This window comes from Chionomys nivalis, chromosome 17 (assembly GCF_950005125.1).
Source record: "Chionomys nivalis chromosome 17, mChiNiv1.1, whole genome shotgun sequence".
NCBI classification, from domain to species: Eukaryota; Metazoa; Chordata; class Mammalia; order Rodentia; family Cricetidae; genus Chionomys; species Chionomys nivalis.
The window spans coordinates 60428978-60497550 of record NC_080102.1 but is presented as its reverse complement, the minus strand read 5'-3'; the positions used below and the strand labels follow the sequence as shown (position 1 = coordinate 60497550).

General features: G+C 49.9%; 5 protein-coding genes across 5 annotated transcripts; all 5 read right to left on the bottom strand.

The window, feature by feature from the left end:
- Positions 1-1060: 1060 nt before the first annotated feature.
- Hoxc9 (homeobox C9) lies at positions 1061-4244 on the bottom strand. Its single transcript, XM_057792199.1, has 2 exons — positions 3707-4244; positions 1061-1953 (listed from the first exon to the last, which is right to left on the bottom strand). The coding sequence occupies exons 1-2, from the start codon at positions 4242-4244 to the stop codon at positions 1709-1711; spliced, it is 783 nt and encodes a 260-aa protein (XP_057648182.1). The 3' UTR covers positions 1061-1708.
- Positions 4245-13837: 9593 nt separating this feature from the next.
- Hoxc10 (homeobox C10) lies at positions 13838-18780 on the bottom strand. The gene is made up of 2 exons (XM_057792055.1): positions 17938-18780; positions 13838-14931 (listed from the first exon to the last, which is right to left on the bottom strand). Exons 1-2 carry the CDS (start codon positions 18689-18691, stop codon positions 14654-14656), a joined length of 1032 nt encoding a protein of 343 aa, XP_057648038.1. The 5' UTR covers positions 18692-18780; the 3' UTR covers positions 13838-14653.
- A 9823-nt stretch (positions 18781-28603) lies between these two features.
- On the bottom strand, positions 28604-30813 carry Hoxc11 (homeobox C11). The gene is made up of 2 exons (XM_057792573.1): positions 30132-30813; positions 28604-28836 (listed from the first exon to the last, which is right to left on the bottom strand). Exons 1-2 carry the CDS (start codon positions 30811-30813, stop codon positions 28604-28606), a joined length of 915 nt encoding a protein of 304 aa, XP_057648556.1.
- Positions 30814-46611: 15798 nt separating this feature from the next.
- Hoxc12 (homeobox C12) lies at positions 46612-48199 on the bottom strand. Its single transcript, XM_057792726.1, has 2 exons — positions 47596-48199; positions 46612-46850 (listed from the first exon to the last, which is right to left on the bottom strand). The coding sequence occupies exons 1-2, from the start codon at positions 48197-48199 to the stop codon at positions 46612-46614; spliced, it is 843 nt and encodes a 280-aa protein (XP_057648709.1).
- An 8965-nt stretch (positions 48200-57164) lies between these two features.
- Hoxc13 (homeobox C13) lies at positions 57165-63047 on the bottom strand. The gene is made up of 2 exons (XM_057792709.1): positions 62318-63047; positions 57165-57421 (listed from the first exon to the last, which is right to left on the bottom strand). Exons 1-2 carry the CDS (start codon positions 63045-63047, stop codon positions 57165-57167), a joined length of 987 nt encoding a protein of 328 aa, XP_057648692.1.
- Positions 63048-68573: the final 5526 nt, after the last annotated feature.

Genomic DNA, 68573 nt, shown 5'->3' with positions numbered 1-68573 from the left:
TTCTGTCTGCTTCTGATTAGCCCATAAAACTGTTAGCTCCAGAGAGAGAAGGTTCTAGAGAAGGGTGCAGGGCAGCCATACAGTCCCACCAGACTGTTAGGTACACATCATCACCATGCCTCTGTGCTTGGGGTCCAGCAGCCACCAGAGAGCACCCCACTGCTAGCTAACTGCTAACCCTCTCCCTTGTAGCCTGGCCTTACTAACCCCTAGGAGAACTACTTAGCATGACCTTAGAAACACTTATCAACATTCAAACTAAACATGGGGGGGGGGGATTAGAAGGGGAGAGAAGAGCCAGGAATGAATTCACTGAGAAGAAATTAATTCTTATTATATTGACTTTGCGATCCGTTTTTTCTCTCCCTCTTCATCATTTTCTCCTGCCTTCCTTCTTTCCTTTCTTCTTCCCCCTCCTGTCTTCTTTTTCTTGTATTTTTATTTCTTCCTTCCTCCTCCTCCCTGCTTCTCATTCAGTACTCAGTGCCTGTCCCCCAGTGTTCCTTGAGGCCTGCATAGCCTTTCCCCCTAGCTGAGCATCCTGCTAGCCTTCTTTCTCAGCCAACCCTGAAAGCACCACAGCCACCAGGCAAGAAGCCAGCCTGGGCCTTCACCCAGCACCCAACTTTCATCTTCACCTATCTTTTCTCTCCGATCTCATGTACTCATAAATTACGACAATTAATTACAGCCAGCAAAACCATCCCAGCAGCGCTCCCCACACGCTCCATCAAGCTACTAGGAAACTCACAGGCAGCCAGCCGGGGCAGGCGCAAGCTAGGCCTCTGTCTCAGCAGCCTCCCCTCCTTCCCTTTCCAGGAGCCCCCCTCCCATTCTGCCCTGCCTGGAGAGAAGCTTCAGGCATTTGCCCTTCGGAGGTAGAAGGAGCCCCTTCTCTGGTTCTGGCTCCAGCTTCCCTTAGAGGATTAAGCCCTTGCCTCCTCCACAGAGCCACGGGGGGGAAGAGAAATAATGACGACGAGAACTAGATGCAGTTGAATTTCTGGGTTTGTTTGTTTTTTTTTTTTTTTAAGTGACTTCGATATATTAACAGAGTCGCTCTACTGTAACAAACAGAAGCACATTACAGGACACGCTGAAGAGGGACACGGGCGAGAAGAACACAGTTCTATACAAGCCTGAGGAGCCAGCCTGCCTGTGCAGTCTGACCCAGCCGTAAGATCGGGCTCTCATCCCTCAGCTCTGGCTGGGAACCATCATTGTGTGTGTGTCTTTTTGTACAAAATCTGCCTACAGAGCTCCCAAGGCCCAGGAAGAAATGACCCAGACCAAATGAGAGAGAGAGAGAGAGAGAGAGAGAGAGAGAGAGAGAGAGAGAGAGAGAAACAGAGACAGAGAGACAGAAAGACACACACACAGATTCAGATACTGGCTTCTTTGAAGAAAGAAGGGAAAAATCACATTTGTGTGTGTGTGTGTGTGTGTCATTTATTTCGCTTGCGCTGGGGGAAAGAGAATGCGGTTTCTCCTGCCTCCTGGTCGCTGGATAGAACTACCTCTAAACACCAATTCCTCAGCACTTAGCCCTCCCACATCGCCAGAGTTTCCTTTTTTTCTTTTTAAGACGGTGGGCTTTTCTCTATCTTGCTCTTTCCTTTTCTTTTCGTGCTTTCTGCCGCCTAGGCTGGGACATTTCTGTGGGGTTTTGTGTTTTCCTTGGCTGTGTTGGCAGCAGGCTGGGGCAGGCTTAGGATTGCTCTTTGTCGCTTTTCTCCTTATTCATCTTTTTCATCTTCATCCTCCGATTCTGAAACCAGATTTTGACCTGCCGCTCAGTGAGATTGAGAACACGGGCCACCTCGTATCGTCGGTCCCTGGTTAAATACATATTGAAGAGAAACTCCTTCTCCAGTTCCAGCGTCTGGTACTTGGTGTAGGGGCAACGCTTCTTCCTTGTGGACCGGGCATGGATCCAGTTGGCCACGGGGTTGCCTGGAGGGCCAAACATAGGCAAGGATCAGTAGAGTCTCCTTCCAGCTCAGGACCTCAACTATCCCACCCCCAGGCTTTGTCAAGCTCCTCAAGCTCAATAATTGAACCTGAATTTGGTCACGTTTTACTTTAGGCATTTTCCTCCTTTCTCTTCCGCATTCTCCCCCTCTCCACGTGCCCTCCCTGTCCAGTTTCCAGCACCTAAAACTGTAGGAAATTTGAAGCTACCAAAGCCCCCACAGTCTGGTCTTCAGCTTCAAGAGTAGTAATTCGAGAATATCCTCATAAAAAGTCCAAATTCCCAACTGTTTCATAGGCCCATAAATGCTTCTCTCTTGTTTTTTATTTTTATAGCAAGATCCCTTTCCTCTCCACTTCCCTCCTCCTCAGCCCCTCCCATTCTCACAGCCCACGACCAAGTCCTGAAATTTCATAGTTGTTTCCTGACCCTGAGAGTCGCTAAACCCTCAGCACTTCCCAGAGTCCATCTCTTGCTCAGAATTCAACCCTGCTGAGGCGAATTGTCAGGGTTAAACCTCCCCACTCCTCAGAGAGCTGCTGGCCTTGGAGAAAGGCTCCCCCACATCTTAACCCTCTTGTTGGTCTCCACTGCCCCCCCCCTCCTCCCAGCTCCAGGACAGACTCTGCAGGAGTCAAGCCTCCAAGCTTCCAATTTCAGGTTTATGGGAGTAGCTGAGGGCAGGAGGGAAGTCTTCAGAGGGTATAATTAGGCCCTGGCCCCTTATGGAGCTAGAGGAAAAGATTTCCTGAAGTCTCCTCCTGGGGATCCCCCAGACACTTCCTCATACCCAGGGGGCTACACCCCTCCCCTGCTGTTTCTCCTTCTTTCTCCCCTCTTTCTTTGACCCTGTAGCTTACACCTGCCCCCCACCTCTTTACCTACCCTAGTCAGCCCACCCCCCATTCTAAGCAACATTCAGAATGTTCTTTCCCTGACTGGAGTCTCTCAGGCGCTCTCTCTCTCTCTCTCTCTCTCTCTCTCTCTCTCTCTCTCTCTCTCTCTCTCTCTCTCTCTCTCTCTCTCTCGTGTGTGTGTGTGTGTGTGTGTGTGTGTGTGTGTGGTTCTTTAATCTGAAGAACCTATTGCATTCCGTATTCCTAATCCCCATTCGCAACTTTCTCCTGTAGACACTTAAAAGTGGGTTTTCAAGTTTAAGGAGACTCGGACAGTTACTTCTCTCCCACTTCTGTTTGGAAGTCCTGGCCTAAGTTCCTAGACTACATACCCCCAGACCCTTCTAGGGGGAGGAGAACTCAGTGGACCTTTTATTTTATAAACCTCTAGTGGGATGAAGACCCCCACTCTGGCTAAGAGGTAGGAATAATTTCTTTCCTTTTGCTGCTCTGTCCCTTCTCCAATCACAAAATGAACCACAGCCCCTCAGCCCAGCTCCTGTCCCTGCTTGCATTTTATTTTTCGAAAGTGACCACTGAATCAAAAAGCCTGAGTTAAGAGGACGACTCAGGGGTCTTCCTTCAAAGCCAGCCTCTGGCAGAGAAGTTCCCCTGACCGGCCCTCTCCCAACCTGGCTGCCTGGGCCCTCGTCTCAGACCTTCCTGCCCCAGAGAGCTAGCTCCCCAAGGTAATTCGTTTTTATTGAGTCCTCGCCCCCTCGCCTTCGCCCCTCTCCCGCGCTGCCCGCGCGGCTGGACGGGCTGTAATCCGGTTGTCCCCGCCTGGCTTCCCCTCCCCTCCTGTGCCGGTTGTAAAGGAAAATTGCTCCCAACTTACTAGGGTCCAGGTCGGCCTTCTCCTCTTTGTGCTTGCTGCCGGCCAGCGCGTCCGCCTCGGGCGAGGGCAGCGTCTGCGGGGCGCGGTCGCGCAGCTCCCCGGGCGAACCGTACATGTAGTCCGGGTAGCTGCGGCCGTCGCCTGGGCCGCAGTCGGCGCGGCGCCCGGGGTAGGCGTCGGGCTTGAGGGCGTAGTGACGGCCCCCGGCCGGGAAGCTGGGGAAGGAGACGGCGCCGGACAGCGGCTCGAGCCAAGTCCGCATGTAGCGCGTGTCGGCGCCGAGGTGGGGCTGGGGGCCGTACGGGTGATAGACCACGGACGACTGTGAGGGCACGGGCGCCCACGACGTGCTGAACACTGCCGGCTTGGGCGCGAAGCTACAGGACGGAAAATCGCTACAGTCCGGCACCAAGCCGCTGGGTCTGGCGGCGGCAGGGTGAGCCCCGGTGGCCGGAAACCTGGACGCTAGGAGGTCTTCATTGTCGTGAGAGATGAGAGAGTCCACGTAATAGTTACTGATGGGCCCCGTCGCCGACATCGTAACAGGGTTTTACATACATAAGATTATTGTATGAACTGTATATGTACTTTTTATCTGCTCACAGAACAATCAAGGCAGGTAATTATTTTTCCAGCCTTTTCCCGGCAGCTCATTGGTTCCCCAGCCCCCACGTGATCGTATTTACCCAAAAATACGGCGCGGATCAATGCGCAGGGGCTTTTTTCCCTTTGCTTTTTTCCCCCTTTACCACCCCCTTCTCTCTGCTGATCCCCGCGACCTGCGTTTTCCTGGCGATCTGCAACTCTGGACCCAAGGCGCTGGACACCCCACCCCGGACGACTCATATCTCATCAGGGAACCCCCCCTTTTACCATGTGCAGCCAAAAGCAGATGGCTCCCCCTACCATGAGAATTAAAAAAAAAAAAAAAAAAAAAAAAACCAAAACACCAAGGTGAAAATGCGAGTTCCAGAAGCCAGGGTTCTTGGACCCCCAAGGGCTGAGCTGGGCTCGGGGAGCCCCACAGGGGCGGGGAGGATGGACGAGGTAGGTGGAGGAACTATTTCTTGACGTAATCTATCTCTGTCGGCCCCGAAGCTCCTGCAGTCTCTGAGTGAGCGGAGATCTGCGATTGTCAGTTCGGAACGTGGCTTTTAAAGATGCTTTTTAAAATACGGTGTATGTATGTATTTCTTTCAGCAATAGCTGCACCAGCGGCGAGGGAGGGACGGTGGGAGGGGACTGAACAAGCTGGGATGGAGGGAGGGAAGGAAGGAAAGGGGACAGTTCTTCTGCCACTGGCCAGCTCAGCTCCCCAAATCTAGGGTGGGTATGGGAGGCTTGGGAAGGTGGTCTGTAGGGTGGGAGGAGTAGAACTTGGCCACCTCACACACCTTTATCATCAGCTTCACAAGTCTCCTCTTGCTTTGGCACAGATATATAAGCCTTTATTTAAATTTATTGTCTCTGTTTCTCTGCCAGCTTGAAGAAGTGGAGGAGAGAACTATACAACTTAAGTGGGGCATCCCCATCCTGTCTGCCTGCTCACTCTCCTTTGCCCCCGGGTCATCTCTGTGATACCTTCACACACACCCCAAAAAGAGAAGTCACTCGGAGGTTCTGTCTGCAGAAAGCCAGGGTGAGAACAGGCAAAGCGAGAGAGCGACCTCGGTCGTGGGCAAGTAGCTTGTTTTTACGTCCTTCAATAAAATTTTTATGAGGATCATTTGATTGTTCATAAATGTGTCTTTCATTAAATAAAATTGTAGGCTGTTTTTGGAACAGAAAAAAAGCAACGGAGGGATGGGAGAAGGCAGTTTCTTTGGGGTCGGATGGAAGAATTCAGGAGGTGGCTGTGTGACTGAAAGGAATTATAAGACAACTTGGGTTCCACCCTCCCCATAAGTTGACTGCTATCCCCCCCCCCTTGAATTTGGGGTTTGTTGCATGCACAGCTTTTCAACAGACCTTCCTTGGTGGTTTAGCAATAGAAAGCTTTGGAGAGGCAGAAAAGTCCTCAGTAAGGGTTCAGGAGAGGGGGCAAAGAGGATGGTTGTGGGGATGAAGGGACAGGTGATGTACCTAGGCAGAGCAGAAAGAATCTGAAGAATCAGGGTGCAGTCTCAGGGTCAGAGGAAAGAGCCTATGCGAAGGGAATTAAACAAACAGGAATTGAGGCTAGGAAGCGAGCTCTGAAGGAAGCAGGTTCTGTGGCTTCCTAGACCCAGCCTAACCTAACCTTCTTCTATGCAGTCACCAGGACCAGTCCAAACTCTAATTATGGAGTGGGGGCTGGTTTTCTCCTACATTCTTCTCCCTCTACTCTTCAAGGTGAGGAAGTGCTAGAGAGAAGTACCTGTGTCAGAGGGTGAGAAGGTTGGGGAGGAGGACAACTGCAGCTCTTAGGAGAGACTCAAGAGCTGCTGCAGCCCTCCCTAGTACCTGTGGGCCCCTCCTCTCCTTCTTCGCTTTTCGGTATATCAGAGCTGATTTTTTTTTCTTTTTTCTTTTTTCTTTTTTTTTTTTGGAGGCATGGGGTGGGTGTGCAGGGAAGTGTCTGGTTAGGGAAAGGCACTCAGAGCCTGAGACTAATTCTCCTCAGAGCTCACTGTCTTTTCCTTTGGGCTGGACTGGCTGGAAAATCCAAATTACAATAAGAAACAGAGTATCTCTTTGGCCTTGATGCAGTCATGTTAGCTGTCAATCAAAAATTTTCCCTCACTAGTTCAAGAACACATAGGAGGTTCCAGGTCCTCTGCAGAGGCTTTCTCCAAATCCCCAGCATAGTCAGCACCTCCCCCAGCCATGGGTGACTGGGGACCCAGCCTGACTCTTGAGTAGTTTCTGGCAGTCTTGAGCACAGGCATTTAGACTTCAGTGGGGCCCCGGGACAGACTGTGGCCAAGAGGACATCAAGGGACAGAGCCTAAGAGAGTCAGAGCCTGACAGACCAATTTAAACAGGTCTCCAGACTGGAGAAAGGAAAAACAGAACTGGAGGGTTAGGATAACGAGGGAAGGAGAGAGAGAGAGAGAGAGAGAGAGAGAGAGAGAGAGAGAGAGAGAGAGAGAGGAGAGGAGAGAGAATATTAAGGAAAAGAAGAAAGAAGGCAGGCAAGATGAAGAGACCTAAGAACAAGGAAAGGAAGGCTCTCAAAAAACAAGGAAGGGAAGGGCGCAGTGAGGCACATGCAGGATGGGGCTGGGCTGGGACTGGGCGCAGGCTGACGGAGCAGCCAGCAGCCGGAGCAGCCGCAGGAGCAGCCGTGGCATTGTGCAGTTCTCTTGCTTGTCCGGGCTTTGCCGCGGGACCGCTCCGGGCGCGGCGGCCACTTCTGTCTGGACACAATGGCGTAAGAGGCCTCCTTTCCTCCCCCTCTGGGAGACCTGCTCCGGTGGGTCTAATCTGAGTTAGCCCGGCAGTCACTTCAGCTGCTGGGAGCTAAGCCACATTCTAGTCAAAGAGGAAGAAATAGAAGGGGAAGAGACAGCATATGCCTGCTCTTTTCTGCCTCTTCACAGGGCGCCAGGGCCTGTCCCTCTCTACCCCAATGTTCCTAAACACAAGTCCTTAAGAACCCTCGTCTATTTGAGAGAGCCCCTCTTCAGATATCTTGACTGTAATGAGACCTCCCTTCTCTCCTGCGCCCTTTGCACACAACCTTCTTTTCAACTCCTGAGCAGCCTGCACACCCAGCCTGCTTACCCTGCAGAGGCTGCTGCAACTGGCAGTCAGGAGCACCATTCAGGGACCCCTGTCTCACTCAGATCCACCAGAAAGCAGAAGAGAGACAGTTTCCTTGCCTTCCTTTTGGGATCAAAAACTCCAGACCCTCCCCACCAGAAGCAGGCTCAGCTGTAGACTGGGAAGCAGGCCTCGCCCACAGGCCCCTCCTTGCCAATGCCCCATTCTGTCTATGCTTCTCAGAAAGAAGAAGCCTTAAGGAAGGGATCTGGTAGACACTGGGAGTCCAGCGCCCACTAGGCCTAGGTCCTGCATGTGGGTTGTCACATTTAAAAGCTAGCAGATCAGGGATGGGAAGTGGTTTTCTCTAAATCTAGGCTTGCAAAGATGTGGGGATACCAAAAGGAGGGTCACATCTTGGGGTTCAATTGCTCTTCTATTCTCTTCCAGGACTTTCTCTCGTCCACACCATCCCTTTCCATTTTCCTTAGCACTGCTGGAGCAACCTGAGAGACCTGAGGATGCCAGGAGTAACTGTTGGGGAGGGAAAAGCCCAGGTCTAGTTGACAGTTCTGTATTCGCTGGAGTTCCTACCTTTCACCAAACACATCCAACAGATTTCAGTGGGCACAGGAGAGGAGTGCCTTGAGGGGGGAGGGGCACACTTCCTCTATGCCGTCAAACCTGAGCAACTGAGACCACAATCAAGCTAGCACCGTGGGAAGGACAGACAAACAGATAGGCTAGAGTCATCACCCCCTCCCCCTGCCGGGTGTCTCCCTTTTAATGATTTAAATTCCCTCCGGTTCAATTCACACCGTCAAGTTCGGATTAAATTTAAAACAGCTTTCCTCTGTGCCCCCAGCGGGTCATCCGAACCGCCGCAGGCAGGGAGCCCGCTTACTGCTCCTCAGCATCCGCCTAGAACCGAGAAGGCCGTTTGCTTTCATTTTCCTTCTCCCCTGAAATGGGCTCATTTCATCCCTCCGCTGCCCTCTCCCCTTCCCCGCCCCCTCCCTGGTTCCCTTTCTACTCCCCACCCCATCTCTCTTGATCCCTCTTTGTTGAGAAAAACACACCCACACACAACTCCTTCTAGCTAAGGCCTGCACTGGAAGCAGAAACTGAGCTCTCCTGCCTGCCGCGAGGAGATCCACGTGCTACCCCCACTCAAGGTGGGTATCTGGGATCCCTGCACACCACACCAGGAGCCAGGCCCCCAAGCTCAGCAAGCGTGAAACCCCCAGGGCCTGTGAACGTGGCCCTCTCAACGCCACGGCCTGCCGGCCTGCCTTCGCGCCGGCGCCCCCGCCCTGCCGCTCCGCAGCAAACGGTGTTATTTCCGGCTCCCCCAACACAGTCCGGTTTTCCAGCCTGGGGAGTGGCTGGATAGGGGAGCCGCCCCAGAGCCGGGGCTGCCCAGTGTTCTGACTCTCATTGACTCCGAGCACGTTGTTACCTGATCTTTTGTGTGATGTATGTATCGCAAGGAAATTTGCAGTGACTTTGGAGCCCAGACTGAGGAAGCGTAGGTGGCGAAATGAGAGACAATACAAGCTCGAAGTACAATTAAGGAGCCACGGGCCTCCCCCCCCTTTCGCGCCCTCCCTGCCCGACTAGGAGCTGTCTAGCTTCAAACCTCAGGGCGACTCGCGAACCTAGAACCGGAAAAACTCAGCCCGTGGCGGAGGGAGCCAAAGAACTCCGCGTCCAGAAAACAGGAAGAAACTCCCTTCCAACTTGGGGGTGCCGGCCCCACCGAGTTGCAGAGAATCCAATGAATGAAAGTACACATTCCGACGACGAATTTTTCTCAGCCTTTGGAAGGAGTGTCCGGGTTTGAGAAGTCTCAGACAGACAGGCAAGCGGCGTCTCCCAAGGCAGACAGACTCACAACATGAGTGTGAGGCTGAAATCATACACAGGTTGAACATCCCAAGGCCTCCTTGCTAGGCCTGACTGGCGCCGATCTCCCTACCTTCTCTCCTGCCAGGACCTCAGGCAGAGCCCCCTTGCCCCCAGGCTTGGTACTTTAGGCTTGATCCAATCCCGCCTTGGGAAGCCTCCGTTACCTGTTCCTCCGCTCCTCACAGCCCCAGACGCAGGACAGCCGCCTCCCGCCCAGGGAGGGAAGCCCTGACCACCGCAACCGCCGCCACCCGCCCTCCTACCCTCCCTCCCTTCTTCGCCCTCCCTCCCTCCCTCGCAAGCTGCCGCTGGCGGGGCCCTCCCGCGGGCAACCTGCTCTGGACCAAATCCAGGTATCTCCGAAAGAAAAAAAGAAAGGACCGCTTATATAGAGAGGGGGGGAAAAAGACCCAAACTGCATTTATTTTCATGCTGTGATCATTGGTCCGATCTTAGTTTAGTTGTTCGGGACACAGCCCAGTAACCGCCCGCAGAGGTGTGCTAGGCCAACAGCTTCGCTTAGGATGACCGCCGCGCCGGGCGCACAGCACGCTTCCCCGGTACTCCGGGCTGCCGCCACCCGGCAGCCTAAACACCCAACAAACCTCAAGGTCCTTCCTACAGACTCAACATCCGGTTGCCCAGCTCGCCGCTGACCACAGCCCAGGAGTCTGCTTTGCTTAGTCTGCAGACAATGTCCACGCACAGTCCACCTTGTCCCTGCTCTCGCACCCCTCCGAATCCAGCCATCCGCTGGGTTACACTTGGGCAAACCTCGTCCCCAACAAGGGACCCACACAAAGCTCTATAGCTACTCTTCTCGTTTATACCCCCCCCCGCCCCCATGCCCGCTTGCCGCCTTCACGTCACCTGTTCCCAAAAAGGGCTGCATCTCCCAGCGAGTGAACCAGGCAAGGCCGATTGCCCGGGTGAGGTCCCAGGGAGGCCACAGAGGATTGAGGCCACAGCTGGGCTGAGCCTGATATCCTACAGCCGGCGAGACGTCTCAGAGACCAAGGCTCTCCTTGGTGAGCTCTTGCCTTTTCCTCCTGCTCCCGCAAGTCTCAAACACACGCCAGAGTTCAGCTCTATAAATCCCGCTCCCTTTCCCATATCATAATTAAAAAAAACCAGTAGGGGAGGTTTTAACTTTTATTGCGATTTCTAGAGTTGGGTTGTGGAGCATATATTAAGTTTACGCTTATGTGCTCTCGGCGGGGAGGGTCCTTTAAGAAATAAAAATCCATCTTAATATCCTCAGACGAGAGAGATAATTTTTTCCCTCCTCTTCACGCTGTTACTTCTGAAGACTCCCTTCCAGCGAAGCGAATAAATAATTACCATCGCCTTAGCCGTGATCCACAGCCCCAGGGCCCCCGGGGTGGACTCTGACCATAAGACTGGCCCTCACCTTGGCCCTATGAGACCTTGCTCTCTCCCAATCTAGGGAGGGGATGCTCTGACCCCTGACTCTTTGTCCACCTCCTTTAAGCCCATCATCTTTGAAATGGAAATAGGGTCAAAGGTACTCAGGCACAGAAGCCCTATATTGATAAATTTCGGCCCATCGGGGCGATTTCTGTTAGCCAAGTGATCTTGAACACCTTGCTCCAGCCTGAGGTTCTCTTTACCCAAATATTCTCTGAAGCTAAAGGCTGCATGGGTTCCCAAACCAAGGCATCTCCTTATATATCTTCCACTACCTATTAGCCTATTTTTTTTTTCTGGAAATCTCCCTATTTCTCGGGGAGCTATAGAAATTTGAATACTTTTCCTCCTACAAAGGAATGGAGGACAGACAGACCGAAAATTCAGCTGGAAAAGGGAGAGTCTATGGTCATTTTCTCCTCCAATGTCCATGGAAGGCAAAATAAATTTGAGAGACAGACAGGCATGCACACTGATTGATCTCAGAAACACCAGAAAACCTAGAAGGTACAGATAGGAAAAAAAACCTACATGCATGTAAGGTCACACCGTTTTCTTCTTGGACACCATGTTGAGAATACAAAATTCTCCATGATAGTTTGTTAGAGACATGATTGCATATGGTATTCCCTGCTTTCATGATCATAGTTATGGAAAGGGTCCCTAGGACCAGACCTCCCTTCCAGTCTCTAAAAACAGAGCTGTCTGTCTCCCTTTTCCCGAGACCCCATTTTTTTCTTTTGAAGACCAAGAAACCTTCTTTGAGATCCTTCTCCGTAGAAATCAAGGCCAGAATTGAGAAAACCAAGGGGAACACAGTAGAGAAGACCTGTTAAGTTTCTCATTGCTCAGACCTCCCTCTGCCCCATTCTTCTCCCCGCTGCCCCCTAGCATCAGCCTTCCCAACAATATGGTAACAGTGGGCGCTGGCAGCTTCTGTTTACCCAGACATCTCCACAGAACACAGGACAGGCAAATGCTTAGCAGCCACAGACTAGCAGACACACAGACCAAGGCCTAGCTTTTGCCCTTCATGGGGTGTGTTTGGGATGGCTTCTACTTGGACTTGGTGCTTCTCCACTAACCTACCCACTTCCCATATGCATCTTTTCCCTGGAGATGGAGCTGTAAAGGGTAGGGAAGCCACATTTCTCAGAGTTCCTTAACTCTTAGAACAACACCCCCACTTTCCTAAGGAGCCCTGCTCTCTCTCTAGGGGTGGCAGGGAGAGACACTAACCATTTCAGGGACTCTCTCGTAAACTCCAGGATTTCCTTGGAATTGGCTGGACTTTCTTTGTCTATCAGCTGGCCCCAGGAGGCAATAGCTCTAGGGGAGAAAGAAAAGCTCTCTGTCAGTTGCAGACATTGGGGCAGGCTGAGAAGGAGACGGCTGGAAAGCAGGGTTGTCCAGAATTTGTGCCATGGGCTCCACTCACAGCCTGACCTCCTCAGTCTGCAACCACTTTGCCCTATCTGGAATGAAGATGGTGGGGCAGTCCCACAGGGGAGGGAAGGGTTAGGAGAGGTGGATTGGGGCCCTCGACGAAAACCGACTGATGTAACTCAGGCAGTTTCTTGTTGCCGAGTTCAAAACTCAATCCCAACAACATGAAACTACCTAAGCCACAGATCAGCTGAGCAAGCAGGGCCGGAGTTTAGGCTTTGCATCTATCCAAAGCAGAAGGGAAGGGGCTTAGGGAAGGAAGAAATTCAGCCCGATCCCCTTTCCACCCTTACAATCTCCCTAAGGACTAGAGAGCAGACTTTGGGTGGCTGGGCAGGCAAAGAATCCGACTGCCTCCATTAGTTTCTGGTATAAGCAAACTGCATTTGGAAAATCTGGTGAGATGGGGCCTCTAGCCACTAAATACCTGCCCCACCCCCAGTACTGCAGTAGAGCTATGCCCCTGCATCTGGCCCTGGTCCTGGGGGGCAGGGAGCTGGATCATTCTTCCACTCTTGAGCTAGGTCCCCTGTCTTGTTCATCTGGCTCTCCTGTACTCTCTTCTCAGACTCCCTGTGCCTCAGGCTTCTCAGTAAACAGGGGTGCCTGGACCACAGCGCCTGTGCTCCGGCTGGCTCTCCTTCCAGTCAGGTCACTGCCTGGCAAAGCCCTACAGTTAGAAAACACAAGGACCAAGAACATAGACAAGGCTCACGCCTACACCAGCAAAAACAAGAAAACCTAAGCTTCAAGCTCCAACCCTACTTTCCCCAAAATACAACCAGACCGAGAGACACCTAAACTAATTAATGGGTGGACTTCCAAACAACCCTAAGTGCCTGCAAATATAAAGAAGCCAAAACCACCAATTTACCCCCCCTTTAACCACCAAACCCCACGGCGGCAGTGGGAGAGAAGGATAGGGAGTTCAGAGCCGCTGCCCTCCACTGCCGGCGGCCACAGACAAATCCGAAGCTCTCAGCAAACACAGATGCCTGAAAACACCTTCCTCCTTGTTCTACCCGCTGATCGCCAGGCACCTGGGGACGCCACTAGTCCTCAGTCCACCGTCAAGAGAAGAACAAGAAACCGATTCTCTTACCTTGTCGCCGCTCCTCCTTCTCTCGCTGCCGCTGGCGCTTCTGTTAGCTGCTGTCGAGGGGCGGGGGAGGCTGAGGTCCTAGAGCCTCTCCGGTGGTTAAGTTTATTCCTCTGTTTAGATGGGTGGGGGTTCCTGAGGTGCCCCCCAGCAGTGGTGGGGTGCACCCAGCCCCAGTACCGAAGGCAATCAGATCCGTCTGCTCCTCAAGATGCAGTTTGCTCTCTGCCTCTTTCCTCCTCCAGTCACCTTTAAATGCATCTTTTACTGCAGCACCACATTATATTTGCAGATCATAAAATCCACCTCTCGCGCGCACCAAGACCGTCCTGACATTACTGTTTTATGACCTTGACTTATTGTGGTCACCTGGATAATATTTAAATCAACGTTATGGTCTCTCACTTACATTAAACCCGCCAAGAGACATTCTGGAAAGGCTGTAGAAGATGAGTCAAACACAAAACACACACATATCCACACACTCAGTGTTTTGGGGGAGGGGGTGTCGCTTAAAAAAGCCACTAAAAACAAAAAAACCACCCATTTGAGGATTAAGATTCCGGAAATTTATTAGGATTTTTTTCTCCATTAAGGAAGCTACATGCAAAAGATACAACATACAGAATATCTTTAAATAACACAACTCCCAGACAGGGACAGGACAACTAGGGGGGGTGTCTTTACTTTGCTATGTTCTATTTTTAATTATTTTGTTCTTGATGGAATTTCTGAGATGTTAGTAAATGGGAGAGACAGGGTGCTGGGAGGGGTGGGAGAAAAGCAGAAAGCAGCACAAATCCTTCAAGCAGATTCTCAGAGTCACTGGAAGGGAAGACACAGGGAGGGCTGGGTCGAGATGCTGGGTGCTATGACAAACACACAAATACAAGACAAATTTTCAAGACTGTCTATTATTCTAAGGGGGGAAATGCAGCAAGGAGGGAGCAATCTGACTATGCTCTCCGAGGTTACAGACCCTCTCTGGTTGATTTCCCCCCTTTCTTTTCTCTATAATGGGGTGGATTCTATCTTAGCTTGCATGGGGAGCAGAATGCTGGGTGTGAGTGCGTGGGTGAGTGGGGGTTGACACAACACACACACCAGCCACACTCCCACCCCATCCTTGAGGGCACGCACGAAACCCCAGAACCCAGCACCCCATTTCTCATGCTTTCAGTGGAAGCACCCTTGCAGCACAAACCATAGGTCCCTTGGAAGGAGAGTCTGAGGTCTTTGCCTTTTTTTTTTTTTTTTTTTTTTTTTTTTTTTTTTGCAGGCGCGTTGCATTTATACTCAGGGAGGGAAAAAAATACCACCAGGCACAAAGGGAGGAGGGGCGGGGAAAGGAAAGATGGGGAGGGGGAGGAGATGACGCTGGCTCAGGTGAAATTAAAATTGGAGGTCAGTTCCCGGATCCGATTCTCTCTGTTCATTTTCTTGAGTTTCATTCTGCGATTTTGAAACCAGATTTTGACTTGTCTGTCTGTAAGGTTAATGGTCTTGCTAATCTCCAGGCGGCGCTCTCGCGTCAAATACATATTGAACAGAAATTCTTTCTCCAATTCCAGCGTCTGGTGTTTAGTATAGGGGCACCTCTTCTTCCTTCCGCTCTTTGCTGTCAGCCAATTTCCTGTGGTGTTTTCTGCCTTTATCTCCTCTGTTAAAAATAACATTATTTACATAAGTATCCCTGGAAGCAGCAAGCCCTGGGGATGCAGCTTTTGGAAGCCTCTTGGGGTGAGGGTGAATGAAGATGCTACTCTGGCTGCACAGGCCTGGGGGGCAGATTCTCTGTGGCTTTTGGAAATCCTTAGGGGTCCAGACTTAGAGGGAAGAAAGATGGGAGGCACTTACCCTCAAAGTGTTTACTAAATTTAAATTAGTCAAGCTCACCTTAACCTAACAGATTCTGAATGTCTCTCCTGATCCCAGTGATTACCCTAACCTCACCAGGCTTTCCTTCAACTCTTTTCTGCTCCAGATCAAAAAAAAAAAAAAAAAAAAAATCCAGTCAGACAGGAAAAAAAATCTTCAATGCACTCTACCCCGCAGCTCAGCGTCATTTCTTGGAGAGCTTTAACCCCTCACTCCGTGAAGGGGTTCTGTCCCTGTCTCTGCAGCCAAAGACATCTCAGGGCTGCCTGCACTAGGCCCCCAGATCTTATTCCCACCTGAATTGCCACAAGATTGCTGTCTTCTTAGAACTTTAGCTCCCTCCTTCTCTCCTGGCCATCGTCTTCAGGTACAGCGAGGCAGAAAAGCCTGTCTGAGCAGCGGGGGCAGGGGCACCAGTTCTGAGGCGTGCTGAGGGATTCTCAGAAAACTTCCCTTGACCAGAGAGGACTTAAGGTGAAGGAAGGGAGACATCCTAAGGTATTGTAGCTCCCTAGAGTCTATGTGTAGGTGTGTGTGTGTGTTTGAAACACACACATCTGTATACACAGAAGGGATATTGTTAGCTTCTCTTCCTAGTAGGTATTTTTGCTGAAATGGATCAACCTTGATCTTCAGATAACAGAAAGGAACATAGCCACCCTTTAAAGGGGAAAATAAAGAGTTTAAAGACTAGGGAGTCACTGATACCTAGCAAATAACTTTGCTGACAGCTAGTGTGCACCCTACTTCCTTTTTTCCTTATGTCAAATGAGGCTTCTGGGTGCAGGGTTTTGTAGGGATTAGTGGTGGGAGAGTTTCCTAGGGCAATCAGGGGACAGTCGGGGTGAGGGGTGGGAGTGGGGGGTGCAAACTTGAAGCTATAGTCCAAAAATGTCAGTGTCTTTAATTATTCTCAATTCTGCACCTGCAGCTTCTTGCCAAACTATTTACAGGCTTTTCCACATCTAACTCTGCCCTGTTGATTTTTTTATTGGGGTTGTTGGGTTTTAAGAGGAGGAAAGAAATTGCAAATGGACCTTAGTCAAAAGCTCTTTTCCTCTGGCCTGATGAAAACACCAAAAAGGCGTGAAGAAAAAGGAGAACAGGAAGTGCAACCTCTGGGTGTTAGTTTGGGGTAGGAGGGGGGACAAGGAGAGAAGGGGGAGTCTATCAAAGTGATTGTCCTTTGGGTTTAGGCGGTAGATTTATTAACCTTGACTTTGCTTCTTGGTATGGTTAGGACGAAGTTTGTTCTGCCATAGTCCAGCTCAGGACTTATGGTGAGTAGATAAAATTAAACTTCGCATTATATATGTTCCGTAATGGCATGTGTGTGATATGGGTGCCTCGTGCCCTCATCCTCACAGGCACAGACATGGTCATCTTCTGGCCAAAATCTCTAAGGACTGATTTACCAAGGCTATCTTTGCAGAGAAGACCCCAGAGGGTAAGGCTTTGCCCTTGTGCGCTAAAAGAGTGCATGTGTGTGAGAATGAGTGTGTGAGAAACAGAAGAAGTGTGTGTGTGGGAGGGGCACAGGTTGCCGGCAGACATGAACGTGCAGTTGTGTCCATATACAAAGCACTACACACAAGGTTCAGGGCATCCCCAGTCTGATTCGCTTTCAGTTCATATACCTTTACACCAAGGAGTCAGCCTCCCACACCACCAGGAGCCAGTGTCTTGAGGAGCGGGTTTATTCTTCCCTATTGGGCCTTTTCTATATATATATTTTTTTTTTGCTCCAACTTTTCAGGGAAAGTCATTGCCCTCAGCATCTCAATCCTGTTCCTGTTTCAAACTCTGTATTTTTCCCCACAGATAGCAGCAAAGGGTCCTGGTGCCCCCAGCTACAGAGAAAATGAATCTTGAACCCTGAGCTTGAACTCTGGCTGAACATTCTTTCTTGAAACAAAAATCACAAAGAAATCCAACCAATGCCTCACTCCTTCTCAGGAGTAAACCGCTTGCCACGCACACAGAAAATTTCCAGCACTCACTTATTAAGCAGCTTCTGAAAACCAATGGGAAAAACATAACTAGTAAAAATAGAGAAAAGAAAATTTTTTAAAAGCTCAAAAAAGAAAAAAAAGAAAAGAAAAAAGAAGGAAGGAAAGAAACATTTCCAATGCCCTGATCCAAAGCCCACAAGCCAAGCATCTGGAGGAGGGAGGGATGTGGCGGGCAGCCCTCCACCTCCACCCCTTCCGGCCTCAGCTTCACTGTCCAAGGCCCCTGCCGAGACAGAAATAGCAGGGGTGCAAGCTGTACGCACAAATCGGACCCACAAACAACAAATTGTGTTTCGTAGGAAACATTTTTCCAACTAGGAAAATGTACTGAAGGGAAATGATTCATCTCTAAGCCTTCTCTAGTCCCCTGCCCAAGGATCGCCATTTTAAGCGTTTTGTGCGCTTTGACCTTAGCTGGGGACGTGAGCCCCCAGGACACCCTCATTGATAAAGCAAACCAAAGCCATCACACGCCAAGGAATGACCACGGATCTGATGCAGCACAGGGTACCCGCAGGCTGCCTCTAATACTCATGTCCTCCGCCTATGCACCTAAAGGCCGGGCTGGCCTGGTACCTCCAAGTCGCCTTTTACCTTCCCCTGCTAAGTGACACTCTACCACCCAGGCGATTGGCAAACAGGATCCTCAAACCTAGGTATTTTCAGAACCCTCGAGTTCCCTAGGCCTCTGCTCAACCCTCTCTTCACCTTAGTCCGGAACACGAAAACCAGTGCCCCCAGCGTCCTAGCCGACTGCGGGGCCCAGACAGCCTTACCTTTAGCTTCGTTATCCGAGGTGTCTGGGCTGGAGTCTGCGATCTTGGCCCGTTCCTTTTCGTTCTCCGAGGGGCTGCTTTTTGGGCCCGCCAGACTTTGCTCCGTCTTGATCTCATTGGAACTGGGGGTCTGGCTTTCGGACTTGGGGGTCTCAGGAAAACTCACTTTGCCCCCAAGCTGAGGTGATTCCAGATGTTCAGCGCGCGGGTTGAGACTGGCCCGCTGCTCAAAAGGGGCTTCGAAGTCGTTGGCCCCAGCACAGTGTGGCGTTTTGTCCAGCGCCGCCGAGTAGCTCGGGCTGGCGCGGTAATAGCTGGGTACAGGTACCTCGTGCTCCCCAAGGCAGGACTCCGGCAGGGGGTGGGAGTAGAGAGCTGCCTCGGGACCACTTTTCGTCCTCTTCTCTGCACTGTACATGCAGCAGACATTCTCCTCCTTGACACTAGGTGGGTAGGAGCAGGAGGACAGAGGCCTGCCAACAGGTTGTTCCAGGCGGTAGGCGGCTTTGGGGTCGCCCCAGGAGTCCAGCTGCGAGAGGTAGGACGGGTAGGTGTTGAGGGCCAGGTTGGGGCTGCTGCCCTCGTCCCTTTTGGAAAGCGAGGGCGCGAGCCCGCAGCCCCTCATCACCCCGCAGTTGAAGTCACTCCCGGATTGCATATACATTCCTGCGCTCCGGTTATAGCGCTCTCCTCCTCCCGGCGCAGCCAAGGGCTCCGCGTACGAGTTCGGAGTTACATTGCGAGGGCATGTCATTTTCAGAGAGAGGGGTTTTTAAGGAGCAATACTACAGCGGAGGAGCTGACATCTTTTTTCCCCCATCCGGGAAGGGGGGGGCGTTTGGAGGGGTGGGAGGAAAAAGAAGGGGAGGGGGGAAATATCAGCTCCATAATTATCCGAGCATTCGGTCCTCACCATGTGACGGCTAGACCAATGGGATTTGAAAATGGCCTTGATGATTCAGACGGCCGTGACGTCAGTGGGGTCAAGTTGTCGGCAGGCGGAGCGCGCAGCGTGGAGTAACAGCGCCACCTAGCAGCTGCCTCGGGGTAGGGGCACGGGAGCCCTTCCTGGCGAACAAAGAAAGCGCCCCCCAGTCTGCTGGGGCGGTGGGGTGGTGGTGGAGTGGTGGTGGGATGGGTGGAGGGACGTGGGGATGTTCTGGGAAGAGTGGGGCTTGTTTACAGAACCAGCTTGTAACTCCCGGGAAGAGGGGGGGAGGAGAGGGAGAAAATGCGGGAGAGAGTGAGGCAACCAGGGCTCAAAACAGTCAAATTCAAATTAAAAGGTCAAGACAAGCTTCAGGTATTCCTTCCCATCTTTTCACCTTCCACTTTCCTCACTCCAAACCACCGTTTCTTTTCTTGGGCTGGGTGTCGGGTGATGCTTTGGGGGAGGCGGGAAGGATCTCCAGTGGGCTTAGGGCGAAAGAGAAAGTTAAAGAATCAATCAGGACTAAAGTTTCTGCTCTCCTGCCTCCTGGCTTCTCCAGCTTGGCCCTTGGGCCTGCGAGCTTCGGACCACCAGTCTTGGAGGTTGGTTGAGTTGCGAGTTTCTTGTGGGGATTAACTAGGAATCTCCAGTGTCTAGAGTGGGCTGGGAACAGGTTGCAGTCATTTAAGGGATTCTGGGCAAAGGAGGATCCTAGTGGACTTTGGGATCACTGGCGGAGGAAGCTGAAGACTAGAGGTATCCTGTCCCCAACCCTGGAGTTGCAGCCTGGGCCCTACCGGTTGAACATCTCCAGTTTCTGGCCTTTGTTGGCCTTGGAGCGGGTTTGGTAGGGTGTTTTGCTCCAAGCCCTGGAAGCCCTTCTTTTCCGCTTGACCTTGTCCCTACTAAAACAAGAAATATTCCTGGAGAGAAAGTCCGAACTTGCAGGCCTTGATTGGGTTGGAGGAGTGGCGCATGCATGTCAGAAAAAAGTGAAAGACGCAATTAAACCTCATCAGAGGTTTTTTGTTTTGTTTTGTTTTGTTTTTAAAAGCGATTGGTTTGGGAATATTTTTTAAAGAAGAGGGGCGGTCTGGTGTGTGTGTGTGTATTTACTAAAGTGAAGAAGCAGGGGAAAATGTGTGTTTAAAATAGTTCGTTCAATTTCTCCATCACCTTTCTTCCAAAGAGAACTAAACTCTCCACCCCTTCCTCAGGAAACGGAATCCGGAGAATAACTTGTCTTTCTGGTAGTCCTGCATTTTTTCCTGGGCAGAGGCAGTGGGCTTCCCATTTTCCGAAAGACCAGAGCCTGGCTGAGAAAGGGTTCCAGGGTCGAGCGCACTGGGGTGAGTGAAGAAGCTGGACCGATTCCTGGAGACCCTAGCCAGTTATAATGAAAGTGGGCTGAGGAAAGAATTGTGCCCCGAATTCCCCCAACCAGGTGTGGAGAAGAAGACCCATGGGTCCCTTGATTCCAGGGTAAAAAAAATCGAAAGATCTGTGGCGTGTATGGCTTGTTTGCAGGCCGCCAGGGGAGATTTGAAATAATTTTGTGTTTTCATTTGCAGGGGTCGCCCTGACTTCAGCCTGTGTGTTATCCAGGGCAAGGTTAGGCTGTTTAGGCCCTAGACCAGATTTGGGACAGTTCCCAGCAGCAGTCAGTCTGGGGAGCCATTTGTCCCACTGCCCATCCCGCGGGAAACAGCCGAGACTTTATGGCCACTCTGTTTGTATTATCTGCATAAGTCTTTCCCCATGAGTTTGATCGAAACCGTTCCCTTTTACGAGGACCCAAAGAAAATTTCCCTTCATATTTATCATCTGGGGATAAAAATTTAGTATGGGAACTGATATTTCCTCATTTATGGGACGATGAAATTAAAGACCAAAGCAATAGAGAACTATATGGCTTTGGGGGCTCCTCCTCCTCTTTCACGTCTTTTTTATTTTCCTCCACGTCCCTGGAGTCTGTCCTCTCAAAACCCTGCCCTTGTCCCCTGTTCTGGAGTCTGGGAAGGTCCTTTCTCCAACAGCCAGGTGCGGCTGGACTACCTCAGCTCTTCCCAGCTTTTACCCCAGTGACAGGAGCTGGGGAAGGGGCAGTGTCTTCATCTAGGATGCACTGTGCTGACTAGAGAGAAGGTTTTGAGGGAAGAGCTTTGCAGGGGACAGTGGAATTGGAACCCAGTCTGAGAGGAAATAGTGAGAGTCAGAGGAGGTTGAAGTCGAGAGATTCTAGAATAATCCTCAAACAACACACCCCCAGACAGAAACAGAAACCCTGTCTGAGAGAAAGAGAGAGAGAGAGAGAGAGAGAGAGAGAGAGAGAGAGAGAGAGAGAGAGAGAGAGAGAGAGAGAGACTTTCTCCCTGACCAGCCAGATCCCCCTGCCTCACCCCAGGCTCACCTCCAACCCCAGTCATGAAGGGAAGAGAGTTACTTCAGGTTTCTTACCATTATTAGTAGAAATAATACCCTCAGGAGAAATCTTCCTGCTTCAACTCCCACCTCCTCACAAGAACGAGTAGTGTTTAAAGTTGAAATAATTAGAAGTATGATAAACACGGCCCATTAATGAAACCAGAAATCAAATTCATCAGCCTTAGTGGGACCCCCGTTGGGACAAATGTTTGCCTCTAATTACTCAAGATAAACGAAAACCCAGCGCTGTTAAGCAAGAGCCCGCTAGCATGCTCGGACGGAAGCAGATGTGAATAACTTGTTGGCTTTTTCCGAGACTTTGGGATCTGTCTTAATGGAGGTAAAAGGAAAGGAGTGAAAGCGAGGGCCAGAGTAGAGTGCATTTGTGTGGATCGAGGAAAGTCCTGTCTAGTCTGGGTCCCAAGCCCTGCCCCCTTGGACTCGCCTTTCCTGAGGCCTTGAGCGAAGGCAGTTTCCGTCCTATTGTCCCGGCCTGGCGTTCAAAGGCACGCACGCCACCTTAGCTACCCGGTCTGCTGCCACGGCCCGGAGCCCACTGGCCTTACCCAAAGGCCACCCTTGGTCACTGAATTGGGCCCCAGGGGAAGTCTGTGTTGCTAGTCAACCCATACATGCTTTTTTTTTAAGGCTATCGCCTCAACTTCCCCCAATGCAGAGAGCCCTGCACCTAAGTCTTCCTCTGAGTCTCCCCCTTTTCTTACCTCAACAAGGAAGTGAAAATTCCGGGGGCTGCAGGCCAAAGTGGGGGCTCAGGCTGTGCCTGTGTCTCAACAAATCCCACCCGCCCTAAGAGTAAGGCCCAGGTTCCTTTGACTCTTCCCGCCCGCCGATACAAACACCGAAGGGCAGTCCTGTTGAACTGGACTGGGCCTCCTGGGCCTTCTGCGGTCTTGGGTCCGCGAGCAAAGGAGCAGAAGAGGATTCAGGAGCTCCTTGCTGGCTCCAGAAGGGCCTAGAAGTTCTTTGGGGGCAGATACCCTAAGGGTCCCTGCGAATAGATAGAAATGAGGCTGGGCTCTTTCCGACTGAAGCCCAGAAGTACCCAGTTCTCTCCTCTGAAAACTGTCGGAGTTTTTTTTTAGAGAGGTCAAGGATGGTCTGGGGTAATTCTGAAGATGGTGAAAAAGAAGGAAGAGTATATCTTCTTTTGGAATAAAAATTATTAAATACAGTTTTTAAAATTGTATACTGAAATCTCAAGCAAAAATGTAAAACAAAATCACACCATTGACTGTTGGTATTATCTTCTTGCTTTGGAGGCCGAGATTAATCGTTCTTTCCCCAAATCTTGAAGGAACAATTCGCCTTTCTTCTAGAGCACCATGCTCTGCTTGAATCTAGAGCAGGGAAACTCCAAGCAAAATGTGGAGTGCTCAGAGGTTCAGGGGAGAAAGGTGAGAGGCTGAGGACGGCTTCTGTTCTATTCGGATTTGCAGCCCCTCGGGCAGGCAGGCAGCGCCGCCGACTCGCTGTCACATTAGACATTGTGCACACTTGCACCCAGAGGCTGTCGAGCATAGCGTCTATCCACACGTCCAGCTTGCGGTTAATTGCACGTACACAGCCTCATGTATTCACTTCTACCCAAAGCACTTCCTGCGATCCTTAAATCCTTAAGTTCTCTGTCTGCGTCATCTCGACTGCTTCCTGGCCCTTCTGAAACCAGTTATTTAACCTAGCCTATGGAATCGAAACCAGACCGCACAGACCTCAGAGAGAAGCGTCAGGAGGAGGAGCCCAAAGGGAGGAGGTCTTGGGGGGGGAAGGCCCTGGTCCCCACTTTAATGGTTTGTTTCAGAGTTGCCTCCGTAGGTCAGATTTCCAGTCAGTGTGGGCTGGTTGGGCTGCCTAGCTCCTAAGGGCAAAAAAGTAGGAACCTCCATCACCAGCTAAATTTCTTTTCAAAGGTTTTTGTTGCTTTTTTTTCCTGTTTTTTTCTTCCTTCCTTCCTCTCGTTTCTTTTTCATTTTCCTCCTTTCTCTTCATTATCTTTTTTATTGTCTCCTTATTTTTTTCTAAGACTTTAACTTGTTTTCTTGTTTCCACCTTCCCTTTTTCCTTCTTTATCCTTGCTTTCTTCAGTTCCTTGCTGCCCCTCCCCGGCTTGCGGCTTGTGGTGGCTTACTTAGTTTTCTCTGTTGTGCTGAGCTATGTGAGTGGGGGAAGCGCCAGGCGGGATTCGCGTCTCCTCGGTCCGGTTGCTCTGGCTTGAAGTTGACCTTCTGCCTTCAGCCTCAGCTCAGCTCCTCACAAGGCGAAGAGTACAACAGTGAGCAGCGGAGATGGCCGGAACCCAGAGTCGCCATTAGAGGAAAGGAAATGCCGATTCAGAGGACCTCCCCATCAATGCCAAAGGCTCCTTGAAATGCCAGGCTCCAGGGGTCCCAGGTCATTTCCATTTCCATCATACTGAAGAAACTTGTTCTACCAGACCCATAAATAAAGGAAAGTTCCCTCATTTTTGTTCTGACTCCAGAACTGAGCAGTAAACAGACTAAAGTTGAGCTTGTTTGTGCTCTCAGCACTAGGGTTCGGAGCGTGAGAGGGGCAGGGTCTGTCAATAACAGGTAGAAGGCAGGTCCAAGGAGTTATATGTACATTGACATTCCAAGGCTATGTCACTACATGAGTACTTTTGTTGTCCATAAAGGACTCAGGAGAACTGGAGCCCTCTGGGCCCTTTGCTGTCTCTGATTATGTAACAATTGCAACTTGTAGGCACGAATATCCTGCTAGTTTGGATTTTTTTCTTAAATCCCAAAAGCAACAGGACTGTGTGTGTAAAAGCCCCTACCCCCAAATTAGGATTTTGAGTCAGGATTATAGGACTTCTCTTCTCCAAGAAGTGGGTAGAAGGGATGTGTGTGTGGGAAAGAGAGAAAGAGACAAACAGTTACAGAAAGACACGGGGGGGGGGGGGGAGGGAGGAAGAGAGAGAGAGGAGAGAGAGGAAGAGAGAGAGAGAGAGAGGAAGAGAGAGGGAGAGAGAGAAGAGAGAGGGAGAGAGAGAGAGAGAGAGAGAGAGAGAGAGAGAGAGAGAGAGAGAGAGAGAGAGAGAGAAGCAGGCTCTAATGGGGAAGGTTTGTCTACTGCTGACATTTTGCACTGTGTACATCTGTAAAGAGTACATGTCAAACGCATGGTGGAAGGCTCTCCTGAATGCCTGTGGCTTTTGTCTTTTGTTCTCTGGAAGGCCCCAAAGACAGGTCCAGGGTAGACCTCAGAAAGGACTGGTTTGACTTTCAAACCTTTATGCCTTCCACAAAGAAAAGTACCCCCCTTATACTTATGATGAAGCCTCAAGGCTCATCTTTCTCTCCTCCTCAAGGATTCCATCCTGTGTCAAGACCTGAGCTAAGCTATTTTTTTTTCCTTCAAGGAGGGGGAATCTTGTAAAACTTTTATGCCAAACAAAGTTATAAAAACTTCCAGGGCGTTGCCTTTTCTAAAGGTTTATATGAATAATAAAGAGTATCGTCGCGTGCAGACTTACATTGGCCAGCTTAGGGCAAGAACGGCTTAGTCCACAGCACCATCCCTAGGGCACCAGGAAAACCTCAGTACTCCCCACTTCAGGGAATGCTGGCCTGAAGAAGAACTACCCTATAGATTCCTAAGAGGGGCGGGAGGGTTGGGATGAGGGAGGAAGGGGTAGTGCCCTTGACTTCCTTGAAGTTCAAAGTTCTCCTTTGCCTTTTTGAGAAAAGGCCTCTCTTCTGTCAGCCTTCTCCAGATTGTTCCTGCCCTTCTGGCCAACTGGTTTTGGGAAACTCCAGCTCTCCGATTAACTGGTTATGGGTAACTTCAGCTCTCTGGTTAACTGGTTTTCGGAACTTCAGCTCTCTGGTTAACTAGTTATGGGTAACTCCAGCTCTCTTGACTTTCAGCCACCTGGTCTGCTCCTTTCAATCCCCCACTCCACCCCACCTCCACCCCTGCCCCTACCGCAGCAAAGCTTCCCAGTCTTTCTGTCTGGGAGATCTGGAACCCAGCGGCTCTCTCTCAGTGTGGGGGTGGTAGGCCCACTTTTAAGGCTCCTCTGCTTTGCATTTCCCCAGTCACCTAGGGTCTGAGTGACAAAGAAACTCCAAATCCAAAGCTACCTCCAGTCCATATCTCATTTCAAGCACCCCTGACTCCCCTTGCACCCCTAAAGCCCATAGTGGAAAGGGGGTGGGGCCCAGAGAGCTCTCTCAGTCCACACCACTTAATACCCTTGTAAACTCCCACGTGCGCTATAAACTTGGATTTTTACAACCAACATTCCTCCTTTAGCTCCAGGAAACTTTGAACTCGGCCTCTGGTTTATTTATTTGGGGGGTGGAGAGCTGGGAGCTGAGAAAGACTGAAGGAAAAGAAGGGAAATGTGGGGCAAGGAGTCTGGGGTGTTTTGGAAGAGCCAAGACCATCCACTGGGGGTTTGTTTACTGTTTAGAACGGAAGCGTTTTCTAACACAGGCCAGACTGGGTCGTTAAGGGCGAAATGAAACTGGGTTTAGAGGCTCCGGACGCTTTATGGCGGCGTCTAGACTGCGATCTTTTGTTCCTGGGCAGCCTTGTGGCTGGAGGGGATTACCCCAAGGGGTTGAGCCCAGAGGGTCCCTGCCAGCAAGGGGGTTGGACGTCCCGGAGTTTGAAGGTGGGTTTGCTTAGGGGCTAGAACCCCTCCTTGTTTTATTTTTTAAAGAAGGTTACCACAGAAAGTCAGGTTCTTGGGTTCAGATCACACGAGCCTTTGTTTTTTCATGATGACTTTCCTCTCATCTTTGGAGGAGAGGTTCTTTTCTGGGCTGTGTGTTTGTGGAAAAATGATAACTGCTAGTTTTAAATATTTTTCTCTAAGATCAGGAGTCCTTGGATGCTAATAGTTTCTTTTAAAAATAGGTTTGTTCTATAGTTGTCCATTGTTGTATAGAAAATATGTCCGCATGCTAACAGTCACTGGTATAGCTGGATATAATGGATAAACATCACATCTCAAGAAATTCCCCCCTCTCATGCACACACAGGGGACCCTCGGTTGTATTCCTGTCCACATTCATTAAATACCGACAGTGTTCACACACCAGGGAGGACAGAAGTGTGTACATCAGGTCACACTTGTTTCATGCAGACAAAAGTGCACAAACCATACTACTCAAGTGCACACATAAAGACACTGCTTTGAGTGATAAAGTTTTCCGGGGTGAGCACATCAAAGAGTGTGAGCCACAATACAGCAAAGATGGCACACTTAAAAATCAGAGATTCAGCAGATACCTCAGCTGCAGGAATCCCTGTCATCAAAACAGTATCTCTACTTGAGACCCAGGATGCTTTCACCCTTTTGTCCAACAGCAGGACACGGATGGAATTCTAATGGGACAGATAGACAGACAGAAGAAGGATGAAAGAATTGGCCCTGAACCTCTTACCTCAAATAACAAATTTTGAAGAGATGAGTGAATGTCTTAATGAAAGAACTGAAGGAATTAGTTAACTTTCCACAGAAATAGAGATTGCCGGGAAGACTGCCCCCATAGGTCACCTTCTTTCCCAGTGCCCTTCTTTTTGCTAATCCCCACAAAACACATCTCTGGGGCTTTTTTATACTGGAACATCCAATGTATAAGAGTCAGGGTGGCCCAGGCCTAGGCATCCGGTTCTGTCTGGAGGAGAAGAGAAAAGGAATAGGCCTTGCCGTCCTATCCGGAGAGGTAGTGAGAACGACAGGGAGGGGTTGGTTTGCCATCTTATCCCCCCTTCCTTTATAACTGTATATTTAAATTCCAATACAACACACACACACACACACAGAGAGAGAGAGAGAGAGGGAGAGGGAGAGAGAGAGAGAGAGAGGGAAAGAGAGAGAGAGAGAGAGAGAGAGAGAGAGAGACATCTGTCAGTAGGGCCACGGTGAAACCAAGAAAATTTCTGTAAATTTAAATTTGATGATGGCTACAATTAACTCCACAACAAACATGTACTTAAAGAAGCGTTGCTGGGCATTTGGACACAGTTTGAGTTGCATGTGAGGAAATGGAGTTTAGGACTAACCATAGAATGTCCTTTGCTCCAGAGCTGGAGCAGTCTTTGGCCACCGCTTGCCCCAGTCAGTGGAGCTGAGCACCAGCATCCCAGCAATGGCCTTCTTCACCTCAGAAGACCTGGTTCTCACTAGCAGGCTCTCCCAATTACCACAGCCTCCTCCTCCTCCTCCTCCTCCTCCTCCTCCTCCTCCTCCTCTTACACCAACACCACCTCCTCCTCTGCTGTTTTGAGAACGCAGGGGGTTTTAAGAGGAGAGCAGTTAATAAAAAGGTCAAATAAAATAATAATATTGAACAGAATGAAATATCTTTATTTGCCACCAAAAAACTTCACAGCAATCCCTCTGAGACAGAAGTAGAGTGGGGATTGCACATGTACACACGCACTCACGCACATGGACAGAGATGGGTGGTTAGAATCTTACTCCGGTTCAGCCTCCCCCTTCCTCTACAGGTAAAGAGGTTTATGAAATATTTACAACAATTCAGCCTCCGCTAGAGGGAGGGGCCCAATCCCATTTTCCTATGCTTTCTCCTCCCCAATCCTGTTTCTTTTTAAGGAGGTAACAACTGCATAGACTAGCAATAAATCTGGGGGAGGGGCACTGCTTTGGAAAAGGTTAGGACACCTCAATGCACCAGTTAGGAGTTTTCAAAAGAGGGCTCTACACATTTAGGGCGAGAACGACTAGTCTGAGGCGGGGCCAGGCGCAGACGGAGGTAGGACTTGGACTTCGCACACCTAACACCAGGTCAAAAGTACAGGAATTTCACAGCAAGGCAGGATCACAGTTAGCAGTCCAAGCGTGGGGCAAGATGGGGTGGGGGTGGGGAGCTCGGGAGGTCTTGCAGACAAGGTGGCTCAGCGGTTCTTTTCACTTGGGCTTGGGAAGGTTTGGAGTTCAAGGATTGTTCGGCTCTGGCGCCCACTGTGCTCGCCCCTCCCCCTCACCCAATCCCAGCAGCAAGACTTTGTTGCAAGGTGTATTTTCTTTTAAATAAACAGTCTCGGGGCCTTGGCGCCAACGGGGTCCACTAGTCCCGGGTCAGACACTCCCCTCACTCCTCCTTTTTCCAGGCCGGGTCTCTGTCCCTACAGTGAATTAGACCCGAGGCGAAGGAGATTCTGGAAGGAAGTGTCAGTAACGGCAGTGGGGGGCCAGCCCTGGCCGCAGTCCAGTTTTCCACCCGCGGAAAAAGACGAGTTATAAAATAAAAATAAAATAAAATAAATTTCCCTCTTTCCCTCCCCCGCCTGCAGTTACAGCAGCGGATTTCCGGAAAAATACTGCAGCCGGTCTCTGCTCAGTTTTTTTTCTTTCATCCTTCGGTTCTGAAACCAAATTTTCACTTGTCGATCAGTCAGGTTCAGCATCCGGGACAGCTGCAGTCTCTTCTCTTTGTTGATGTACACGTTGAAGAAAAACTCTCGCTCCAGTTCCCGGATCTGGAATTTCGAATAAGGGCAGCGCTTCTTGCGGGTGCGGGGGGCGTCTGGAGGGAGGGGAGGGGGCAAGTGCGAGGAGAGGGGAGAGAGACATGTGAGACCCCGGGCGACCCCAGCGGACCCCAGCTACTGAGCGCTCGGCCGCATCGCCGAACCCAGTCCCGCCGGCGGCGGCGGCAACCCTCCCTCTAGGCAGGCGGCTCTTCTTCCGTAGCGGATCCCACTGCCAGGTCTAGCTTGGTTCACCGAGAGCCTGGTGTTCCCTGCCCCTCAGATCAGAGCCCTAGATGACAGGGTCTGCGGATGGAGAAAAGCCTGTCTGGGCCACGTGCGTTCCCTGGGGTGCCCTGCCTGCTACTCCTCGCTGCTCTTGCACCTTCCGAATGGCCCTCCCAAAGCTTCTCCAAGCCCACCGATCCGCCACCCCTTCCTCCAGAAACCAGAGGGAACCACGGAAAACCGGCGCGAAGGAGTGAGTTTAGGCGGTAGTAGTGGGGAATTAGGGAGGAAATCAGCGTGCAGAAGTAGCTAGACACCCCAAGCCTCCTGTCAGGCCCTGGCGCCCCAGGACGCCCCGCCGTTTGCCTTCCAGGCTACGCAAACAGCCTGGCAGGGCCTACCCAGAGACCGTAGACCCTGGAGAGCCATCCACACCCTCAGCGCAGGGAGCTTTGATCTTTTCCACACCCCCCCATCACCGCCAAATCCCGGCTTGCCCGGATTTCTACTCAAAGACCCATAAGAGTATGTAATTTGAACATGTTTTGTTTTAAAAGTCGTTTCAAAAAGAAGCGGAAGCGGAGCGGACCTTGAAGCGCCTCTGTGGGTTCCAGTTCTGCCACCTCGCTTCTATCCCTTACCTCTCCCCCTCTCTGGGTTTCTCCCGGTCTGTCCCTCGCCCTCCCCTTTCTCCCCCTTCACCCCTCCCCTCCCTCCTACCCCCCCCCCGCGCAGCCCGTCTCCCCATCCTTTCTTAAACTCTCCTCTAAGTTCATGATCAAAGTTAATATCGCCCGAAATGGTGGCACTTTTAAAAATTTCACAGACCGAGGGAGATAACGGAGGGGGGCTCACCCGGCTTTTCCAAAGAGCCCCTTTCCCTCCCTCCCCACCCCTTCTCTATCGTAAAAAGTCGAGTCGTTGGGAGAGAGGGCTTTGTAGGTTATAATAAAATCCTTTGAATGCTTATAAAACTCCACATAAAATCGGACTGACCCAAAACACGAGGCTGTCCGCGCTCGGTTGGCCTCCCCCCACCACACCCCCCCGCCACCCTCTACTCCAGCCCTCCCTCTCTGCTCCCTAACTCGCTGCCCTCGGGTTCCCGGCCGCTGCTACCTACTGGGGGCGGCTCCCTTGGCCGGTTCCTTGGTGGCTGAGTGGGCAGAACCAGACGAGCTGGGATTCGTGTTCTCCTCCTCGGCCTCGGCCTCAGCACCAGCCTCTGCCCGGGACGCTAGTCCCGAGGCCGGGGGCGCCTCAGGCTCCCCTTTGGCCTCGCCCTTGCCTGAGCAGGGGGGCTCGGCAGGCGCCTCTCCGCCACCGCAGTAGGCGTTGTCGAAGAAGCGGTCGAAGGCTTGGGGCAAGACGCTGTTCTTGTTGACTGAGGAGTAGAAGCCGGCGGGGGCCGCGTGCGGGGCGCTGGGGTGGTGGTGGCCGCCGTAGGAGCCTTCATTTTTCATGAGGATCTCAGTGACTGTGGAAGGAGGCAGGCACTCTCGGTGCATAAGCTCGTCGGCCGCCGCATAGCAAGACGAGTAGCTGTTCCGATGGTGCCACTTGCCGGATGGTTCCAGGCCGTAGGAGACCTCCCGGACAGGGGGCACCTGGGCTGAGTAGGGATAGGAGATCTGACGAGAGGGGGCCTGGGGCAGGAAGGAGGAGACGGTGGAAAACTCAGGCACGTAGTAAGTGCAACTGGGCAGATAGAGGTTGGAGGCGCAGCTCCCTCGCTCTCCGAAGTCAGCACCTCTCTCCTTGCGCGAAGGCGAGCAGAAGTTGCCCAGGTTGACCGAGTTAAACATCGTTCTCTTCTCCTGCCTGCTCCGGATGGAGGTTTTGGACCCGGTCTAGCGAGGGGGGAAATTTTGGGAAGGCGAGATGACGCGTTATCCGTCTTAGTCTCTCTCCCCGAGCACGTGATCCAAAGTAGATATTGTCATATATCAGTTCGGAGCACTTCGCAGGCGTAGGAGGGGTTCTCTCTTAGGTAAGATCGGGGACGGTCAGGCGATTGGTTTGCAAACACCGCAGAAACATTATGAAAATCAATTGCAGATTTGTATTCGTTTTTCTCTCGTCACTCCCCTCCTCTCCATTCCACAGAGCGAGCGAAGGAGGAGAGAGAGAATTGGGTTGGGGTGGGCGGTGGGATGGGCGGGGGCAGTGGCTGGGAGGGGGTAATTGTATTTTTTTCCTAGCTTCTGCTCCCCCCCCCTATTGATGGAAAGGAGGAGAGCTTTCCGTTTAGGGGGTCTGGATCCGCTGGAGTAAGAGGAAGGACTTTTTCCTACCTGATTCCCCTAGGAATATTGAATCCTCTTCAAGTCTCAGGAACTCTTACCCCTCTACCTGAAGAATCAACGCCTGTTTACAGAGTTTGAAGAAGTCTTTTAGATTATTTTCCCGGCCCAAGCTGGGTGAGCTCCCTTATAGGACAGGGTTGCAAGAAGAGTCTCCGAACTTTTCCAGAGGTGAGGCAGCCTAGCTATGAGCCTATGTCCCAACTTTGCCTAGCTGGCTGTGCTGCCGCTGGCTAGGGACTCCTATTAGTCATAAACCAGTGGTGAGCAGCATGCCAGCCGCCCAGTCGGTGCCTGGCGAAGTCTGGGAAAAACCTTCTCTAATGTTGTGTTAAATATTTAGTATGAGAGAGTGGCCCTGGGTGAATATTTCATGCCTGCCTTTATTGTCAATCAATGTGCAGAAAGCTACAACCACTGTGGATTTTAAAATCCCAAACCTCAAAGAAAAAGATTAGATTGAGAGTCATCTGTCTTCCCTATCTGAGGCCCTTTGAGTTGGGAGCTCAGATTCAGCTAAAGGACTGAAAAGCAGCCAGGCAGTGGGGTCCACTGCCAAGGGAACCAATCAGGGGTCCTGTTTTCTGTAATGACTTTGGAGCTTAGGTGGGTGGAGACGCCAGGTGTCTACCTCCAGTATCAATCACAGGACAGTGAAATAAACTGTGATCTCAAGGTGGGCAAGGTGGGCCAGAAGTTCCTCTCTCACTGCTTCTTTTTTCTGCCTCCTTCTCAGTCCAACCTTGCTCTCTCCCAAATCTGTAAGCCTTCTTGGACTGCTGTATCCAGGGGGAGTACTCAGTGATTCTGCCTCCCATCCCTTTGGTCATTACAGCACACATCTGGGCAGCTGAAAATAACTTTATTGAAAGCTGCAGGACTGAGTCCAAGGGGCCAGAACAATTGGCAGGAGCAGAAAGGAACAGTAACCTTGGTCCTAAGCAGGAGCTATCAGAACAGAGTGTGTTAAAGAGGAGTGATGTCCCCAACAACTCAGCCCTGTACTCTTAAGGAAAAACCAAAGGGAGTTCAAATCATCTTAGCATCCTTAAGACCAGCTTCAAAATGGCTTTCCTTTCTAAAGTGTGTTTGATTTGATCTTCATTGTTGAAGGGTGAGGCACTGAAATCCTTAACCAGACAGGGAAGATACAAATATATTTCCAAATACAGCCCCCCCAAACCCATTCCTCCTCGACTCTTCTACCTGTCCAAATTTCTCCGCCTTTTGATGGAATCTGCCTCTGCCACAATGGGTCTCCATTCTGGTGTGTGTCTGTGTGTTGGGAGGGTAAGGGTGTCCTGAAATACTGCAGAAGAGACCTCCAGTGTCTATATACTTAGTGCTAGGCATTGTTTCGTGTACATTTTAGTCTTGGCCGATCTTAACTGAAGGAAAATAATGAGATTGGCGTATCTCTGTAGAGAGGGGACCAGAAACAGAAGAATCTGTTGCGTTTTTCCCTTTTTTTTTTTTTTTTTTTTTTTTTTTTTTTTTTTTTTTTTTTATAGGAGGAGCTGGAGGCAACATTTTTAATTATAATGGCAGGGAACTACGGACTGTGGCTTTTATGGGGTTTGTGGCTGACCTCATAAACTTGAGTTTACTGGAGGCAAAATGCTCCCCAAACAGTGATAGAAGTCAGAAAAAGGGAGGTCAGAGGTACCCCATCTTTTGCAGGGATGAGGGCAGTCTCGGGCTCCAGCTTTCCCCATGTTTCTACTAGGTTCTGCTTCCTTCTTAATTTCCTGGGCAGTATGGGGCCCAAGCCCCTATGTCCTATTTTGCACAGCCTGGGAGAGAGGTGTGTGTGTGGGGGGTGTTCCTGCTTCCTGTGAGAAGACAGCTGTGGGCCTGAGCACTTGAATTTGACCACCAAAGTTTATTCCTGGGCCACCATAAAACTGAGACAGGCGGCTGCAAAGAGCAGTATTATTTTCTTGAAACCAAAAGAAAGAAGGCAAGAAGGGTGTCAAGGAGACAATGGCTAGGAGACTTGATGGTGCTCCCACAGACTGTGGAAAGGAATATTCTGCTCCATAAAAGCAAAGTATGAAGCTTTTTTTGTTTTTCTGGTGTTGGTATTTCAAATTGTTTAAAACAACTTTAAAATCCTTAAGCAACTGATCATTACTGCTGGGTCACGGAGAGAAGGCCCCCATTCCTGTGGTCAGTTAGCTGTTGATTAGCAAGAATGCTTGGAGTGGGGTAGTGGCCTACCTGGCTGGCTTTGGGTCCAGACCCCCTGGGAGCTCCCACTGGGTTTGTGCCCTCAATCTGGGGTCTCTGATAGCAGCATCATTTACATTTGGTTGAAGGGACCCCCATGTCTATGGTCCCTAAATTCATCACTTGCAGGCACTACTACTAAAGGCAGCTGTTTTTATTGTTTATTTTTGCTTTAATTCCTCATCTGGTTAGTGCCAGCCATCCCTTCATCTACTTAGAACCCCAGCTTTCACATAATTCCTCTGTGTGATGACCACCCTACCTCCTTGGGGGTTTTTGGTGGGCTCAGTCGCTGCTAGCTTGGCCACTAACAGGCCTGTGCCGTCTGGGCTGCTGCTGCCTCGGTGGTCTGGGTAGACCTGGGATAGACTCCAGAAGCCTTCCCTCCCACATAGGGAACAACAGGGTCAAATTCAGAAGGGGGCACTGTCCACAGAATTCTGTCCTGGGAGGTTCCTAGAGTAGCCTCCCGCAAACAACTCAAGGGAGCCTTTCCTCCTCGCCCTTCCTGGTGAGAGTACAAATCTTGATAAGAAAAAGAGACCACCCCACAGACCATGAGTCAGGAAGAAAACCCTGGGAGGAAAAGGGAGGCCTTAAATTCAGTCTCTCCTGGAGTCAATAAAGAGAAGGAAGTCCGACAAACGGGCACCCTCACTGCTTCCCAGGCTGGACCGGCGAAGAAGAGCTCTTAGAACAGTCTGCACCTCCTGCCTCATTTTTCTTTCACTTAGCAGCAACGAGGAGGAGTGTAAACCTTTCGCGTGCTTTGGGATTTTTCAAGCGAGAGGTTTATCTTGAACCCGGAACACCCACACCTCACCCAGTTCTCAGAGATCCAGACCTCCTAAGACTGCTTTCCCTCAGCCCAGGTCAGCACTGCAAGTCCAAGGTTTCAGGTTAGGCCCCCAAAGCGGGTAATCCTTTGCTGAAGGAGCCCCCGGGTCCATGGACAAGGTAGGGGAGCAAAGTCAGAGGATACCGCCGCCCCATCCAGCTTCCTCCCCGGAGAAGTTGTCCCCCTGAGGCTAACAATCCGACCCCATTTCTCCCATAAAAAGCCCCATTTTGTGAGCCAGCTTCACCGCTCCCACCCCCACTCCATCCCTCACCCCCCCATCCCGCTCTAAAATGAAGAACCTCTCTTAAAAGCCGTCTGGAGATGGAGCGGTTGCCATTGGGCCTTAGTTTCCAAAGCTTGTTGCGACTCCACAGAAAAGGTATTTTCTGTGAGAGATTGCCCTCTTAGGCCATCGGGATCTCCTGCCTCGCTGCTCTTGCAGCACAAGCCGCCCGTAGTTGGGTTGGCTGGAGGGGCCATTCCCTGGCTTTAGAGCCTACTTAGGCTCGGACCCAGTCCCCGCTGATCAAAGTGAGCTCGCGGCATTTTTATGAGATCAACTTCAGTGGCTCCTTACTTGTAATCAGATGCCTGGGTCGAAAATGCAAAAGGGAACAGCTCGTCAATCCAAAATGGAAAAGGAGGGAGGAAGGGAGAGGGAGAGAGCGAGGGGAAAGGGGGGGGGATAAAAAAATAAGTTGACACGGAAGATCCCAGTCACCCACAAAAAAGACCCCTTGCCCCCAGCAACAATGGTTTGTGGGTCTGTCCCAGCCTCCAGGCCATGCCTTCTGCCAGCACATTGGCCCGACTTCTGAGTCTTAATGCCAGGGCAGACAGAGAGGAGCCCTGGCTCGCCTGTGCTAGGAAACTCCATCCGAAGCTCCCACAGTGGAACCGCCTCACGTGGGCAGGGTTACGGCCTAGAACTGCACAAGGAAGCCGCCTTCTGTTCATGCTATAAGTCTCCCCCCTCTTGCTGCTCTCCTCCGCGCTCGCGCTCGCTCGGTCTCCGTGGTTCTCTCTTCACTACAGCCAGAAGTTGAGTTACAGGAAGATTCGCCAGAGATTTATCGCCTGGCCCCAAACTTGGAGAGCCTCGTTGTCATAAACAGCCGTCTATTGTCTAGACTTTTATCTCCGGGTATGGATCTGGATCTTGCATTAGTGAGGCTCTGGGGATACCGACTGTCTCCGTGGTGTGTGCAGTGCAGCCGGAGCCTGCCGGCGGGCGATCACTAGGGGTTTGTTTGGGTCAGTTTAGAAGCATGAACAAATTTGTTCTTGGAGCTGTGCAGGTATATCTAAGTATTCACGGGAGAAAGGTCTCTTTTTCTCTTGGCCTGGGAATATTATGGTGCGTGTACTTGTGTGTTGGGTGAGAATTGGTCATGGTGTGCTTTGTTCTGGGCATTTTAAGTGTTCCTGTCTGGGCTTTTTTTGGGTTTTATTAACCTGCATCCGCTTGCTGGTTTATGTCCCCTTCCAAGCAGAAACAAGTCTGGTGTTTTCCAGGATCAGAGTCTATTGTGTATGTTCAGCTTCTCCGGGGAAATGGTTTGGGGTGATCCCTTCTCAGCTCCCTCAGGTTCTCCTTCCCACCACAGTCACAACCTTCTCAGGGTGTTTGGCTCTGCCTCACTCTTTTCCAGTCTCCCAAATCTCCGAAGAGCCTGCCAGCTTTCTGTTACAGGCATGGAAAATGCTGTGGGCTGAGGTCTGGGTATGGCTGTCTTTTTCACACCAAGGGGGAAGCATCTCAACTAATAACCCCCTGACTTCCTGAGGCTCCCCTTCATAAGCTGAAGAAAGGACCTTCTCAGTTCATTTCAAACATTTGGAATACTTTGAGTAGAATTCTAGGCCCTGCCAAAGAAGGTCTGCCACCCCCTCTGTGAGGATTCCTGACTGCAGAGGTCCCCAACTTGGCTACCCTCAGCTCCTATCCAAAGAATCCAGGCACTTTGAGACACAGTGGCAGCTTGCCTATGGGTAAAACACTTACCTCTTCAGATCCCAGAAACGTCTCGTGGAAAAACCAGGATCCCTACCACCACCAGAAACAACGAGATCAAGCCCTTTTGTTTTTCATATACGACACTGGGTAGGAAGGCATCAAGATAGCGGGCCTGATCGTTCTATCTGCTGACCCTGTCTGCAGTTCCTGGATGCTGCCACCCAGACCTCAGCCCCACTTCAGGTATCTGGACACATTTCCGACCAGGTAGGTGGAGTGGAGTGGAGCTTTTGAGGTCAGTTTCCCCGTTGGTAAAGTCGAGGTGACAACAAACAAGGGAGGAGGGGTACAGTGTTGGGTTAGCAACCACCGCTCTTCAAACATCCAAGCGCCTTCCCTCCCCTTACTATAGAAATCCAATTTCAAAAGAAATAATTAGGCCTTAAGATGACTGTATGAGCACAGAGGAGCCAGAAACAAGAGGTGAGATTCAGGGGAAAGAGGTAAATTCTTCATAGATACCCCCTACACCAATACCCCTCTAACTTCACCCCACTCCTCATCCTCACTATGCCCTGGAAGGAAGGAAAGAATCCTTTCTCCTTTCTCCCAGCTGTACCTATCACGGATTGGCTACCTAGGGCCTGCGGATCACAGTATCTCAAAGCTGGTCTTAGGCTCTGCCTCACTCTCCTGAGCTTGGCCTTCCTCCGTTGCGGATTCCTAGCTCTCTGAAAGCAGGAAGGACCAAATAAGCTAGCTTCTCCACACGGAAGGTGGGGATGGGGTGAGTACCAGGTCTTTGCTTCCAGACTCCCCAGTTGCACCCTTCTTTGGTAATTTAAATGCGTCTTCCTCACTTCACTCCTCTCCCTTTCTTTCTTCCTCATGATCTGAGAAATTAGTAAATCCAAGCCTACACTATACCAGCCCTTCCCATCCCTGTGGCCTCATTCTTTCTTACCAAATAGTTCACTTTGTTTTCAGAAGAAAACCATAATATCCAGACAGACATTTAAGCTGTAAATGAAGTTTTCTTTATGGTGCTTAATTTTCTCTAGAATTCTTAGAGTCCTTCTCCACTTGGCTGCTGTAGAATGAAAGGGTTTTTACAAGTCTGTAGGGGCGATGGGGAGGAAAGAAGTCATGCCCAGGATTAGATATAATGGTGGAAGAATCAGAAGACAGACCGAGGTTGGGGCAGACCCAGCTGGCAGAGAGCGGAGCCAGAGGCAGAAAACAAGAGAAAAGTTTCCTGGAGTATTCATTACTTGACTTTCCTGTCCATAGCTTCCCGAGTCTGTAAAATTTACCCCCAATAAAGGAAGGAGGGGAGCTTTATTTTTTTTTTTAAGTCTTGTGTTTACAAGACCAGAAATGCCAGTGCTAAGTCCTTCTAGAGAGAGAAGCTGACAGAGGACCGAGCCTTCCTTATAAGGTACGATGCTAACTTGACCTTCACTTTGTCTTGGTACACCCGCCCACCCAGACTGCTGCGGAGTCAGAACAGATACTGACCCTTGGCTCTATCATTTTTGTGCCTCTCTCTCTCTCTCCTAGCATTTTTCTTCCCACTTTCTACCCTTTCACGTTTTCTTTCCTGCTCCTTTTTGCTGCTCCTTTTTGCTTATTCCTTGCTCATAACTGCTCTCAACACTACGCCTCCCTTTTTGCTTCTGTTTCTGTGGTCATCTCATGCGTCCCCATCCTTTCTCCGGATTGCTCAACTTTTGAAACAACAAAAAATTTACTCTCTTTCCCTGATTCCTGCCTTTCACTGGCTCCCTAGCTCCAGCTGGGCATTTACCTCTGCTCCGGTGTTGTTGAGGAGTGGACTCCAGGAAAGACAAATTGGGGATAAAAGAAGGTTCCACTTTGGGCCTAGTTCTCATTTGGGGTTGACAATGAACTTGATTTTGATAAGCTCCTTTTCTGTCTTGTTTAAGGCACCTCACTCACCAAGTCTCCATAACCCTAGTGGCCTTGCTTTCCACTGAGGTCAGAGCAACACCCATTGTCCCCTAGACTATGTAAGAGGGGCTGAGTATCAAATTATTGTTTCCCCATCTTGTTTTTGGACTTTATATCCTCTTAAATCCTAGAGATTTCCCTTTAAAAATCCAGAGAGAAATTTAGAGTCTTAGGGATTTCTGGAGATTCCTTTACATGTAAAAATAAGAAAGAGAAAGATTCCTCGGGCCTCTCTACCTTGCCTCCAGCTTCCAACAAAGGTTCCAACTTAGCTGTAATCATATCTTGTATGGTTATAAAATAATATTATCAACACCCTATAATTATCTATTATCCACTTACTTGTGATGATTACAGTATTAGAGGAGGCAGATCTATGCAGACAAAGTGAATCTAAGTTAATATCCAAAATGAAAATGAAACTGGATCCGAGAGCTTCAACCAGATCTTATCATTTTCTCCACCGTGTTTCAGATCTGTAAGCCCTTGCCTGGGACCTCCTTGGTTTAAGAGTAACTATTTTGCAGGACTTAGGGTATATTAGAGATTCTGCCTTCTCCTTCCCCTTTTCTACATCCCCCACACCACCTACCCCCTCCTCTCTCTCTTTTACACAGACTCCAGAGAGGGTCAGACAATAAAAAGGAAATTCTCTTCTCTCTCCCAACAATTATCCGGATAATTGCATGAATTCTTCCTTGAACACCACTGTGTAGTTAGGGCAGTGGTTTCAGGGGAAAGTAGAGAGGACTGGATTCCACACAAGGAGGGGGAGCTGAGAGTCCCCGGTTCTTACATTCCCAGACTTTATAGTTCTGTCTAGTGTTACATTGTTTCTTCAGGCAAAGATCTTTGTTCCCTTTCAGTCATATTTCTCCCTTCCTCCTCCCTTTCACTCCCCCCTTTTTTGGTCCCTTTAAAGGAGACTCAGATCATCTTCTGCTCTTAATAGATAACTATAAAAGTAAAATTAATTCCCCCTTGTCCTTTAATATCAATATCTCTCTGTTAAGTATGTACACCAGTGAGAATAAATAGAATTAAGTGCTACAATCCAAACTAGCAATTACGCCCAAGGTGTTTTTGTTTTGTTTTCTTTTCTTTCATGGGTCTGGTTTCATGGAGGTGCTCATTCTCCATTCTCATGCAAGATAACCGGGGCATACTTGTATATTTATGTTTTCTACAAGCGCGGTGGAGCCAGAGTCCACACCAACCCAGAAAGCAACTGCAAAGGGCAGAGATAGCAAGAGCTGAGCTGAAAAAGGGAAGAGAGCACCAAGCATAAACCAAAGGGTACCACCCAGAAAAGTGAGAACAGGAGCCGGTGGAGGTCCCCAGCACCGACAGAAGAAAAATAGATGGGCTTGGAGAAAGGTTCATGCATATTCTCTCTCTCTCTCTCTCTCTCTCTCTCTCTCTCTCTCTCTCTCTCTCTCTCTCGTGTGTGTGTGTGTGTGTGTGTGTGTGTGTGTGTGTGTGTGTGTGTGTGGTGTCTTTTAAATTTTTAATTGGAGCTCAATGAAGAAAAGTCAAAATTCAGGCCAGAGGACAGGAAGCGTTATCCTAGCCTTAGCTCACAATGCGACGGATCCAGAGGGAAGAACTCGGAACAAACCTGAGTGGGAGCCAAGGCAATCACTTCAGGAGACTAGGAACTTGAAGCCCTCGCTTTTGCTCTCCTTATCATTCTCATCTTTATGAGGAGGCTTGTTAACAGGACCAGCAAGCTGGCCAGGCTCACCTATCTCCACTGCACCAAGCAGCCGCTGGCAGGGTGGGGAGTAAAGGGTGGGAGTGGGGGGGGGGGACGACGACAACGCTGGGAGGCACTAATTAATTGATTCCTTTGGACTGTAAAATATGGCTGCTTCTACAGGGAACCTGTGGACTCAAAATATCTCTGCTGAGTGTGAGTGCACTGTCTCTTAAAGAATCCTTCTATAGGTGTATGTATTTCAGTCCAGGGTTTGAAAGACTCAAATAAGATTTTTTTTTCACAAGTCATAACACCATTCAGTGTTGGAAAATGATTCTTCAAAAGTTTGTGTTATTGGATAGGTTTTTTTCTGCTGCTTGTATAGATCCAGAGATTGGCTTCTGACTGGTTAAGTGTTAGGATCAAAATCAGAGCCCAACAGAGAAGGCCTGAAGCCTCTGCCCTGCCTGAGAGCAGAATGGGCCTAGGCTCAGGCCTTGCTTCATGGTGCTGCCTAGGCTTGAGATTAGAAAATACTTTTTAAATGGACAAACCTTAACCTAAAGGAGCCCATGGGCCCCTTTACACACCTCTTCAGAGCACTATCCACCCCTTTCCTACCTGGCTGCATAGAGGATGGCTGTGCCAGGTTTGCATTAGGCATGTGCATCTTGTGACACACACGATGTGACCTAATTAGAGATCTAACAATTCCACATGGGGGATCCTCTCTAAACAGGATGGGTTCTCAACAAACTCCACTTCGGACAAGTGGTGGGTGGACAGAAAAGAGACCACTTATAAAATAAAGCTGGTTGACATACTTGGCTGTCTCAAAGACAGAAATACTAGACAGAAAAAAAAAAAAAGAAAGCAAGCAAGCCAGCCTGTGGAGACTGCTGTTGCCGATGCCAGCACTTCTTTCTGGCCTTCGATGATGACATACTTAAACTTGGCTCTCATCTCTACCCTCAGCTACTGAGAGAGGCTTCCTGCATTCCCAGGTCCTCAGCTCTGACTCTAATATTTTTTAAAAAATGTTTAAAAATAAATAAAATGAGTCCAAAGAATGTGCCAGTAAAATGTACAGCTTTTTCTTCATATATTGGGTAAATACACACTTTGTATTTTTGTAAGAATATGATACAATTTTTACTGCTGTATGATCTGGATGAACTTTCATGCAATACTTCTTCATGTTATGGAATGTAAATAAATGAACTGAGAATAGTATATCCCCTATGTAGGATATATGCACGTGTCTTGTTTATATATGTAAATAAATTTTTGCTTGTAAAATAGGGGCTATCTTTCATCTTTTTCCAGTATACTACTTTGCCAAGCAGCCGATGTAAGCACCTCCGTGTGTATATTTTATAAGGAAATATCTTATCTGTGCATTTTAGGCTCTTTGCATGTAACAGTTGCGGCCACAACAGAGCTAAGGGTGCACTTTATGGACCATCTTTCCATGCTCCCGAGTGGACTTTATGTTCCCACAAACAGTTCTCCAATCAAGGTTCCATCCACACAGACCAGTCCTTGAAGGAAGTTCTGCATTGGGGATCACAGAAACAGGATGTGAAGACTGGTCCCCAATTCCTCTCAGTAAGAAGGCTTTGATTTGAGCAGGAAAGCTACACACTGGAACTGGGCTAGTTCCCACTGGCTAAGGATTGGGTCTCCTTGAGGTTCAATTTATTGACTCCCTTGCCAACCTTTAGCCTGGGATTTAAACCTTAGGAGAACCACTAATGACAAGCTTGGCTAAGAAAACTAAATAATTCCAGCAGCCCAGGTAGTACCTCAGACACAGGCTGTTCTTCAAGGTCCCCTGCAAACTCAGGGGTCGCATCAGGTCCCAGAGAGACAGTCTCCATAGCTCTGGCCAGCAGGGGTCATCCCGTCCTTCCTGGGGGCCTGGCAGCCCGGGGAAGCGGCCAGAGCTGCCGGCTCCGTTGGGTGTTGAGTTGCCGGCAACAGTCAGGACTTTGGGCGCGCCAGTTTTCTTCCCAGGAGTGAATCAGGGATCAGATTAGACGGAGGTCTCAGAGCCCTCTCCCCGGTCAATACTCCCAAGCCGGAGCACTAAGGAGGTAGGGTAGGGAGAGGTCTAGTATCCTGTGTCATTCGTCAGCGGCTATGCGTCTTTGTTTCAGGCCTCCTCGGGAGAGGCAAAGAATAGGCCAGCAGCGCTCAACCGCTCAAGATGCTCTGATCTAGCGGGAAAGGGCTCCGGACGTAGACCCTGGCGCGGAAATCTGGACGCCCAATGCCACAAAAAGGCGTCCCGAGGCGGGGCGTGTGCGCGGCCGCTGCAGGCAGTCGGGTGACCCGCCTCACGCTCTGCACCACCTTCCGTGGCCCCGGGCGCACTCTGTACAGAGGTTCGGCGGCTTCAAGATGCCTTTCTCCAGCGGCCAGGGCCCTGCCAACCGTTCCCTGCTTTCCTACACAAGAAGGGAGGGCGTGTGGGTTGGGTTGGGGGGCTCTGCCTGGCCGGAAGACAAGGGGGGGGGTTGCTTTGTTTGCGGATCTGGGCCGGCGGTCCCTGCTTAAATCTGAGTTTGAGTCATCGATCCAAGGAGCTGCATGAGCTGCGTTTTCCGGCGGCATTAGCAGACTGATGAGTCCGTCTCCAGCCAGGGTCCGTCTCCTGCCTACTAGATAGTGACTTCGGCAAATGCAGATCAGCGCGCAAAACTTCGTGAAAGATCAGACCCAATGCAGACCTCTTTTGGGATGATGGAAATTTACATACACGAAACAGAGCAATCGTTTTTCCTACCTCGGTTATTCAAGTTATTCTATAAAGATCCAGTTACAGGCACAAGATGCTTTGTCTTAACATTGGAATATATTAGACTTTGGAGTTTAGACAAACAGCTTCTCATTGATACAATCCCCACCTAGACAGTTCAAGTATTGCTTCTTAGTTTGTGAAGAGGGCTGTAGTGTTTTTCCTTCATTAATTTCCTCAGTTTATTGAATTTGGAAGCCTGCATAGACACCGTCCAACAAGGTGCTCTCTGTTTTATATTGGAAGTGTCTGGGAATATGTCAAGGGAATAAATTAAAGACCAGTTACTACTCATGATCTCTTTAACCCCCTACCTCCCATTTTAGACCAGAAATTCTTCCTCCATTGACCCTGCCTATGTATATATCATAAGAAATTAATAGTCATGTGCCTGAATTTACTGGGTTTCAGGTCCATTCCCCTTTATTCAGATCCAGAAGCAGTCAGAAGCCCTTCCCCCAGCTTCACTCTGAGGCGATTTTTATATGAGCACCCCAAAGTCTCCTTCCTGCCTGTGTCCAGGCTCTACAAGGGAGTTGGGAATTAGGAGTAAAGAGAGAAAGAGATTGGGTTCAAATGTGTTACTCTCTCTGGTTTAGGACGAAAGAAAGGAGAAGGAGAGCGATTTCAGGACTGGAGCCATAGTTGACTCCACAGGGGAACCTGCTTTTCTAGGCCTGGAAAGAAGGTGGAAGAATTTGGAGACCCCCAAAATCTGGAGTCAGACAATTTAGAAAGGGTGACTGAGAGCAAGAGGCAGGTTCAAGTGTCCAGCCAGATGGAAAGCATTTCCTAGAAGAATTGGGTTGAGGTGCTGCTGCAGCAGGGGTACAATGTGTTCCACCCCCAGCTTTGAGCAGCTCTGGCTCTGGAAAGGCCCTGAGGGGTTGCTGGCTGCAAGAACTGGAAACTATCTTACCAGCTCTAGGGGGCTTTTGTCCCTTGTCTTATTATTTCACAGTGCACAGACTATCTTCCCAGAGTGAAGTTACCAGTTGCAACCACAGAGTTGCAGATCTAGGTCCGCCAATCACCCAATGCCAGCCCCCAGGACACTCTCACTGTCGCCTTGTCCTGGCTCTGCTTCTTTCAGTCCCTGCTATGCAGACCTCCTTCCTGAAGTCCCTCCCTCCCCCCACATTAATTTTTACAGCCCAGTTACTCTTCAGAGCTTCCTCTTCTTCCTCAGTCTATGCCCCCGCCCCCCAATTTTCTCTCCACCAGTAATTTCCTGGGACTAGATATAGCAGCTCATCAACAGATCTTGGTTGGTCATATATTTTTGTTGCCCATGGAACTGTTCTTTTTTTATTATTATGTATGTATTATTTTTGTCTGAAATGGAGAAAATAAAATAAATAGCTAAGGCCCGGGGTTCCTGTTCTTTCTTGGAAGAAGAGACTCTATGTGGGGAAGCCAGTCTTAGAAATGGTTCTCAAAACATTGCATCATCATACATTCGTGTTTTAATTATTAATATTAACTTGATGAAGCAGCTCTGTACAAGGAGTATGGAAAGGGAAAACGTGCTAAAGACAGATGCTTGAGTAGGGAAGCACACACAGTACTACACACACAGTACCACACAGATCTGAGGCCGAGGGAGAGGATGCTGACTACCACAGGAGCTACAGTGGCTACTAGAGACAGACAAGGTCAACAGGACAGATACGGACAAAGAAGCTCACAGAAACCAAGTTTAAAGCAAAGGAAAGAGGATATTGCATAACTTTGCCTCCTTCTTTTTGGAGTGTTCTAGTCTCTCTCCTTCCAGGCTTTAGGAATCATATCAGAGAGATGGAGTCCACCAGTCACCGGAGGAGGGGACACAGACCGGTGCAGGAGGTGGGACTGGTACTTCATTCCTATGGCCAGCCCATAGGAGACTGTGTGGACAGCTGGAGTGGACATGTTTTCTGGGAACTTGTACATAGGTGAACATCTAGTAGATGGCAAGATGTGTCAGGTGCCCAATGGAGGATCAAAGGATGTGACTGTATCTTCTCTCTATTGAGCCAAACAGAGACCAAGAAGCTGCCTGCCCGCAAGTGTAGTAGGAAGAGGGTTTGGACCCGATGCTTTGGTGGACTCATCTGTGTGTATGTGCATTAGCTCGTGTCTCTGAACCACCCTGTAAACAAACTTGAAGCGGCATGCTACTAGGGGAGCCCAATATTCTCTGGATTGCCCTCGGAGAGTGAAAGATGCCCCTCACCTCAATGGGAGCTTTCTCACTGCCCAAGCTGCACTTAACTCTGTCAATCCCCTGCTTCTCCACCCCGTGTTTCCACAAGAGTGAGACAACAGATGGGAAGCTGGTAGGCTCGTGCGGAGAAGAGTAAAAACAGGGTGTAGGAGTCCTGGGGGCTTATCTGGACTGCTCTTTGCAGAGCCAGCCAGTCTCGGAACTTTGGGTCTGGGGTTGGATGCTGAAAGGATCTATACATAAAAAGCCTTCCTTTTTGCCCTCCAACTGGACCTAGAGATGCGCCCCTCCTTCTTCAGTTCTGGCCCCAGTACTTTGTGACTGGCCGGGAGGCGGAGGCAGCGGATCCTGAGACAAAGGGCGATGTTGGGGGGCGGGTAGGGGATTGAGAGAAAGGAGTTGGGTGGGGAACTGCAGCGCCCCCTCCTTCATTGTTACCAGCCTGGGAATCTAGTTGAGCTGGGCCTCTGCTGCTCGTAGCCCCTTTAAGGGCAGATTCTCCTCCCGCCTCATAAATTACGCCGGTCCAGCCTCCGGTCGGCCGTGACCGTGAACGCCAGCGGAAAGAGAAAATCAGCGGGACCACTGCAGTAGTTGCCGGAAACACTCCCTGCCAATCAATGCCGCTCTCCACAATCCCTTCCGCCACGTCTTTGGGCTTCCCGGAGGGCCAGGTGGAGTCTCTGAGGTGGCTACTAAATCTGTGTGTGTGTGAGTTCGATTATCGGGTCCCGGTTTGCTGCTTCCTGTCCGCAGCCGCATAAGCGACGGAAAGAGTGGCTAGCACACCTGTGAGCTACGTTTGCCTGGGACAAACTGGGGTAGCTTAGCAGTGGGCCGAGGACCTTGAGAATATTCCAGATGCGACCTGGAGGGGATCTAAAGCTGATTAGTTTACTTTCCTGCAGGGTAGTCTGCCAAATGCAGGCACTTTAGCCAACCCAGTACCCAGGCCTGGAGGACTCAGAAGTGGGGAGACTCAGGACCATTCTCTCAAACCATATTTTCTCCTTGGTTCCCAGCTTCCTCTAAGCCCCCACCGCTCTCTGCCTCCAATTCTCTCCACTAAACCTCTCAACTCCCAACTCCATCGACCATGAGTTTGGGCACCTTGATTCCACTTCCACAATCTTGTCAGCTCCTGCAAGTATAGAGGCTGAAGAGCAGAAAGGGAAGTGGAGGAAGGTGTGCGTGTGTGTGTGTGTGTGTGTGTGTGTGTGTGCGCGCGCGCGCGCGCGCGCGCGCGCTGCTTTCCCACTACCTCAAGGGGAGGCCCGGCAGCTTCAGTCCTACCTCAAATATTTAGGACTGGGACCACAGCGTCCCAGCCTTCCCTTGCCTCTCCTGGGCTTCTGGCTAGGTTTATTTCCTTCTCTCAGGGACCTGCAAGGCCCGCTGTGTGTGTGTGTGTGTGTGTGTGTGTGTGTGTGTGTGTGTGTGTGTGTGTGTGAACCACGAACAAAACAGACAAGAGACGTCCAGGGAGAGCCTGCCAAAGGTCAGGCGTTGTAAGCGGGACTGGGTTCCAGGCTGCGCCCGCCCCCTCTTGCTCCACCAAAGCAAGCTCAGTCTGGGGCTAGCACGCGTGTCCTGACTCCTAGAAGAAGGAGAGAGCTTGCTCTCTCAGCAGAAGTCTTTTCTTTTTCATTCTCCGATTCTGGAACCAAATCTTGACCTGCTGGTCACTAAGATTCAAGCGGTCCGAGAGTTCCCTCCGACGCTGTCGTGTGATGAACTCGTTGACCAGAAACTCGCCCTCCAGCTCCGCCAGCTGCAACTTCGAATACGGCTTACGCTTCTTTCGCGAGCGGCTGTGGATCGGGTACCAGGGCGCGCCTGGGTGGAGATGAACCGCAGGGTTGGCCAGAGGATCAGGAGTGACTAACTCAGTGGCCTGGGACCTTTCCCAGACCCTTTCTCCCTGGCCCCACACCCGGACCAGATCACTCCTTTCCCTTCTCATCCCTAGGCATCCTGAAACCCAGACTGTCCTCAGCAATCTTCGTCAGTTCCCCGCTTTCACTCTATGCCTAAATCCTACTTCCCACAGTAGTATCCACAGCTTTGCAATAGCTCCTTACTTCTTCCAAAATCTCTTCTCCCTTCTCTTCTTCCATTATTATTGTTATTATTATTTAATTTTCCTGGCCTGGTCAGGGACTACCAGATCCCCATCAGTTAGAAAAGACCTGGACAAGCAGTAAGGAATAAATTATGTTGATTGTGTTTCTTAATATCAGAAATGTGGGTAGTGGAGGCTATAGAAACGCCCTGGAAAATGTGATCTCCTCCACCTCTTTACTCCCTCCCCCCCCCCGCCCCCGCCCGGCTTGGGGAAATCCGGATTAGGATCCCTGGTCTCTGGAACTCCACACACCTACAGCCACTGGGAGGGAAAAGGAAATCTCTCTAGTTCTTTTATGGGGATATTTACATGTTTATAGGGTCCCCCCTTCTTTTAAAAGAAGCTCTAGCTCACCACACCTTCTGTCACCCCAGGCAGCCCCAGCTCAGGTCTCCCCGGCTCACACTGGCCTTACGTCCTGTCAGAGGAAGCCGCACAAGTGGGCTGGGTCCTTACCGCTGGCTGAGAGCCCGCCGCCTGGGTTCAACGGCGATACCAGAGGGCCAGGGTCGCCCGCGCTAGCTCCCTTGTTGCCCTCGTTGAGTAGGGACGAACTGGAGTCAGATTCCAGTGACTGGCACGAGGGTGGGTCGTGAGGGGGTCCCGTGCCGGCATCACCGCCGCCGCTGCCCGCCGGGTAGTCGTACTTGAAGCCAAGCGCAGGCGGCCCCGACGGCTCCAGCTGCAGCAGGGCTGCTCCGGGCCCCGTTCCGGGTTCGCGCCCGCGCTCTTCCCGCTTTAGGCTCCCGCCGCCGCCCTCAGCGCACGGCTCGCGGTAGTACCCCTTGCTATCCTCTACGCGAGCCAGCTCGCACGTGCGGCCGAAAGGAGGGTTGAGAGACACCGGGCTGCCGAGATAGGGCTGCGGGTAGCCATTACATGGCTCGGCCGACGGCCAGGGCAGCGAACACACGTTGTCGCGGCGTGGGTAGGACAGCGAAGGCAGCCCCGGGAGTTGAGCCCCTGACGCGCGGAAGTTGGGAAAGTAAAAGGTATCTCCTGTGTGGATGTTCACCAGCGGCCCCACAAACCCAGGATTCAGGAGATTATGCTCGCCCATTTCCGCGGGGCCCGACCGGCAGCTTCTACTTTATTGCTATCTGACATTAAACATAGTTAAACCTGCACCAGCCACCCATTGGCCGCCTTACTCACGTGGGCGCTACAGCAGGGGGAGGGGTGGGGACAACCGAACCCCCCACCCACATTCCACGCACTAACTCCAACTTCTCCCTTCCCCAATCCTGGGGGTTGGGGGGGGAGAATGGCAGAGGCAGATTTATTCGTTGGATTCTCTCTCTCTTTTTTAATCACATAAAACCTTAACGCCCGACACGGGGCGAAACCCAAAAAAGCTGCACCAAAAATATCCACACGTACACACCTCTGCACCCTGCAACCCCCCACCATGTATTATCTTATCACCAACAGCTGGCCTAGCACAACCCGCCCCTATTTAATTAGCTCCTTTATTAACTAAAACCGTTGTAATTTACAATATCTCCCCAATAAATTACTATTAGATATTGTGTCATATAAAGTTTACTGGCTGTTTAAGGAGACGGATGAGCCCTTTGGCTCGGGGTTTATTTACAGTAGAGGCGAAGTGGGGGTGAGAACAGCTTTCCCTGCGGTTATCTCAGCCCTGCGCGTGCTGCTGCGTTCTCTCCTCTCCGTTGCCTTTTTCTTTCTAGGATATGAAGAGCTGTTTGGGGTTCTCTCACACAAGAAAGGTTTAGGGGTGATTGATAATGCCATCTTTTCTGTAACCCTAAGCCCAGCCTGGGGCCACCTTAGCCTCCACTTACCGGAAGAAGAAGAAAGCAAAGACAGAGAGAAGAAAAGTGTTGAGCTCAGAATGAACCAATTTGCCTGCTCTGGAAAATCTGGGGGAGTGACTTGAACTACTTTTTGGGTGTGACTTCTAGAGACTGAGAAGCTTCTAGAAGTCTCCTGGTCTTTGTGACAGGAGGCTGTCCGCATTCAGCAGAAACTGCATGTTCCTACAGCAAAGGAGATCACCCTACAACCTGCAGGCTGGCTTCTGGGGCCATTCCAGAGCAGCGCAGAGGCCAGGTTGCCTTCTGAGGTGGGACAAGCGTGAGGGAAAATCGCAGAGAAGCGTCCTGTTGGGGATTCAAAACTCTATTTATGGAAGGCTGAGAAGCTAGTGCTGGTTGGATGATAATGAACATCCTAAAGTCCACATTGGGATTTCAACTGGGGCACCAAACTGGGGCATCAAGAGGGAAAAAATGTTCAAATCATTTTATTAGAGTTATAGCAGAGAAACTCCCATCTCTGATTATTTTGAACTTCAGTTGTTCAAGGTTGAATAAATAGTTTGAAAACGTATAAATGTTAAAAAGATCAGGACGATGTTTTTCAGAGAACTGGACACACACACACACACAGAGAGAGAGAGAGAGAGAGAGAGAGAGAGAGAGAGAGAGAGAGAGAGAGAATATGAAGGAATGTAGATGAAAGTGAAATGTGCAATATCTGGGAATTAGCCAGAGCTACAAAACGCAGACCGAATTGCAGATGAGTCTCATCTCCCTCTTTTCTCTCTCCCACCCCTCTCTTCTGTGCAGGACGCGGCAGAAAGAAACGAAGATTCTTCAAATTCCACTGTTCCCGGAGCGATTTCATATCCCAAACCATAGCTGCACACTCCGACAGAAATGTGTCCCCGCGGGCGTCGCCCTGCCCCGCGCAGCTAGGAGCCCGCAGCTTGGCGCCCGCCCCTCGCCCCGCTTGGCCGGTTTTCCTGGCAGCCTGCTTGGCCCCACCCGTCCCCAGGAGCCCGCCCAGCGCCTGGTCCACAAGCTGGAAGCACCGAGGTCCAGGGAGTGGGATGCCAGTCTCTGCAGTCAACCTTCACTCAGCACCAGAAAGAGACCGGGCTTGCAGTGGTCTTTTTCGTGCGTAATTGATTAAATGGCCGTAAGGCCGCAAAGAGGAGTGTCTATCCCTCAGCCCTAGCTCTAGTGTCACGACATCACCAAATTTCATTTATTTCTCCGTTTTCAAGATTCATTGCGCATGAACATCTAGTTTTAAAAAAATTGTCTGAGGGTCATTTTGATCATAAAGATAAAGGGGATGTGATCTCAATATTACGGATTTCAATTAGAACACCACGTTTGTGGCAGCATGGTCTCCGCCCCGCTCTCTCCAGGCCTCGGCTCTCTGCCGCTATTGTTGGAGTGAGGGATGCGGAGCTGGCTTTGCCACTAGCCTTTGTTGGGTGGAGTCTTCTTCCTATTCTAGTTTCCCTTCGAACAATGCTCATCTCCATGAAAAGGGACTTCAGGAGGAAGGTCTTAGCTTCTCCCCATCTTTCCACAGATTTAAAAAAAAAGAAAGAAAGAAAAGAAAAAGAAAAAAATCTCAGGCCAGGAGCTTTTTCTCCTGGGTCACACTGCAGAGCACTTCAGCGCTGGCCACAGGGCGGCAGATGCAACCCCAGTGAATATTAGGATGGGGTGAGAGGGGTTCCTTCTTCAGAGACGCCTTTCTCCCAGCATGATCGACCCTGACAAAACCGGCACAGCCCCACGCACAAAACCCTCTTTCTTCCGACCAACGCATGCTAATTAATATCAAATTGACGACCGTCCTCAGCAAAATCCCTGTTCCCAGAATTCTACTCTCCAAGACTCCGTAAATTTAGGGGTTTTTCGGGCCAGCTGAGGACCCTGGCGATCTAAACGTCCAGTTTCACAAAGCATCACGATAGCTCTCAGTAAGTCTCCAGGTGACCTGGCAGCTTGCGCAGCTTAGCCGTCCAGTTTCTGAACCGGGGTCGGACAAAAACACTACCAGGATCCCCTGGCCCGGCGGGAGGCTAGGGTGCAGAGCTTCAACTCTAAATCCAGCTCATCAAGAGCTGTTCCCCAAGAGCCCACTGATGCCAAGTGAGTGGGTTATGGCATTCCAAGGCTTTCGGTAGCTGGTAGTTGCGTTTAGTCTGGTTTAATCCGTCCTCACTGCGCTGCCCACGCACGAAATCATCACCACAAGTCAACAGCGGAACAACAGATGCTTCTGAACTCTTCTTTACCTTCATCAAATCACAGGGCTCAGAGGGGTGACATGTCTGCTAGGCCACTAGCTTCCATCAAAGCTGGCCAGACTCAACCCCGCTCTGTTCATTAACTCAGGGGTTAACTAAAACGGAAGGTAAAGATATAGCCCAAGGTTTCCCCTGAATACCCGGTGAAGGCAGCAGCATGTCCCTCTACCTCCTCATACTTTCTCTGGGCCTCCCTCCCACCTACATACTCGCCTCTACTACTGTGGGGGTAGGCAGAAGTTAACTATAAAATCTCCTCAGCCTCTAGTGGCCCAGGCAAAGTGTGATGAAGCTGCAGTTGGCTCTTCTGTTAATCCTAAACTGAGAATTATTTGGTTCGATTTTGCGCTTTCTCTTTGGTGTGCTGAGGCTGCGGAAACCGGTTCAAGGTCACTGCCTAGTTTGGAGAAAGGGGCTGACAGCATATGCAAATGAGGCAGGGCCCTGCCCCTGTAGGGATTTAAGTACAAGCTCGACTAAAGGAGAAGAAAAATGATGGCTTGGAGGGCCTCTCTTCACTCCCTGCCCCGCTATCTCATCCCTTTGGGGCTATTCAGGGTTGGGATGGACCTTTTTCACATTCAGATAAGACTACGGGATAGGGTTGAGGGAGGGCTCTCCCTCGCTCTTAATTGGACTCTTCACTGGTTCCTCTAGGGGGATGGAGTCCATCTGGCCTACATTATTCCTGCAAGTACCCTAAACCAAAGCATCAAATTGGGAGATCGCCTGGTCGGTGCTGTTTTGCTTTCTAGGGATCTGTGAGTTGGACTAACCCTGGAAGCTGGAGCAGGGCAGGCATTCAAGCTCAGGCTCCTCTGGGTTCCCTCCCATCCAAACTTCCCAGCTCACTTTTCGCTTTTCACTCAGAAAACCGGGAGGTTGAGAGTCCTGGTAGTGGACACTTGGAGGACTCCGCATCATGAGCCCCTCTATGAGAGACAGCGCTCCTGATTTGCTCCAAGCCTTTCCTGTAGTGCTAACAGTCAAATAGACTGTCGACTCTGACATTTTCCCCCTCCGCCAGCAGAGGATCTCCTCGCCTAGTGAATTACTGAGTGTCAGAAAAGGTGTGGGGACCAAGTTAAAAAAAAAAATCAAAAGCAAAAAAACACGCCTATAAATGCCACACCCACTGCTGCTGTAGCCAGGGGAGAGCCCGGGTCTGGTCTCATGCACCTCAAAGCTGGGCTAGGGAGGCCGCGAGAGAACTACTCCTTGTTCCCTCATTCCTCAGTCTGGCTCTTTGTCCGTGATAGTGTCCATTGCTTAGGCCCAGCCCTGGAGAGGACAGATATACTTCGGGTCTGCCAGACGCAGCTCCTCAGCTGTTTCCAAAACCTCAGCCTCTCTGCTCCTAGAGACTGTCAGTTTCAGGTTGGAGCAGTAAGCTCAGGAGATTGTTGGGGTGAGAGAATGTTGTTACCACCCCCAAATACATATACTGGCTGGGCTGGGAACGCAGAGGTCCACTTACCTTTGGAGACAGGAGACTCAGAAGGGCGAGGGGTAGGGGTTATCAGCCTCTAGAAACCTTCTGGAACCCCCCACCACCACCCACCGCGGCCCACGGGCTCCGCCAAGGTATCTGAGGGGCGGGGCGCCAGAGGCGGAGGGAGCAGTCAGCGGCAGGCGACCAGGAGCTGAGTTACCAGAGCCTCTCAGGAGAGGCGGCCTTTTATGGGCGTTATTAGCGCCCCTGTCTAGACTGGAGACGACACCTCCTCCGTGTGTAAACAGAGGCGAAGGGCTCCGGCTGGAAAAGGGTTGGCGCGTCTAGGGGACAAGCGGCCCTCCCTTTTTGTGGCCACCGGAAGATCAAGGCCTTTTCCAACCGCTCCCCCCCCCCCCCGTGATTCTGTGATGTCAAGGTCAGAAAGACCTAGTCACGGTCAAGGCTAAAAGAGGAAGAGTCTGGTTGGTTGTGAAAAAGCTCTGGTCCCCTCCTCCTCCCAGAAGCCCCTAGTTCCCCAGGGCCCCTCAACTCTCCACTACCGCACATCTGATAGATACACATTTGCTCTTGGAATTTTCTTGAAGGTGGGCTGTGTACCATGCCAGGACTCAGGCAGGTTCTGAGTGGGAGAATTCTCATTTGAACACGATGGGTGCTCAGAGGGGGCGGCTATAGGAGCCCTCGATTCCAACAAGAGGGCCTTCTACAGAGACGACAGTGCCAGGCATCTACATGGGCTGTTACCCACTGCTTCGTCCCAGTTGCTGACTTAGACGCCTGCGGATTAAACTCAGGAGAAGATGGTCTTCCGAGCAGTCATGGACATATCTGCATGGCCTTTTCAGGTGGGTTCCTGACTCTGAGACTTTTGCCAGGAAGACCCATCCTTCTAGCACTAGATGCCAATCTTGTCGGCAGGGAAGAGCTTTCTCCCCTAACACCAAAAGACTCATCCCAAGTCCGATCTGACATCTTGGCAAAGTGACCTTTAAAGGAGAGTATTATGAAACCACAGTGGTCCTAGCACTCCAGCCTTGGGACTTGAGACTTGGAGAAGCTGGGGATTCCGTGGAATTAAGAGAACTGGACCTCTGTTACCAAGGAGGAGGCCTCTGTGTTCACAGCCCTTTGCTGCCACACCGAGGTTCCCTCACGTTTGGTTTGCTCACAAAAAACCTTACTCCAAACAAATCTTAGGAGACTGTTCTTGAAGAGGAAGATTTTCTTTGATCAGTGTAAATAAAGACAAAATTCCTCTCCAGCTTGAGATGGGTGTGCTGACAACACTCACACAGTGCAAGCAGGAGGAGGTCTCCACTGTCCAAAGGCACCGGTGTACATGTGCATACCCAGATACCATGATATGATGCTATTATCTCAGGAGAGAAAGAAGGAGCCAGCTCAACCAGGGATACATTTCCCACCTTTGCCTCCCAGAACACAAGATCACACAGCTTTATACAGTATTTATTTACTCTGATTAGAGGTGCAGCTCCAAAATTGACCCAGGTATAATAACCCTCAAAACTCAAGCTGATATATTCGGTTGAGTGCTTGAAAATACAAAGAACCCTGAACACACTGGGCATGGGGAATGCCTGCAAACCTTGCTTGCCTTCCCAGTGCCCAGGAGCCCACACATTGCTTCTCCTCTTCATCACCTGCTGGGAGCTTAGGAGGGTTCCTTAATCATAGGAACATCTTATTTTCCTGCATGAAAGGATCATCTAGTTATGCTACCTAGGTGGACCCTGAACTCCAAGGCTCAATCAATCCTCCTACCTCAACCCTAGGGTAGGACTTCAGGTGTGCCACATCGCCAGCTAAGACTTGACCCTTTGATTAAGTGTAAGTTTGTGTGCATAAGTGGAAGGCTATCTTGGAGAACTCTAAAATTATCTTTCATTATGTCTACAAAGTGTTAAAAAATATCAGGATGTCTAAGAGAGCTGCCCATAAAGAAGAGCCCTAAGTTTCTTCTCCAGTGGCTTCCTTTGTCTAAATAACTCTTTTTGTCTTAGGAGAGGTCTAGGGGCTTTTGAAGAGAGATTCAAGTTGTTGATGGGGAGAGAAAGGGAAATAAAATTAACAGTGACTCTTTCTTGTCCCTGGGAGATTCACTTATTCCCTTTCAAATCTCCACTGCTGAATGTGTGGTTCTCTATAGTCAGCCCAGAGTTGTGTGTAGATAGGGCTGGCAGTCACTTCAGTAGCATAGAATCCATGGAGGGTGAATTCTTCAGGTTCTTTGTCTCTCAGACTCCAGTGTGTGTGTGTGTGTGTGTGTGTGTGTGTGTGTGAGCGCATGTGTGTCCCCCCCAAAAAATATTTATTTACATTAAAATTTAAAAGCTTCAGTGTCACCAGGCAAAGGGATCCAGGAGGACTCTAATTTCGAACCTGATGCCTCCAGTCTTTCTGTGTCTCAGGAGATAAAAAATATTATATATAAATAAAAATTGGTGCAGTAAAGATTTAATCTGAGATAACATTGTTTTAGGCTATATTGCTTTTTAAAAGTCTCTTAACCTGACAACTTAACGATCTCATTAACTCCACCAGATAGGAAGATAGGCACAGACGCGACAAGGAAACAAATCAGTGGCAGCCTTTACACAGGCTCCAGGCCTCCTGGAAGAGGGGGTTCCTAGGAATTCAGGAGAACAAATGTGGAGCTGGCCTGACAAACTGAAGGCTCAAGGGTCCTGGCATTCAGACTTCTCAGTTTAGGTCCATGGAACAAAGAAAAGTGAATGGCTGAGAGCTGAACTCCAACCAACCACCCCACGGTCACTGCCAGGTCTCCAGTCATTCCTCTGCCTTCCAAACACTCTAGAAACAGACCCCCTCCCCATTATTAGAGAGCAAATCCAGGGCTTCAAGCAAGCCAGATAAGAGCTCTACCACCAAGCTAACTACAAATTATTCACCAAGGAACTTTCCCATTTACCCACTTCCAGACGTTTTTAGTGGCAGATCACATCTTCCCTCTCCTAATATAAAGTTGGGTATTAAGATGTGATGTTCTCATATCTAAACAGAATAGAAAAAATAAATGGCTCCAAAACTTCCCTGGAGAGAAATCCAGGTTGGGGATCTACGGTTGCAGACATGTCTATATTCTTCTCCGGCCCTGCCTGCCTGGGCTGGGCCATTATAGTCTGCCCTGAAGAGTCAGGAAACAAAGGTTTCAGAAGGAACCTGAGCAATAAAATCAAGGCCAAAAACAAAAGGGTATTTTATTTTAAAAACAAGTGTTGGGGGTTTTTCTTCTTTGCATTCAATACATTGCTAGACATCACAATACTATATACAGACACACAACATTAAAAAAAAGAGAGCCTATTCCGTATGGGCATTTCAAAAGAACACTGTTTTGTAATGAGCCAGTTGGAAGGGAGGAGGTGAGGGGCCCCACAGCACCAAGTTGGCTTTTGAGTAATTAGAGAGAAATCAGGCAGCGCCTACATTTAGCTGCTTTATCCAGAGCCAGTGATTTCAACCTCCTCGGTCAACTCCTCAAGCTACCCTTGGGAAATCAGTGAAAATGAAAGTATGTGGTCTCTCTGATATAGATATCGCCTACTGCTTACATGAAGACAGGACTGAAGATCTTCTAAGGGACCCATCCTCCATCTCTTTTCAAGTTTATATAAGTTCTGATTCTAAGCCTGGCCTAGTTCCCAACTTTACCGTGAGAGAGAAAGAGAGACAGCAGACGCACTTAGTGTTGTGGTGGGAGGTTTTTGTCCTCCTTAGGTTTCCAAAGGACTGAGAGTGCAAAGCAGAGGAGGCAGTGGGGTCAAAGGCACCTCCTGGGAAATCATTTCTGGGTCAGGCTATGGCTAAGGATTGCACCGAGTCCAGCTTTTGTTGAGACCAATGGAAATAAAAAAGAAAGCCTACAAGCTCCCAGCTTTGTCTCAATTCCAGTCACGCTGCTAGGCCCTAAGATTATCATCAATATTAAGACGACTTTTAAAAGATGCACAGAAAAAAAAAATCCTAAGTGGGAAAATTTGCCTATAGAGTGCGGGAGCGATAGTAAAATGGAGGAACAGGAAAGAAAGCAGGAGTTCCCCAGATCCTGAGCCCACGCTCCTAGAAGGAGGTTCTTCCACAAGCTGAGGCTCAGGAAAAGGAAAGAACTGAGTCTTTTGGAATCCCCCAGCCCTGCTTTGGTAGGAATGACTGGGATCTCCTGGCCACTCAGCTTTCTAGTGGGACAAACCATGAAGGCCAGGGGTCTAGAGGCAGAAGGTCTTCCTCCTGCAACCCATCCAACCCATCCGAACCCACCTCTACAGCCGCAGATGCTGAAGGGGGTTGGGTAAGGGGTGGGATGGGGAGTAGGGTAAGGCAGAGCGCAGCGCGCTATTTTTCTTTCTCGGTAAGATTAAATAGTGGTCTGCACCAGTGCAGCGTCCTTCGGGTGGATTCTTTTATGGTACAAAGAGGCGACATAAATAGACGGGACGGGCTGGTGGACGGTCAGGTGGAGTGGAGATGAGGCGCTTTAGATTTGCTGACCACCTTCTTCTCCTTCACCCGCCGGTTCTGGAACCAGATGGTGACTTGGCGCTCCGAGAGGTTCGTGGTGGCTGAGATGCGCCGGCGCTTCTCTTTGGTGATGAACTTGCTGGCTGCGTACTCCTTTTCTAGCTCCTTCAGCTGCACCTTGGTGTAGGGCACGCGTTTCTTGCGCCCGCGCCGGTAGCTGCTCACTTCAGGCTGTAGGGGAACCACATCTAGGCGGGTGGAAAGAGAGAAGGCAGGCAAGTGAGGTGGGTGGCCAGGGATCACCGGGATGCAACTGGGCCGCCAGATTGTGCTGCTTGGTGAGGCGCCCTAATCCTAAGTACCTCCGTTGTTAGTAAGGCCAGGAAGAAAATGAAGCCACTGGGTACCAGCCTCATTTTAGATACAAACTTTAAGGAAAGGGGGTTTAAAAACTCAGTAATCCAGGTAATATTTTAAGGCACTTAAAAAGAAAAAGAAAATCAAAACAAATGCAAAAAAGTCACGATAAAATGTCACTAAAAATAAGCAGAAGATCTGTATTATTGATTTTTCCTGTTGCCTCAGTCTCCACTATGGCTCTGCACACACCCTTTATTGGAAACCCTGGCTTCCTTAGATGGTAGCTCCAAGTCCTCTTTCTTCCTGGTCATGCTTAGTGGGAGTTTTAGTGTTCAGAAAATTCCTTCATCCAGTTAGCACAACAAGGCCCCTACACCCTATATTCTCCTCTTTGTCAGGGAAGGACTTAGGTTGTTGTGTGTTTGAGGAAAGCATGGCAGGCAGGGTATCAGCTACAGGGGCACAGACCATTAAGTGGGCCCTTCGGCCTGAGGGGTTAAAACCAAGAACTAGTGTAGCCTTGCACTATGGACCTGACTCACTGTCAGACGATGCCAGGCTGCTTGGGGATCAGTCATTTGGAAATGCAGGCCCAGTGCTGTGAACCATCTAATACCACCCAAGGAGGGAGGTCCTGCCTCATGCAGGGAATCTCCCAAAAGAGGCGGTCAATACCCAAATCTCACCAAAAAGAACAAATTCGGTTTCAACCTTCTTTTTTCTGTTCTTCCAAGACTGAAAGAAATCTACACCCTGGTACCCTAGGCTTGTTTAGTTTCTTCAGGCTTGAAGCATTCACAGGAAATCAAAATAGTGAGTCAGGCTCTTAGCAGTGAGAGGGAGATTCTGTGAATAGTTCACCCCCATCGTTTTCCTGACTTCAGGTGGACACTAATGACTGAGTATCTGGGGTTTCCCCTTCATTCCTATGGATCTTTGGAATTGTTAGAGATGGCTCCAGCCTGAAGGCAGAGAGCTGAAGCATCCCACCTGCCCCCAAGCAGTTTCCCTACACTGACTGCCTTTCCTAGAGATCTCTCTCTCTCTCTCTCTCTCTCTCTCTCTCTCTCTCTCTCTCTCTCTCTCTCTCAGACTCTTGGCCCACTATACAGAGAGGGGAAGTGTGGGGTTATAATTGATGCAGAGAGAAATAAAGAGTTCAGAAAGAAAGTGGGACAGGGGTTCCAATAGTCTGCTCAGGCTATTTTCATGGTGACAATTTCTCATAAAAATTATCTATTCAACTTATCAAATGTTTCTCTGCCACTGTGCATTTTTTAATATGAAAAAGAGCAACTTCAGTTTAGCAGGTATCACCTGTTAAAAGGGATTTAAAATTTAAAGGGCGCATCTTCAATTTGTTTTACTGTTATAGATGAAACCATGGTTTGAAAAACCTGATGATTCTGGGACAAGAATAGAAGTGAGGAGGATGAGTATTGGTATCATGAGGGTTTCTCCCCTAAGAACATTTCTTAGTTGTATTTATTAAACACATTGTGCAAGATCAGAAACCAGAGGCTAAGAGTAGGGAAAATGACTTAAATGACAGAGCTAGAATCTAGGCTCTTCTGAGTCTTCACATAAAGCCACAGTAAGAGTTCACATAGAAATGGAAACATGGTATATCCCGTTTGTTGAAGGGAAAAGTAAAATAAAGGTGGGTTTTTGTTCTTAAAAGAACCAGTTCATTGTTCCTGATTTTTTAAACTTCACTTTCTGTAGCTCCCTAAACATCAACTCTCAGTTTCTAATAAAATTTAATCAATACAACCCTAAAAACTCTGATTAAAAGGTAGATAACTGCTCTAAAATTTTATTAACATCATCATCATCAACATCATCATTATTTTCTCTATTGGATGTGAAGGACTGACTTCACCAAGTTTTTCTTGAGTCAAACAGAACAGCAGGTTGGCTTTGCCCCCTGGGGAAACAGCTCCTGCCTTTCCTTCTCCAGGGGGCATCTTTCTGTCTTGCTGTTTTGGCTAGAGAGGAAGTGGGCTCTACGATGTGAGAGCATCTGGTAGCTTAGACTTGGAGTTGTGTCTACATTGTGTAGTATGAGAACTTGTCCCCTGCCCTAGTGTTCTTCCAGATCACCTTCACCAACCAATTTGTACCTCGGAATCTAATCAGCGTCTATGAAGAACAAACAAGAATGAAAACAATGTTGTGTCATTGCTTTGTTTCGGGGCTGAGGGACTCCTATGTAGGGAGCCCAAAAGCCTACCCCTTAGTAGGTTTTGGAATTTGAAGACTATGCTGCTCAGCTAGTGGTTCTTTTCAATCAAAATCCAAAGACTTTGTCAGTACAGATTTTTAGTATGGGCTTCAAAAACCCACTGTTTCTTTTCTTTTTGATCTATCTATCTATCTATCTATCTATCTATCTATCTATCTATCTATCATCTCAGAATTGCCTCTCTTCTTTTTCTTTCTTCTTCTAGTTCTCTCCTGGAATTTCTGCCCTTTTTTATGGAAAAAATAAAAGTGTCTACACTCACGCGCACGCGGCAGAAGAGTAAAGCAGGGGTCTGTATAATTGGGAAAAAGAAGCCACAACTCCTGACAGCTCTAATTATCCACATCTTTTTGAACAGTTGCCTCCATCTCCCACACCAGCCTAGACTACCATAGGTGAGGTTTCTCAGAGCCAGAGGCAGTGATGAGAGACAGTGGTGTTTACAGGTAGATGTTGCGGAATGAACCACAATTGCATAGACAGAGTTATCTGAAGATCTCACTACTTCTAAAAGACTTGTGTGGGTAGAAAGATGGAGGGTGTCTGAAGATAATTTCCTTTTCATCTGCCTCTCTCCTGGACCTCTCCAAGCCCTGAGATACACCAGCCAGAATCTATTTCTACAGGGGAGTGTGGGCTCAGAGCAGCAGAGGCACACTAAGTTTTATATCCATTTCTCTGTTGTAATTTGTAAGTGTATTAAATCTCAATTGGGCTGTATGTTTTTTATTTCAAAGATATCTTTCTTTAGGAGGCTGTGATACAAAGTGTTTATTTTTAGCAAAGCCTTTTTTGTGTGTTGTTCTTGTTTCTGGGAATCTTTAAGATGTTTATTTGCTCAAAGATAATTCTGAGTTTCCCTCCAATGCTAACCCACCACACAACCCACAAAAGCCACAGCAGCTCCCTCTGCTACCGCTTCACTGGGAAGATGTTGCCTTTTGCTCTATCTACAGTAAGCAGAGTAGGTACCAGCTTCTCGAGAGATGAAGGGAAGCCTATCTCCTACAATTGTATTATAGAATGTCTACATATGAAGATCTTATATAAATGTATCAGTCTGTGGTTCACAGTAATTAATAAAATTGTGTTGCATAAAAATCTTACAGCTAATGCAGAGAAGATAGTGTGTGAGACCATTGTATCACAACCATCACCTCAATCCTAGCAGTCAGAAATGATGCCTTGTGTTGGTCTAGCTCTGGTATTGACTTGTGTTATATTAACTGACCTCATACTATTTATCAGAATGTTTTTGCTATATTCTGTAGCATCATTCAGTTATTCTTCTCCATACACTTCTCCACCCAATCCCGGATGTAGAGGAATTTCAGAGCCACCTAAGAGCTCTTTGGGCTGATCCAGTGAAAAATTCCTAGGCCTAGCATGTAAGGCTATGGGCTCCTTTGGCTCCTTCTGGGCACAGTGGGGAGATAGCTTTCGCTTCCTTAGACTCCCAAGAATCTCTGGAGTGTCAGAAGAGAGGACTCGCTCCTGAGCTTTATAGGGAGGGCACATCCAAAGGCTGCCTCTTTAGACCCTCTTCCCCCTCCAAACCCTTATTTCTCAGATCAGAGTGGAGCCCAAAGCTCCTGATGCTGTTTTGAGAGATCCGGGCTGGTCTTTCTCCTCTGGGGAATGGAGGGAGTTACGGATTTCTTTCTTTTCAGAGACAACCTTAGTCAGAGAAACAGTACATAAGAGATTTCTTCTTGCATACACAGCCAGACAAGAGCCAGGCATCCCCAGCTAGCGGCCTGGACCCCAAGGGACCACAGCCCAGGCTGCTTCCACCTCTCGTCTTAAGTCCAAAGGGAATCTAAGAATCTCTGTCTGGAATGTCAGTAACTAACTCTTCATTTGGAGGACTTGGCAGTGGATTCACAGGATTTAAACCGTCTACAAGAGCCTCAAAGAAAAATTTGCACCTCAGGAGAGAATGCAACTCTTACACTCCCTGGACGGAGATTTTCAGCTCTGCTGCTCTTAAAAAACACCCATGATCAAGTTTAACAAGAAAGAAAGACATTGTATATTTCTATAAGCTCTGGTGAATTAGAATTCCATTTTAACGCTATAGTATCTGGCGCCTGATATATCCTGAAAACTCGGCAAGGTAAAGGTTCTTAGTCTCCTCAAACCCCCAATTAGTCATCGGGTTGAGGGTTTTGTTCTAGGTTTCAAGGCAAGAGAGGCCCAACCCCAACCCATTCCTGGCTGCAAGCGGGTGTAGGGGCCAGGATCCCTGCGTGACGCTGGAGCGGGCAATGGGGGAGGAGGTGACGACGGGAGCCTAGCCGGCGCTCGGGCGCCTCTGATTGCTTCACTCTCGACCCGGCAGCTCCGGGGAACGTGTCGGAGCAGATTTCTTCCCCAGCGCATTCCTCAGCACAGCTCGCCTGGCCGGCTCCTTCGACAGCCCAGCCGAGCCGGCGCGCCGGGGCCAGACGGCGGGGGTGGCTGGGGCGCGGAGCCGCGGGGCAAGCAGGGCGGGGAGGGGTCCCTGGCGGCGGCGGCGCCGCTCAGGTCCCTTCCTTACCTGGGAAGGGAGACTTCCAGAGGTGGGCGGACTGTGACTGCTCTTTGGAGCAGTACACCTGACTGTCCCAGCCATTGGAAAGAGCCCAGTGCTGGTAGCCTTCGACAGGGATGAGCGCGTCGTGACGCGGCTCCGGGTGCCCGCTGATCCCGGGCACCACCGACACGTCCAGGTAGCCGGGCATTGCCTGGTAGGAGCTGGCAAAGCTGGGGTAGAAGGCGAACTCCTTGGCCCTGGAGGACAGGTCGTCACCAGGCAGGGAGCCCGACGGCTCCGGGTATTTATCACCCGGGTGGTAGGCGCAAGGCTTCTGCTGCAGGTTCACGTTGTGCGACAGGCGGCAGCCGTAGTAGCTGCCGCCGAACGGGTAACCATAACCCAGGGTGGCGCTGGACGAGGTAGGGGGCGCCGGCGGTGGGGCGCATTGGCGCGCCGCCTCCGGGGCTGGAATGTCCGTGTAGACGGCGCCTTGAGGGGCGCCCAGAGGAGCCGGCGGGCGGCCCAACACGGGGTGCGGGAGCAGGTCGCGGCAGTGGCTGGCTGGACAGCTGCCGCCCAGCCCGTCCATGCTCTGGGCTTTGCCGGGGCTCGCTCCGCTGCAGCCACCCCCCGCGCCGCCCGCGCCGCCGCCTCCCCCGCCGCCGCCGCTGCCGCTCTCCGGCGCGCTGTCCTCATAGACGTACATAAGGCTCTCCGGCCAGCGCGGGTGCAGGAGCAGCGAAGTCGTCATGACATGATCTGTTCCAGCTTTTTAAAAACTCCACTTGCCAGAGGCAGCGAGCTAAGGAGACACCTCGCTCCTTTTTTTCCCTCCCTCATCCCTCCTCCCTTCCTTCTCCACCCCTCCCCTCCTCCTCCCGGTGCTTCCCCCTCCCTCACCGCATTCCCAATACGCATGCGGAGACACTTCATTAAGAAATCCGCCTGCTCCCGCCCTCCTCCTCTCCGTAGGCCCCTGGTTCTCACGTGACCATAGCTGCGGCACGTGACCCTAGGCCTGGGTCTCTTGGGGTTCCCACTCCGGGAGGTGGGGCGGGGCGGAAAGTAATGAGGACATTTTTGATTTGCTCTCTGGAGAGGAAAAGGAGAGGGTAGGAAGATTTAAAGGGACGGGGCAACGCCCCCTAAGCAAGCCTTGTTAGTGTGGGGGGGGGGCTGAGAGGCTGAATTTGGCCGACGCAAAGGGACCTAGGGAGAAGAAGGTTCTGGGCTCCTCCCCCTAGGCTTAGGTGGTGCGCTGGAGAGACCGACCGGGATTCTCAAGCAGATGGCTTTGACTACCGAAGTCTCTAAATTGGGGCTTGGAGCTGAGAATGGGGTCAAACCTGGAGTTTTAATAATAACAATAAGCTAGAAACCAGGAAGGCTCCTGCGGTGGCAGGGTGCCCTTCAGCTCCCGGTGGGCAAGACCGGTTCAGGCAGCCTTTGACGCTGACAGGAGAGTTTCAATGTAGGACCTTAGCCGCTTTCCCCAAGCTCCAGTTTGTCTGGGAAAAGGTTCCCTTTGGTACCAGACATGGTTGGGAGATGTGGTTTCCCCAAAAGCAGACTTTATCCCGGAATCGGGAGAGTAAAGCGAGTGGACACTCTCAGCGAGCCATAGAGAAAGATAAAAAGGAGGGAAAGGGAGGGGGCAGCAGGACAGATTGCTATTTCAACACGCAAAAGAAATACTGGCGTGAGAGTCTCCCACCCCAATGAAACAGTGAAGTGGATTCTGGCTGAGCAGAGGGAAAGCCTTGGGTAATTTCCAGAACGGGGTCTCTCTCGGTGAACAAAAGGAAATGTAGAAAGTGGGGAAGAACCTGCTGCCCTTTAGACCTCTGGCAGGTGCAGCTCTCGGGCACCCCAAACACACAAGCACAAGGCCCCTCCACCCTCAGCGGCTTGGGCTGATGTGATGAACGCTGAGCCAGGCAGAGTTCAAGTCCAAGCAGCCTGATTCTCATTCCCACAAACTGCTTTCCCGATCTCTCCTCTCTTGTTCAGGGCAGAGTACTTAGATCTGAAACTGTCTTCTATTTGAAACAATTTGTACTGAAGGACAAATAATCACCAAGTTACTTATTTTTCTAACAGCCTTCCCCTTGCTTTCGACCCCCCACTGGTGAGGGAGTCACCCCTTTGCAGACGGGCATCTCCATTGAATTGCGCCAAGTTCCCTTTCACACATACCCCTCCCCGAGGGGAAGAGGTAATAAAGAGCGAGAGAGCAGGAAAAAAAAAATAATAATAAAAAGAGGGAGAGAGGGGCTGCTGGATCTTCCCTCATTCCTGCCTTTGCAGCAAGTTTTAAATCCTGGATGCTGAGTGTGATGTTTACACAGGCTGCCAACAGTGAGCTCCTCCGAGGACAACCCACTAGACCCCTCAATTGGAGGCAAATGTTGGGGTCTGCCCCAAGATCCCTGGAGGAAGAAGATGGTCTCTGCCGGTTGAGAGCTTTGGTGAGTCAGGACAAGAAATGGACTTTTTACCGGTGCCATTCTCATCCAGAAGTGTCTCCTCAGAGTTCTGAAGGCAAGCTGAATGTTGGCTGGCAGCAAAAAGAAAAATACAAGAGAGAGAGAGAGAGAGAGAGAGAGAGAGAGAGAGAGAGAGAGACAGAGACAGAGACAGAGAGACAGAGAGAGAGACAGAGAGAGAGAGAGAGAGAGAGAGAGAGAGAGAGAGAGAGAGAGAGAGAGAGTTGAAACCCAGGCAGGCCTGGCTTATCAGTGTAGAGGAAAATGAAGGCTGGTCGACGAGAGCTAAATCGCGGGGTCTCCTAGGAGTCCTCTGGGCTGGGAAACTGGCTACCCTGCTGCTGGAGCCCAAGGTCAAGGTAAAAAACCAGAACAAACAAGGCCTGGCCAAGTCTAGAATGGGTCCGGCCCCTTGTGTAAGGCCGGCTGAGAGGGGCGGGTGGCTGGGAGGGTTAAGGAGTTTTTGGTTTTGTTTTTAAGTAGTGCGTAGTGGAGGTTGTTCCTCCTCTGATGAAGCGGGGAAGTGGGCCAGGCTGTGGGTTAGCTAGATGAAACAAAGGCCTGGAGAGACCTTTCCATTCCTGGGGATCACTTTCTGGTGCGGGCGCAATACCAGGCCATTCAGATAACTAAAGACTCTTCGCCCAGCCTTTGGGAGTAGAGGTCAACACCGAGAGAAGGAAGAATCTAGGTGCAGGGAGGTCCCACAATAAATAAAATTAATGGTATGTTCTTTTCCAAGTTTATATAAGGGCATTAACTATCCCTATTGCAATGAGATATAGATTTAATTAACCCGGCAACTTTACAATTCCATTTATTAGGGGCGCTATTCTGCCAAAATTTAGCGGAAGAAGATAGAGGGAAACAACGTCGGGTTCTTGGAGAGTACCAATTGAAGATGTAGTCCCCCAAAGTCACAAAGGGGAGTGGGAGGTGTGTGTGTGTATGCGCTCCCCCCTCCCCTCCGCAGTCTGAGAACATCGAAAGAGGCTGGGAACACTTCACTCTTTTTAGAGAAGATCTTTAGAAGAACTTGGTTCCCCAAAATCTTCGGTGCCTGTTCTCTGGGGCCCGCAGGGATCGCCGAAGGGAGTGGCACAGACAAGAGCCCGCGTGGTGTGTCCGTGTGGAAAGTAAAGCCTTGCTGGTTAATTGACTTCAAGCGTGGGGTCTGCTTTTCCCAACTCCCCTGGGAAAAAAAAGTGTATCTCGCTGTGATACACGTAAAATAAAATTAAACAGTCCAGGAAAATACCGCATCACTGGAAAAGTAATCACATCGGTACTAGATCGGTGACCTAGAAAGCAGGGCTCTGTAACCTCAGGTTAAAAAGCTCACTCCCCACCATTTCGCTGCACTTCAGGAATAGTGTGGTGGGAGAATGGGCCAGGATAAAGCTTACAGGAAAAATAAAGAAAAATGAGAAGGGATGGGGGTTCTGGGTCTCCTCAAAGCTGCTGATGTGGGAGGAAAGATAGAATCATTTAAGGTATTGAAGGAAAATGGAAAAGGGCCCTGGGGACCCAACTGACTCGGGTGCCTTTTCAAAGCAACAGCTGTGTGAACCATTCTACCCTTAGCGTCCTCCAGTGAACCAAGTTTTCAGCTAAATTCGCCCATCTTATAAAGGATGTGCTTTTTCATTGTGTATGTGTGTGTGTGCATGTACAAGCAACACTCACCTGTGGGTTCAGGGATGTAAGCAGATTTGTCTGTGCACTGTTTGCACGCATGCTGAATGTGTTCATGAAGACACAAGCTCTTTGTGGAAACCCTCTATCTACAAATAAAGATCTGATGTGTCTGCTTATTTGTTTGTATGCACACTCAGTTCACGAGCTTGTCCCATTCTACTTACAAAAGCTTCACTAAGGAAAACAGTAGGAAGGCAGAGAGCCAGGTAGTCCCTGTCTTTTGGGGTAGGGTGGTGAGAGAGTGGAGTTTGGGGCCCGAAAGCCAAAGTTAGAGCAACCTCACAGCCTCTGTAGGAAGCAAGTATTAGCATCCCACAGACCCACAGGAGAGGCTGAGTGTAACTTGAATTCTAGGTTAGGAATGTGGATGGGAGAAATGAAGTCGATATATTTGCTGTTTGTATTCAGTGTTGAGATTTCTTCCTCTGGAAATTAGGCATAGGATGATTTTCTAATTTGCCCCCCTTTCCTGGTTCCTCCATACTGGTAAGGAAAAGGTGTGCTTGAAACTCTGGAGCTCCTGCCCCCCACCTCTTTTATGGGAAAAATTCCAGTTTTAAAAAAAGAGGAGGTTGAAGCTGTGGGAGAACAAAGAGCCTCACCACCATGGGGTTTGGATTCTGGCCCAGATTTGGGACATTATAAGGCTCACATAATGTGTGTGTGGAGGGCGTTTTTCCTGTCCAGAGTCCTGGCTGCAGGATAGAAGAGATTTGATTTGTGGAGGATAGAAAATACAGGGTCTGACTATCTAGGCAAGAAAGGGATGTTTGAGATTAAAGAAAGAACTGGGGCTCAAGAAGGCCCGTGAGGGGCATCTGAGTGTGTTTGAAAGGGGAGAGCCGCACATTGGGAAGAAATCCCGGCAGAGTACAAAGAGCAATGCTGATGATGGGCAGAGAAAGAAAAGTGGCTAAACTTGGTGCTCCTGTGCCCTCCTGGTTTCTTTTCTTTCTCCTTCTGGAAGGTCAGGGTAGCTAGATCCTAGGTCCAGAATCCCTCTGGAACCTACTCTCTTCTCTCTTCACCCTCAGAGTCTGACCTCAGAGAAGGGCCAATGGGCCTTTTCTCCTTGCTTGGAAACTCAGCTGCCCTCTTGGCATCTTCTGTTTTATTCTTCCAACCTCCTTTGGCCCCCAGCTTCAGGGGAGATGGGACCAAGTTTGTTCTTTGTTTAAGAATTTTACACTCTTTGACCCAAACTTGCCTTCATGCAGGCCCTTTTCAAATGGCAGAAAGATCTACTTTCTGGTCGTCTGACTGGGACTTGCAGTGCTGGTCTAGGCTTAGGCTGTCCCAAACCTCTCTCTCTAATTCAGTGGAGAGCCATGCAGTAAGCCATTCTTTTCCTGAGTTCCCACCTGGCCTGCCCTCAAGTGTAGACTTCACCTGTGGAACCACACTGGGTCAGAACCCTCAGGTATCCCCTTCAAGGTGAGTCAATGCTCTCTCTCCTTCCTCAGCTTACCAGCCTTCTAACTGCAACAAGTTCCTCATAGAGCCTGTCTCCAGACCACCCAGCCCTTCCCTACACTCACCCCACACACTCCCTTTTCTCTTGGTAGCATGTCAATCTGTCACCCAGAAAAAAAATTAAAAAGTTCAAAGAATTAATGTGGAGTTAAGAGATTAACAAAGTGTCTCCTCCCACTCTGCCCCAAGCTTCAGGAAAGAGCCTTCTATTCCGCTAGCCTCCCTCAACACCTCCCCCCTCTAGAAAGCGCTTCAGAAACAGACAAATAAAATCTCTCCTGGTTTTAGGGCCTGTCTGAGAGGGAAGTCCAAGTTCATTTTCAAGTTAGACAAGAGAGCTGAGGGGGTTGGGGAAGAGGTGAAGGAGTGCTTGCTGGGGGCTGGATTTAGCTTCCTTGCAGAGATCTAACAAAAGCCCCTTTTGGTCAGAAAGCCAACAAACTGAATGCCTGGAAAAGGTATTTACCACTTTCAATCACTTCCTCTATCTTTTAAAGTTTAGATTTGGGGCTACTAAAGGAGAGCCAGACCAGCTACTTAAAAAAAATATTTCCAGTTACCTAAAAAAAAAAAAAAAAGAAAAGAAAAGAAATATGGATAATAATTTTTTTTTCTTAGAG

Excerpts from the sequence above, each read along its gene's own strand:
- Hoxc9 (XM_057792199.1), bottom strand. The coding sequence starts at position 4,244 with ATGTCGGCGACGGGGCCCATCAGTAACTATTACGTGGACTCTCTCATC. Across the intron at positions 1,954-3,706 it reads GAAGGCCGACCTGGACCCTA|GCAACCCCGTGGCCAACTGG; the intron begins GTAAGTTGGGAG and ends TTGGCCCTCCAG.
- Hoxc10 (XM_057792055.1), bottom strand. The coding sequence starts at position 18,691 with ATGACATGCCCTCGCAATGTAACTCCGAACTCGTACGCGGAGCCCTTG. Across the intron at positions 14,932-17,937 it reads CTCGGATAACGAAGCTAAAG|AGGAGATAAAGGCAGAAAAC; the intron begins GTAAGGCTGTCT and ends TATTTTTAACAG.
- Hoxc11 (XM_057792573.1), bottom strand. The coding sequence starts at position 30,813 with ATGTTTAACTCGGTCAACCTGGGCAACTTCTGCTCGCCTTCGCGCAAG. Across the intron at positions 28,837-30,131 it reads GGCCAAGGGAGCCGCCCCCA|ACGCCCCCCGCACCCGCAAG; the intron begins GTAGGTAGCAGC and ends CCCTCCCTCCAG.
- Hoxc12 (XM_057792726.1), bottom strand. The coding sequence starts at position 48,199 with ATGGGCGAGCATAATCTCCTGAATCCTGGGTTTGTGGGGCCGCTGGTG. Across the intron at positions 46,851-47,595 it reads CGGCGGGCTCTCAGCCAGCG|GCGCGCCCTGGTACCCGATC; the intron begins GTAAGGACCCAG and ends ATCTCCACCCAG.
- Hoxc13 (XM_057792709.1), bottom strand. The coding sequence starts at position 63,047 with ATGACGACTTCGCTGCTCCTGCACCCGCGCTGGCCGGAGAGCCTTATG. Across the intron at positions 57,422-62,317 it reads CTGGAAGTCTCCCTTCCCAG|ATGTGGTTCCCCTACAGCCT; the intron begins GTAAGGAAGGGA and ends CCACCCGCCTAG.